Source organism: Eschrichtius robustus, chromosome 1 (genome assembly GCF_028021215.1).
Source record: "Eschrichtius robustus isolate mEscRob2 chromosome 1, mEscRob2.pri, whole genome shotgun sequence".
In the NCBI taxonomy this organism is placed as follows: Eukaryota; Metazoa; Chordata; class Mammalia; order Artiodactyla; family Eschrichtiidae; genus Eschrichtius; species Eschrichtius robustus.
Genome location: NC_090824.1, coordinates 200,813,604 through 200,876,418, shown reverse-complemented (window position 1 = coordinate 200,876,418; position 62,815 = coordinate 200,813,604). Strand labels below are relative to the sequence as shown.

The following is a 62,815-nucleotide window of genomic DNA, read 5'->3' as shown; positions in this document are numbered from 1 at the left end:
GGTTTCAGAAAAAGAAAACTGGATCAGAATAGGAAAAGACATTTCCATAGAGTTGCGGAGATGGTGAATGTTGAAGTGGGCCCGTGGATAGGATTATAAGGTGGAACCATAAAATTTCGTCTTTGGGTCTTTATGTTCTGGTTCCCTGGGAGAGGACCCCAGTATTGCATAAAACACACTGGAGTAGTTTATGTGAGGTGGTGTATTTTGTACTGCTACTTACAGTTTTTTTATACACTTGAAATTACTGGGGAGTGCATTACTTTTCAAAAGAACCAGGTCAAAACCATGCCCAAAAGAAGCAGAGAAGACATCAAACTTCATAATAGAGGCCAAACCTTAACCAGATGCGGTTCACCTAAGTTGGTGACGCTCATCATTCTTGTAGGGTCCACGCGTTATTAACAGGCACCGTGGGAAGATTATATTGGGAGCCACTGTGTCTTGGGTGCTGTGGATGACCTGGCTGTAGTAGAAACAGTGGGATTTCTGAATTCTAGTTTCCCACATCAAACCACCAAAACCCTGTTAGAACTAATAAACGAATTCAGTAAAGCTGCAGCATAAAAAATCAGTACACAAAAATCACTCTTCTTTTTTTTTTTATAAATTTTTTTTAAAATATTTATTTCTTTATTTATCTTTGGCTGCATTGGGTCTTCGTTGCTGTGCACGGACTTTCTCTAGCTGCGGCAAGCAGGGGCTACTCTTCGTTGCGGTGCACGGGCTTCTCATTGCGGTGGCTTCTCTTGTTGTGGAGCACGGGCTGTAAGACAGCAGGCTTCAGTAGTTGTGGCACACGACCTCAGCAGTTGTCGCTCGCGGGCTCCAGAGCACAGGCTCAGTAGTTGTGGCGCATGGGCTTAGTTGTTCCGAAGCATGTGGGATCTTCCCAGACCAGGGCTCGAACCCGTGTTCCCTGTATTGGCAGGCAGATTCTTAACCACTGAGCCACAAAGGAAGCCCTAAAAATCACTTGTCTTTCTATACACTAATAATGTGCCATCAGAAAGAGAAATGAAGAAAACAATCCCATTTACAATTGCATCTAAAAAATACCTGGGAATAAATTGAACCAAGGATGTGAAAGCACACTGAAAACTGTAAAACACTGATAAAAGAAACTGAACAGACACAAATGAATGGAAAGCTATCCCGTGCTCATGGATGCAAAGAACACTGTTAAAATGTCCATTCTACCAAAAGCAATGTTCAAATGCAAAGCAAGCCTGGTCAGAACTCCAATGCCATTCTTCACAGAAATATAGCAATCGTTCCTATCATTTGTGTGGAAACACAAAGGCCCCTGAATAGCCAAAGGGAGTCTGAGAAAGGAGAACAGGCTGGAGGCATCTCCCTCCCTGACTTCACACTACATTATGAAGCTACAGTCACCAAAAAGTGTGCAATTGGCACAAAAACAGGCACGCAGACCAGAGGAACAGGACAGAGACCCAAGAAATAAACCTACGGTTATGCGTAAGTTAATTCACAAGAAGAGAGCCAAGAACATACACTGGGGAAACGACAGTCCCCTCAATAAATGGTGCCGGCAAAACTGGACACCACACACCAAAGAACACTGCACTCTGTCTACACCACACAAAAACTGGCTAAAAACCCAGTGTTCCACATGAAGCCCTTCCTCTCCTGGGTCCTCTGAGGACAGACACCCTCAGCACTCAACTAGACACAAGAACCTTCTCCCCCACTTTTCCTCACCTTTTCCTTTAGCAGCGTCACCTCCCAGCAGGTCCAGAGGAGACCTGGCTCCTGTCAGCGTGAACCGGACCCCACAGTGTCCCAAAGCCCCAGTGGGTCCTGAGGAGACCCGGTTTCTGCTACATCCGTTCTGCTGTGGAAATTCAAATTGAAATAGAGCCAAATGACCCATGAATTCTCCAAAATAGTTAAGGAGCAATTAAGTAGAAACCGTAAGAAATGAAATGATTATAGACACGGACTTTACTTATTCTTTTTTAATATTTATTTATTTAGCTTCGCTGGGTCTTAGCTGTGTCACACGGGACCTTTTTTTTTTTTAAGTTGCAGCATGCGAACTCTTAGTTGAGTCACGTGGGATCTAGTTCCCTGACCAGGTATGGAACCCAGGCCCCCTGCACTAGGAGCACAGAGCCTTAGCCACAGGACCACCAGGGAAGTCCCTAGACATGAACTTTAAAACTTATGCCAAATTCACACAAATTTATTCACAGTCATTTCAAATGCAAGGCTATGAAAATTACAGAGAAACATAGAAGAAAATCTACATGACCTTGGGTTTCGTCTATAGATCACGAGTTTTGAGTTTTAACATACAAGGTCAATCACAAAAGAAAAAAATATGGTGGACTTTATAAAATTAAAGATTTCTACTCTCAAAGACCTTATTCACAAAGACAAAATGAGGCAGGATATAAATGGTCTCCAGTCTACACATTTACAACTGGCCTCCGGTTCACACTTCCTGGGATGAGAAAAAAATGGGCTCCAGGCTGGACATTCATTACCAGCCCCCTGTTTACATTTCCTGAAGCAAGAGACAAACGGGCTCTAGGACTACATATTTATGACCGGACTTCTGTCTATATTTCGAGGTCTGCACCTCGATATGAAAACCAGCAACAGAAATAGGGTAAATAACCAGACATTGGACATTTTTATGGGAGGGACAGAGTGGGACTAAACCCTGTTAAAAGATCAAGCAGTCATATATTTCTCATCCTTGGGGCAAGGGAAACATTGCACATGCGCAGAAAGGTTCCTTGGGGGTCAGAAAGGAAGGGGCACCACCCCAAAATAGGTGATGCTAAGGTCGTCCCATAGGCCTCTGGGCTGTAATCCGTCTTGGAAAAAAGTTGTGCACGCATGTTGGGGAGGGTCCCAGGGCAGGGCAGGTGTGGAAAAAGAAACCAGATAATTGGCCAGAGGTGAACAGAGACCCGGAAGAACTGCCCTATATAAGTGACTTAACCGCCTCTTTACTGCCCTCCTCCTCATTAGGGAGGGTGTCCACACCCTTTCTCTCCGGGTGTGCATCTCTGCCTTGCTTCTGTCTGAACTAAACAAACTGTTTCTCTGTGTGCTCTCCCACTTGTTGCTGTGCTATGTCTCTAATAATAAACTTTGTACCTGTTTTTACAGTTTTTACCTCTATGAGAAATGCATTTTTCGCTGGGGGCAAGAGCTAGCGGGGGTGGTGGCTAGGATTCCTGGTTTTCATCCAGGCTACCCAGGTTCAATTCCTGGGCAGGGAATGAAGATCTCGCTTCATGCCACCACTCACTGCTGCCTCTCCAAGATAAAACAGACAAGCCACAAACTGGGAGAAAAATACTTGTAAACCACATATCCAGTAAAGGACTTGGACTCTAAATGGACCAAGACCTCTAAAACAACCCCATTTTAAAGATGGGTAAGGATTTGAACACACACCTGGCCAAAAAAGATATACAGATAATAAAAATCATACAAAAATTATACATATACTATTAGGGATTTCCAAAATAAAATCGTGAGCCATCACAGCACACCTACTAGGATGGCTAAACTCCAACAAAACCATGGCAACACCGACTGCTGGAGGCTGAGGAGCAACCTCTCCTCATAGCTGGGGTGCATGTACAGCCACGTGGCAAGACAGTTCCGCAGCTTTTTCCACAACTAATCGAGTCTCCCCTCGGGGTCCAACAATTATGCGTCCAGTATATAGGCAACTGCTTTGAAAATCTATGTCCAAAAGCAGACAAGGGTGCAATTATGCACAGCAGCACTATTCGTAATGGCTAAAAACCTGAAGAAATCAGGATATCCTTCACTAGATGACTGCATAAGCAAAGTGGAGGACATCCATGTCAAGGTGAGCAGAATACACCACGCCAATATATGCCTCTCTGGCATAAGGATTATTTCAGTCTCATTCAAAAAAAGAAAGATAGAAAAAACTGAGTAGAGACTGACCTTTTATGAAGGACATTTACAAGGAAATCCCCCCTTCCCCAAGGTCTTTTGTTTTTATCTGAAGATGGCATTTGGTATTTAAGGTGATGGCTTTGGCCATTTCAGGAAGTGACTCAGTTTTTCTGGGTATCTCTCCTGTATACAGGAGGTATACATGCTCTTAAACTTCTGTTTTTCTCCTGTTAATCTGGCTTTTATTACGGGGCAGGGGTGGGACTCAACCAAGAACCTAGAAGGACAGAGTGAAAATTGTTTTTCCTTCCATACACATGCAATGGAATACTACTGAGCAGCAGAAAGGAATGAACCATCAACCCATGGAAAGACATGGATAAATCCTCAGTATATATTTTTAAGTGAAAGAATCCAGTCTGAGGAGGCTGCACACAGTATGACCCCATTGGTGACATTCTGGGAAAGGCAAAGCTACACAGATGATAAGCAGATCATGGGGTGGGGGGTTTGAAGTGTTCCATGTCATACTTTAGCATGGATACCTGTCACTATGCATTTGTCTAAACCCATAGATGTGTATAGCCCAAGGGGTCAATCAAACTCTATTCAAATTTAGTTATTTACGGTGTAGGAGTAAATACTCCAGGATGGAATACTCAATGTGACAGAATCTAACTGTATTAGAAAGGCATGGAAAAAACTCACTGTAGGGGATGGAATAAAAGGTGCTGACCTAAGTTAACTTTGGAAATGAACGCAATCTCTAGACTAAATGCAAAATGTACACAAACGGGGCTTCCCTGGTGGCACAGTAGTTGAGAATCTGCCTGCCAATGCAGGGGACACGGGTTCGAGCCCTGGTCTGGGAGGATCCCACATGTCGCGGAGCAACCAGGCCCGTGAGCCACAACTACTGAGCCTGGGCGACTGGAGCCTGTGCTCCACAACAAGAGAGGCCACAATAGTGAGAGGCCCACGCACTGTGATGAACAGTGGCCCCCGCTTGCCACAACTAGAGAAAGCCCTCGCACAGAAACGAAGACCCAACACAGCCAAAAATAAATAAATAAATAAATTTTTAAAATTAAGAGAAAAAAAATAATGAAGTACAATATCAATATTTGAAAAAAAAAAAACGTACACAAACAGTGGACTTTATTTTATGGAGTTCTTTCCAGGGTGTAGCAGCTGACAATTCTGAAACCTCTGCACATGTAATCTGGAAAGGAGCAATGCGTAAGTAAATGGCAGATAGTGGGCACCAAGCTCCTCACTGTGGGAGTGGGAAGTTACAAATAAGCAAGGGGAGAGACTCTGCCCTCATAATACTTGGCTGAGCTTCCTGGGAGCATGGTGTGGGGAGATCACTGGCCATAGGAAATGCACAGATCTTTACACTGGGAAGGCTGTGAAGACATAGGAAACTCACACCCCATCTTTCCACCCATACCTGCTGCAAACACTCAGCCCTCTGTAATCAGCCAGTTGCACCTTTTGAGACATTCTTGGCCCCAGGCAGATAAAGGAGCGTGAGAGTCTTGCATTACCTCTAAGCTGTCCCAGAATCCAGGCCCTGGGGGATGGAGCCAGGATGGGGGTGCCTGGGCTCCTGACCAGCAGGTGAGAGGAAGGAGAAAGACCAGTCCTGAGGACAGAGGTTCCCTCAAGTCTGTGAGCCCAGGAGCCCCGATGGGATTCATTCCCAGTGCAGACATGGGCGGGGTCTGCAGTGGTTCTGTGTTCCCCCTGGGCCCCTTTGATGAAGCCATGGCAGCACTGGGCCCAGACATCTACTGGCAGTGTCTCAAACTCTGACACAGTGGTTTTACAAAGGAACAAGAGAATGGAGCTGAGCCCCTGACGGCCACTCCTTTCTGGCTCTGAGTTGCTTCCAACAGGACTGCAGTCACCTGCACATAGTCTGCTGTGACCTACCTGCCCCCATTGGCCTTTCCTCTCCCTCCCTGCGATGATTCCCATGACATTTCCAGCCTCGACCCCTCTCGCAGGCCAGAAGCCTCTGTCCAGTCACTGCACCCCCATCTCACCTTGGGGGCTAACAGGCCCCTCAGAGGACTGGGATCCTGCAGCTCCCCACACCCAGGAGCAGCCCCACCTTCCCAGGTTGCCGAGCCCAGGCACCGGGTGTAACCGAGCAGGACCCTACGGGGCCTTCCCAGTACAGACCCCTCCCCGACATCCTCTGCTGTAGCTCCTCTCTGAAGTGCCTGGATAACAGTATCTGATGCACGCTTCCTGAGTTGTTTTACAGATGCTGAAACCACCACCAAACGGAAGAAATTAACTACCTGATGATCTTGAACAGGTAGCCCCGGAACTTCTGGTGCCTAAGAATTTATAATGTTAACCGCCTGTTACCTCACCATCAACCAGAGAATTGTGCACCAGCTGATCGCATACCCTGCAACCCCCCTCCTTCACTTGGCCTTTAAAATTCCTTTGCTGAAATCCTTCAGGGAGTTTGGGGTTTTAGAGCACAGGCCACCTGGCCTCCTTGTATTGGCACTCTTACAATTAAAGCTGCACTTCCCTTCACCACACCCGGTGTCAGTAGACTGGCTTTACTGCGCTCGGGCAAGCGGCCCCAAGTTTCGTTCGGGAACACTGGGGTCTCCCAGGCTCCCACTCTCCTTGTGCCCCACTGACTGTCATCTGCTCCTCCAGAGTCTTGTTGCAGCAAAAATAGAAATGAAGTTTTCCCTCCCCTGAGAACAAGGAAAACAAAGGGAACAGTGAATAGGCTAGAGAAGAAACATAATCTGGCCTGAAAGAGTTAATCACTCCTTGTTTTACTTTGTCACTAATTTGTAGTAACTAGATGTGTACTTTACAAAGCGAACCTCACTCCCTGACACTATGTAATTTACCTCTGGCACCCATTACCCCTAACTCTGTGTGAGTTACATCCCCTGCCTCTCACTCCCTAACCTTATTATGTCCAGCACTTACATTCTATACGCCCCTCATAACAAGTCACCCCCTATAGTTTTTGCATTTCAGAAACAAGGTCACCGGCCGATAAACCAGAGGCAAACGGACGCAATTACCAGACTGCTGGACCCCAATTACCGGGCAGCCTGATGCCAACTATGACTGTTTTGAAATAATGCAAAGGAAAGGAGGAATGCAAGACCTTCACTACATCGATCCTCATCCTATACCCCGGACTCCGAGAGCCCCACGTATAAAATCTTCCCTGATTCTCAAGGAGGGGTGCCCAGTTCTTGAGGCGCTAGCCGGCTGTGTCTTCCCTGTTGTCTGGCAGAAGAATAAAGCCATCTCTCTCTTCCTCCAAAATCCCTGTCTCCGTATTTCTGTTTGGCCTCGGTGCACAGGGAAGCCGAGATTTCGACAGCAGTCTGTGGCCAGTTCCCACACTAATTCACCTCTACGCCCACAGTCCTGGCCCAAGCCCGATCTTGTGCCTGGTTCCTCCATCAGGCCCTGACAGAACTCCCTGCCCGCACGGTGCACCTCACATCCCACCCCAACGTGGTCTTTCTGAAGCATAAACGAGACTGTGACTCTCCCCCACCTGTAATCCCCCAAACGTTTCCCCACTTTCGCTAGGGTATCTGCTGGGAGAGACATCTGCCAAGGCCCTGAGAGTCCCCGGCATCCCCACGAGGCTGCTGGCTCCTGGGTTCCCTGACAATGAGCACCTCAGCCGGCCAGGCGACACGGCACAAAACCCCAGAACTGCTCACCTCAGGAGGGGACTGGCACGGCCACGGCCTGATCAGAGAGAGCAGAGAAGGGCTCCCCAGCTGGGACACAGACTCTGCACGAGTGGCCTCTCCCTGAGCCATTACATCACCTCGTGTGGCTTGAGGGAAGGAAGGACCGAGGCACACTTGGTTCCTAAGGAGGATGGGATAGGCTCAGCCATGCCCCCCAAATTCACATGCTGAATCCCTAACCCCCAGGACCCCAGGATGTGGCTGTATTTGGAGATGGGATTTTTAAAGAGGCAATCAAGGTAAAAATGAGGTCACTAGGGTGGATCTTAATCCAATAGGATTGGTGTCCTACAAGAAGAGATTAGGACACAGATAGGCACAGGGGGACACCACATGAGGACCTGGGGAGAAGATGGCTGTCTAAGTACCAAGTAGAGAGGCCTCAGGAGAAACCAGCCTGCATACACCTTGATCTCAGACAGCATCCAGGACTGGGAGATAGGTCTGTTATTCAAGCTGCCCAGTCTGTGGTATTTGTTACGGCGGTCCTGAGCAGACTCACACGCAGGGTAACTCAGGGCTCAGACTGGACAGAGCCCACTCTCCATCCCCCTGTACGGGAGTTACAGGATCCTCAGGAACCGAGGAGGGGGTCCCTGAGGAGAGGCACAAGATAGAAGGTGCTAGGCATTAACATGACTGCATTCATGTTAAACGTGCCTGAAGTCCATTCACACGAGATGGTTTTGTCCTGTATGTACATCGGCACCTTCGGTCTGAACTGCAGATCTTTAGCTTCACCACCTCCACTGAGAGCATTAGCTTCACCTGCTGTGGACCGTCTCCTATAGGATTTCCAGAAGCACAAAGCATCGAACCTTCACAGGACCCAGAGTCTGTGCGCTAGCGTCTGGGTGACCCTCACAGCAGGGCCGCGCAGCTACCCATCAGGACCCATTTCCCTTTTTCCTGTTCACAGCTACCCTGCACCTCCCAGCCTTCTCACTCCTTACAGCTAGGGTGTAGTGTCTCGTGTTACCAAGGGGAAGGGGTGGAGGTGGTGAGGGCCTTGGCCAGCCTGCATCCTAGGACGGGGGGCATGATGCCCACCTGGTCACCCCACCCTGCTGGTTGGAGCCCTCACCTGGAAGCAGGGAGGAGAAACAAGGGGGACAGAGCCTGGGCCCTGACACCCACCTGCCCTGGACTGTCACAAGAAGGGGAAAGAGACAGCTTGAGCTTCAGCCCAGTTTTGGGAGACACTTTGTCCAGCAACAAACTTCTGCCTTAAAAGCCAAGGTGCTTTACAAACCCCTCCCCAGCTGTCACAGAAAGTCAGGCTCAATCTCATCACACTTTTCTCAAACCCCAGCTCACGCTGAGACCACCTCTCAGGTGATGGTGCTTCAGAGCAGCCCCTTTACAAGATCTCTGGAGTCCAGCTCTCCCAGCCCTGCCTTCAGTTTAAGGGAGAAGTTTCCTTGACAAACCTGCTCAGTTTCCTTGACAACCAAGCTTCGCAATCTCCCAAACTCTTCTCCTTCAAACATTCCTATTCTAGGCTTGATGAGCCTAAAGTGACTAGTGCTGTCATCATGTGCCAGAGAGTGACTCCTCCAAGCCCGTAGTTACTGGTTACATGATGCTATTGATGACGAAATCCCAAAAGAGCCAGCTTTGCAAGGTAACCACTTCTGGACTCGGCACTGGGTCCCTTTCCACAGACAGAGTCGAGTGGCTGTTTCCACGGGCCCCGTGGTGGAAGAGCTCACCTAATGCAGCCAGGACTTCATCCCTTCCAGGTGATTCCAGGGTCCTCATTCTCCCCAGACCCCCACCCACATGGCTGCTGTCTGTGCCAGTCTATACGGAACCTTGGTAATCTCCTAAAATGAGGGTTATTTTATACACAGGTAATGGGTTGAATGCTGGCCCCAAAAGATGTGTCCCCCGAGAACACGTGAACAGGACCATATCTGGGAAAAGGGTCTTTGTATATGTAGTTAAGGATCTCAAGGTGAGGTCATCTTGGGTTAGGGTGGCCCTCAATCCAACTGAGAGAGTCCTTATGAGAGACAAAAGAGGAGAGACAGACACAGAGGAGAAGCCACGTGAAGACAGAGGCAGAGACGGGAGGGATGCAGCCACGAGCCTGGGGACGCCTGGAGCCCCCAGAAGCTGGAAAAGGCAGGAAGAACCCTATCCTGGAGCCTTTGGAGAGACTTCCGTCCTCCAACACCCTGATCTCAGATGTCTGGTCTCCAGGACTGGGGGAGGATGAATTCCTGTTGTTTTAAACCACCCAGCTTGTGGTCATTTGTTACAGAAGCCACAGAACAGTCACACAGACCCTGCTCTGTAGGATGCTGGAAGTGTGGGTCTCATTAAAGGCCAACAAAGGCTGGATTGCAGACCCCTGAGAGTCAGCATTGGGCCCCAGAAATCCTAAAGCAGTGGCTGGACACCAGAACGTTGAGGGGTCAGTCGGAAGCCCGTCCCTAAGGGTGCCGGCTGCACACGGCCTCCCCAGGTTTTTACGCCTGTGCATGCTGGGGATAAGTATGTCCATCCTGATTCAGGACCTCTGATGTCACCGTTCACATTGCTAATTAAGAACCCACTATTTACACCGATGCAAACCCGATCAGGACACTTGCTCCAGTGGTAAACAATTCTGAAGTTGGTCAGAGCTGGGGAATCGTCTCCCATGCAGCCGGCAGCCCCCCCGCCAGGAGCGTCCTCATTGCAAAGCTGGGGGACCATGAGGAGGCGTCTCTGACTAAACGTGAGCTGAGCCCCAGGCCAGCCGCTGCTGAACTTTTCCCACCCTTCCCAGGTAAAACACCTGAATATGTACAAAGACTTTAAAGCCTAGAAGAAGGGGCTTGGAATCACACCAGTGACAACACGCAGGCCGACTTGGTGCCTGCAGGCCAGCCAGGATGGTCCTGGCCCCGGGCGCTCGTCTGGAAGCTTTCCATTTCCCTGCCTGAGGTACCCCTTCTGTCCCGGCCCCCACTGCTTTTTTCCTTCCTCACCTCTGCCAGGGGAGAAATTCCAGCAGCAGGTATGGGTGACACATCCTCTTCTTTAGCGGGTGGCAGCCCGGCAACTCCTGCAGAAAGTCCAGCAGAGCCCCACTCACACCGGGCCACCCATAGAGCCGTGGGCCCTACTCCCTCCCACCAGCACAACCCCGAGACTGCTGACGGGGCAGAGAATATGGCATCAGGCGCAGCTGCAGGGGCTTTTGCTGCCTGGAGGGGTGTTTCTATTGACCTCAACCCAGGCACACCTGGGAAGGGCTGGCCGGCCGGGTCAGGCTGCCCAGGTCAGCCAATCCTCACCCCTCAGGGGCTCAGAGTTGCAGAAAATGGGCCTTGCTACACCGGCCAGATCCAAGGAACAGGTGTAGGGTCCCGAGAGTCAGGATAGACAAGGGGCGGCAGCCCTGGCTTGTTTTCTAATCATTTTGTCTGGTCCATGAGTGGGAGACAACTTCAAGAAGACCCTCTCCTAATGAGAGGAACCCAGGAGTCAGGGAGAGGAGGGGTGGTGGGTGGAGACAGAGGCCTGGTGCCCTGGCTGCAGTGGAAGCCCCTGGAAGACCAGGCAGAGGGAGGCCGCACAGAGTGAAGCCTAGGGTCACAGACATGTCGGAGCTGCTGTTTGTTAGTTCAAGCCCTGCTCTGAGGTGCTCTGTGTCAGCTCTGAGCGACAAGTGTGCTGGGGGTGCTCTGCAATGAGGGCTACGTGCACGGTTCCTGTATGCCCAGCCCTGCCGGGGTACCTGTCCAGGGGAGCTCCGTATCCAGGGAGGGGCCTGCCCACGAGAGCCCCGTGAGCTGCTGGGTACCTGCCCAAGTGAGCTCCATATCCAGGGAGGGACCTGACCACGAGAGTCCCGTGAGCTGCTGGGTGCCTGTCCAGGTGAGCTCCATATCCTGGGAGGGGCCTGACCACGAGAGCCCCGTGGGCTGCTGGGTACCTGCTCAGGTGAGCTCCGTATCCTGGGAGGGGCCTGACTACGAGAGCCCCGTGGGCTGCTGGGTACCTGCTCAGGTGAGCTCCATATCCTGGGAGGGGTCTGACCACGAGGGCCCCGTGGGCTGCTGGGTACCTGCTCAGGTGAGCTCCATATCCTGGGAGGCGCCTGATCACGAGAGCCCCGGGTGCTGGGAGGGGGGCGTGTGTATGAGCGTCCTCTCTGTGCAGCCGGCACAGAGTTGCTTAGCAACTTCCCTGTGGGCGGTGCTGGGATGAAATGAGAACCAGGAGATGCTGCAGGCCCCATGAACCCCTGTCCATCCAGAGTGATGAGGTCAGTAGGTGGGTGCTGGCCACTGTGCTGCATGAGGGAGGCCCCACGGGTACCTCTTGTGTCTTCCGCCTGACACCATGGAGGTGTCACCAGGACAGAGCAGACAGCCTGCCTGGGGCAGGTGGGAGCTCCTGGTGATGCTGCAGGGGACATGAGAGGGACGGACCAGGCAGGAGGAGGTGGGAGCCCAGGCAGAGCCATGGGGCTCGGGGCCGAGGGGGCTTTTCTGGGTCTGAGCTGGGAGTGGACGTGCAGGTGGTGAGTGTGGTCCAGGAAAGCTGCCGTGGTGATGTGAGGCTGAACCTGCTTCAGGGTGACAAGCTTTCCGGGTGATCCCAGAACAGGATAGTGAGACAGATCCTGTTAGAAGAAGGTGAGTGAATCCCCCCAAGAGGAGGCTCTGTGAGCTGGTCCCGGGAGGGGGACGAAGGGAACAGGTGTGGAAGCTGTGGGGAGTGGGCAGTCCCCCTGGGCGGGCGGTGGGTGCAGACCCCACTCTGTGGTCCCACAGCTTGCTTCCGGCTGGATTACTTGGCCTCTCGGAGCCTTAGCTTCCTGGTCTGCTCGTGGGGTGATGGTAGTGTGGACTGACTAGTAATTTGCTCAGAACAGGGTAGAAAGGGGTCTAGTGGACATTCCACAGAACACCGTCAGTATGGGAATCGCAGGCCCTGTTTCCCGCAGGTCTGTTTTCAGGATCAGGAGAGCAAATCCGAGCAGACTTGCAGCAGAGCCTGGGGATGGGCTCCGTTTGGTGGGTCCCCCGGTTTCCTGAATCTCGGAAGGAGCAGCTCCAGTGGGCAGTGGCAGGTTCATCCCACACCTGGAAACATCCAAACCTCAAGGACCAGCAGCCCCCGAGCCCTGTGTCTGGGCCCCCAGGAGGCAGACGTGATACGCCGGCCTCCTCCTCGGCCCTCTTCCTGCCCAGAACATTCGAGGTCCAGGCCGTCATTAGGGAGAAGCAGGGATGGGGGTGTCCCATGTGGGAGGAGGAGGCAGACGTGATACGCCGGCCTCCTCCTCGGCCCTCTTCCTGCCCAGAACATTCGAGGTCCAGGCCGTCATTAGGGAGAAGCAGGGATGGGGGTGTCCCATGTGGGAGGAGGACGCAGAGCAGCTTGTGTACGTGGACGTCCACACCAGGAATGCGGGTCGGTGGGACGTGGGCACCGGGAGGGGCAGACGGTGGGCTGAGGAAGCAGGGCGGGGCCGGGGGTCCCGAGGAGGGGGTGTGCGAGCTTTGCCTGTGCCGGGCCTCAGACTCCACGGGGCTTCCCTCCCCTGGTCACTGGGTTGGAGGAGCCGAGCAGCGTTGGTGGGGTGACCACTCGCGTCCCCAGGCCCTGCCAGCATCGGACCTTCAGGCTCAGGGTCAGGGAGCCTGATGAGCACAGGTCCAGCCGTGCCCGCCAGGGAGGCCTGGAGGGGTCAGGCGGGAAGCACTGGTGTGGTCATCCCCTGTGGGGAAGCTTCCAAGCCAGTGTCCAGTGGGAGCTCTCACCTCACACGTGGGTTTCACGTCCACAGCTCAGATCACCTTCTAGCCGACTAGTTTGTTTTCTAGACACAATGTCCTAATATCTCCCATGTCCCCTGCCTGTGAAAAGGCACGTCTGATCTGGCACCAGGTGCTGCCCCTGGTCCCTCCTGACTGGACGCCCAGCAGCCAGTGTCACCGCGTCATGACTATCAGGGGGTGTCAGGCGTGGGGGGATGAGAGCACACGGTCCAGGCCCACGAGGGGCCGTGCCGTCCACGGAGCCGGTGCTGTGGCTCTAGGTGTTCCCTCTCCCCACCCCACGGGCAGAGACCACCGTCCCCTTACAGACTGTTACCAAGTGAAGTCACATGGACCCTGCTCGGGCCAGAGCCTGGCGAGGCACTCTGCCTCAGCGGGGAAGGTCTCCTTTTTCCATGTGGGTTCAAGTAAGCAAATAACAAAACCAAAGCTGAGACCAACAAAGCACAGGCTCTGGAGAAGCGGGAACTAAGTTCACAGACCAACTTCTCTCCCACCTGGAGAGAGTGGTTTAATTTGAAAGAGTAAAGACAAAGGGAGGAAGAGTGAGGCTAATGACGGGGATGAAGAGGCCTTCCGGGGAAGGGGCAGGGCTTTTCCCAAGGGAGTGGGGTACCACCTCCTTTCACCCGTCTTTGGTCCTTCATGTCCAGTCATGGCCACCGGTAAATGTGTCACTTAATATGCTGATATAGTAAATTCAACATGTGAGGAGACTCAGGGTCTGTTGGAGGTCACATTCGTTGCCATCTTGGTCCAGCTGGTTCCATCTGTTTGTTTGTTTGTAGCTTCCTTTCTTATCTCTGGACCCCTTAACTTAAATACTTAGGTGAACTCCTGCCGAAGTTGGGGGTGGAGGACAGCCCTGTGAAAGGTGGGTCCACGGGTTCTGAGCAGGGCCTGGAGCAGCTCTGACAACAAGAGGAGGAGGCTGAGACGGGCGGTCAGTCTGACGCCCGCACTGGGGCCTGTGGTCGGCATGCGGAGGTAGTCAGCTGGGGCACGTGTCAGGGAATGTTCTCGGTGTTTACACAGAAGATGTGAACCTTGGCCCAGATGCAGAGCTGCCTGCAGACGCTGCTACAGAACCCCCTGATTCTTTCCTGAGAAAACTGGTAGGGGGGCATTCAGGCAACAGGGCAAACAGCTTGCTCTGGACGTTCTTGTGGGGAAGTGGGGACTTAGCAACAGGGGCTCAGCCTGCATAACCCCAGAAGCCCTCCCAGGACAGCCCCAGAACCGCTTCTGGAATGGCAAGGAGAAGTGGGTCTTCCACCTACTAGACGTGGAGGAAAGGGCTGGGGTCTGCAGGGCCGCCCTCAGTCGCCTTCAGGGACTGGCTGGGAGGCTCACAGGACCCAGCACATGCTTGTGGCTTGTGTGCTCACAGCTGAGATGGGTCACAGCACGCAGTAGGGATGCACGGGAGGGAGGGCCCCTGCTCCGGTCACCTCATGACCCTTCATGCCCCCTCCTTCCCTCGAGGGTCTCTAGGGTGTCTCTTCCCCCAGCGACGAAGGGCAGAACCATGACAGTTACCCTCACCCCCGTCCCCCCAGGGAGGCTCATTAGAGACTTGGCACCCGGCTGGGGGCTGGTCACGTGGTGTTGTCTGCCCTCACCCTCCAAAATGCCAGTGCCCAGAAGGGGAGCCGGGGCTCAGCATGAACCACATGGTTTGTGCAAACAGCACAGGCGCAGGGGGCTGCCCCTAAAGGGAGGTGGGAGGGTTTAGATCAGGGCAGGGAGCTGCTCACCAGCTGCATTAGCTTCCCGGGGCAGCTGTGACAAACGACCACAAACGGAGGCTCAGAGCAACAGAAACCTGTCCTCTCTCAGTCCTGGAGACCAGACATCTGAGGTCAAGGTGTCCCAGGGCCGCGCTCCCTCCGGAGGCTCCAGGGGAGGGTCCTGCCTGCCTCTTCCAGCTTCTGGGGGCTCCAGGCATCCCTGGGCTTGTGGCCGCATCCCTCCCATCTCTACCTCCGTCTTCACATGGTGTCTCCTGTGTGTCTGTGTCTCTCCGCTTGTCTCTTAGAAGGACACTGTCACTGATTTAGGGCCACCCTGATCCAGGATGACCTCATCTTCAGATCCGTAACTAATTATACCTGAAAAGACCCTACTTCCAAATAAGGTTCCTTTCTCAGATTCTGGGGGGCATGACGTGGACATAACTTCTGGGGGGCCCCCATTCAACCCACTATAGCACCCAGTTCCCAGATGCCAGCCGACCTTCCTCAGGACAGCATCAGGCTGGTGATGTTCTGTCTATCCGCACGGAGTTGTCTCTTGTTTCTTGTGGTAACAGTGAGGTTGGGTGGGGGCGCTGCGGCTGACCTCCCGGTCATTCCAGGGACCACGCTGACGTGTCCTTCCTGGGAGGGTGCGAGCACGGCCAGGGCTCCCTGTGAATACTCCACACTGACCACTCGGTGGTCAGACACCTGCATGGGCTGGACTGGTCCCCGGACCTCTGCACCTTCTACCACATCCACAGCCTGGTGGACTCTGTGCGGGCCTATGACCAGGAGGTGGGGACCGGCAGGATGGGTGGGAACCCTCCTGCCTGCCCCGTGGCCTCCAGCCCACCACAGACCCTTCAGTCCTGCCATGGACACCCCCATCGCATTAACCCCCAAGAGGGCTTCTGGGAGGGGTGAGAATTCGACCGTGAAGAAGACAGGGCAGGCCCTAACTGCAGCAGGTGAAGGCAAGGACTGGGGGCGCTTGGCTATTTGTCCCCCAAAGACCCAGGATGTGGGCTCTCACTTGATGGGTCCACCTCCACCTGAGCTCACCTGGGGGGTCGCTGCAGGGAGAGCGTGTCCTTGGGTGATTTTCCAACTCTCCCCACACCCAGTTTCACCCTCTGGGCCCCCCTGACCCCATTAATAGTCTTTAAATAGTGTCTCTCACCCAACAGGCCTGCGTGGGAGATTTTAATATTGTGTGGGAGTCCAGCGCCCAGCGCCCATGTGTCCTGTGTGTCTTGGGAGAGGAGGGAGCCTCGCTCTCACATTCCTGCCCCAGTGCACCTGGGGTTGGGGGCAGCAGACCCAGACTCTGTTCTGGCAGAAGCTCCCTTTCTGTGAACAAGTCTTCCCCCACTCCCGTTATCCTCCCTGGCGGCTCAGGAGGCCACAGCATCGGGGCACCTCCAGCACCAGGACCCCACCCTAGGGAATTTCTCAAGAGCAGGGACCAGGCCTGGAGGCGGAGGGGAGGAGGGAGCCGGCCTCTTCGGGATCCCCGGGGCTAGGATGCCTCCTACCCAGGAGGTCCTTGGACTCAGCGTAACTACCACCTGGGGTCTCCTACCCCTCCCCTGGTAGAGGGGCCCTTCAGATTCCAGGGCCCCAAGATCCTCCCCACCGACTTCTGACCCCACCTGCAGAGTTGGGGACCCAGAGACCCCCCCCCTCCCCAGCTTCTTTTTTCTTGGAGGCTCCCAGAATTCCCTGAAGATGTTATACTCAGGATTTATTATGCTGAAGGATACAAGTTAAAATCAGCAAGGATGGGGGAATGAGCAGGGTCCAGCTTCCTCAGCTGTGGCAGCCCAGGGAAGCCCACCTGAGTCCTGAAGTGCAGGGTTTATTGGGGTCTGTCACGTCAATGTGGGGACCACCATGTGCCTGACCTTGGCCTCCAGCCCCCGGGGGCGACTCAGGAAGCCCCACCGTGTATCACGCCGTCAGCACAGACCAGCCTGGAGCGCGGCCCACGGAGCACGGACACTCCCAAAAGACTCAAGGTGACCTCCCAGAGCCAGGAGCAGAGGCCCGGCCTCTCTGTGGGCAGGTGAACCCACACCACACAGGCCCTGGTGCAGTGCCTGTTCCATGTGGTCAGCATGGGTGCACATGGGTCAGCCAGTGTCTGTGTGTCTCAGCCTGTGACCGCTGACCACACTGTCCTGCTCTGCTCACAAGAGCGTGGCCAATGGAGGGACAACGGGGGCGGGAACAAAGCCTGGTCATGGTCCTGCTGGGTGAGAAAGGGTCCAGGGAGCAGGAACCCGGCTGCCCTTACCTGGTGAGCCGAGAGCTGACGTCCATCCTGTGGTCAGCCCCTCTCCCCACATCCCGAGGTAGAGCTGCCTTTCCTGCCCCCTGGGGCAGGGTCATGCCTGTGTATACAGCAGGACGCACAGCAGTGCACGCAGCAGGCCTGATGCCTGCCCTTGGCATGTAGTCGGGGGCTTGGTGAGGGTGGAACATCCCGACAGGACATGGGCCGACCCCGGTGAGGATGTAGGGGTGAAGTGTTTGGGAGCCTCTGGAGGGAACCCTCACCTGTCTGCACAGGTGGATTGAGGCCACAGACCAAGGGTGGGCAGGCGGGGAGCCCAGTCCTGGGTCATCCCTGAGGCTGAAGGAGGGGTGTGGAGATGGGGGTGATGGTGGTGGAGATGAGGGGCTGATCACAGGACAGTGAGGAGACAGATCATTAGAGGCAGCGGGGAAGGTGGAAGACTGTGTCCGATGGGAGGACGGAGAGACCAGCAGGCGGCGCTGCAGGCGCGGGTAGCAGGGCTGCTCCCTGCAGGGCGGCGCCAGAGCCCCACACCGCTGGAAACCACGGGGTGTCCGGACAGAACCCCAGAGGATGGGGGGCCATATGGGCGGGAAGAGTTTGGAAAAGTCACCTTATCTCCACATGTCCTGGGGGAGGGTTCCCTGCTCCAGCCGCTTTCCTTAGAGTCTCCCCACCTGGGGAAGTCAGCACACTCAACAGCCGGTCGTGCAAGGCTTGGAATTCGTCGGGAGGATGAAAGGGAGAGGGGGGAGGGAATGAGAAACAAGCTCTACGTATTTGGACAGCACATGACACTCTAATTTCCAATCAGGAAGAGGAATTTCCCAAAGGCTCAGGCTGCCCCTGTAACCAGAATGGGGCTTGAAGCAATCCTGCCACTTTGTGGCCAGTTTCAGAAACAAGCTGATGACACTTGCTCAGGGGCACTGCAATCCACAACGCCTGCAAACTTGTAAGTGACAACTATCGTAGAAAAATGTCTTGGGGTAAGTAACTGAAAAGAACTTGAAAACAAGGCAGAATTGCAGGAACCGGATTGCAAGAGGTAGATTGGACTTGCCGTTAAAGCACATGAAAGCTGCTCAATATTGCCTGTGATTCAGTTGGCCAAAAAGGGTGTACAGGTTGAAACCCATACGACCTTTGTGGCCAAGCAAACATGCGGGAAACACAAATCAACACGACAAAGATGTAGCACTTTGCCCCAGTCAGAATGGCCAACCTCACAAAGTGTAAAAACAACAAATGGAGGAGAGGATGTGGAGAAAATGGAACCCTGCTACACTGATGGTGGGAATGTCAATTGCTAACAGCCACGCTGGAGAAGGGTGTGATGTTTCCTAAAAATTCTAAAAAATAGAGCTACAGGGACTTCCTGGTGGCGCAGATGTTAAGAATCCAACTGCCAAGGCAGAGGACACGGGGTCGAGCCCTAGTCCAGAAAGATAACACATGCCACGGAGCAACTAAGCCAATGCACGACAACTACTGAGCCTGTGCTCTAGAGCCCGTGAGCCACAACTACTGAAGCCTGGCGCCTAAAGCCAGTGCTCCACAAGAAGAGAAGCCACGGCAATGAGAAGCCCGTGCACTTAAACGAAGAGTAGCCCCAACTTCCTGCAACTACAGAAACCCCACACGAAATAACGAAGACCCAACACAGGCAAAATTAATTACTTAATTAATTAAAAAACAATAGAGTTACAGAGCATATGGCACTACCACTCCTGGGGATATATTTCAGGATAACCATAAATCGATAGGATACAGGAACTTCAACTATTACAGCAGCACTTTTGCAGGATCCTCGACTTGGAAACAATATAAATGTCCTTGGAAGGAAAAAATGGATAAAGACGTTACGGTACTTATGTACAATGGAATAGTACTCAGCCATGAAACCAATGAAATAAGGCCATTTGCAGCAACTCAAGTGGACTTAGATAAGATCATTCTAAGTGACAAAAGTCAGACATGAAAAGACACTTGGCACAAGATACTATTTATAGGTGGAATATAAAAATGGTTACACATGAACTAAATTACAAAACAGAAACAGGGTCACATATTTACAAAACACACTTATGGCTGATAAAGTGGAAAGGTGGGGTGGGGTGAGACATAAACCAGAGGGTTGAAATTAACACAGATACCGTTCAAAAGACCAAATAGGTAATCGACAAAATCTACTCTATAGCTCAAGAAGTGGACTCAGCACACTCTACTCACCAGAAAAGAATATATACGATGGGTAAGAATCTTAAAAGAATTTACAGATGTCTCTCTGTAACTGAAACAAGTGGATGTGCAGCAGCAAGAAAGACAGCATTGAAAATCACCTTTACCAAATGATAAAAATAAATTTAAAAAAAGACAAAAAGATGCAGAAAGAAAATGTTACAAAATTCGTTCAAGGGATGTGATGCAACCTACATTGACCACATTTAGACACACAGCTGGATGAGGCGTAAGGCTGGACACTCCTGGGGCTTAGAGGAATGGTGAGGCTGGGTGGGCAAACGCAGACCCTTTAAAGTAATACTGTGTGGTACCATTCAATGGGTCCCAAACCTCCAGGTTCAAGGGAATCTTCCTACAGAGAAAACATGCATGGGAAACCCAGAGGATGGTACACCGTGTGATCGGGAACGGTTTCTAAAACGCACCTCATTTCTCATCTCCTGGTGCTCGGGTTTCCCACTGCAGCCACTTTACTAACAATCTCCCCACTTGGAGAATCAGCACCTTTAACCTCGTGTTTCCTACAGTTTGAAATTCGTCCTGAAGATAAATGGGAAGAGGGGGAACCAATGAGAGACTAGCTCTAGGTGTTGGGAGAGGCACAGGTCACTTTAATTTCCCATCAGGAAGAAGAATTAACCACAGGCTCAGCCTGCCCCCCGGAACCAGAATAGGGCCTGAAGCAATCCTGCGCTTTTGCGGGCAGCTCCCTAAAAAGCGAGTTGAAAAATGGAGCTCAGGGGCACTGCAATTCACAAACCTGCAGAGTTATAAATGATAACTCTCGTCCACAAATATATTGAGGGAAGGCAAGGAAGAGGGTTCGAAAGCAAGGCAGAATTGCAGGAAACAGATTTCAGGAGGTAGATTCAACTCGCCTTTAAAGCACATGAAAAGCGGCAAAATGTCGACAATGATGCACTTGGACAAAAAGGGCGTATGCGTTTTTTTCCTGAATATATTCAGGAAAAAAGAAATACGCCTTTTTGGCCAACCATTCAACCCTAAAATGCAAATCAGCACTACAAAGAAGTTTCACTTCCCATCAGTCAAAAGGGCCATGCTGAAAAAAGTGTCAAAACCAGAAATGCAGGACAGGCCATGGAGAAATGGGAGCCTTGCTACGCTGATGGGCGGGATGTAAATTGCCAATGGCGACTCTGGAGAAGTGTACGGTGTGTCTTGAAACATCTAAAAAACACAGCTTAGAGAGCATAGGGCACTTCCACTCATGGGTGTATAAATTGGGAAAACTAAAAATCAGCAAGACACAGGCACCCCAAAGTTTAGGGCTGTTCTGTTGACAAGAACCTCCACTTCGGTACACCTTAAATATCCCAGGAAAGAGAAAAATGGATAAAGAAGTTGTGGTCCTTACGTACAATGGAATATCACTCAGCCATGAAATCAATGTCACAAGGCTAGTAGCAGCATGCTGAGTGGATTTAGGTACGATGTTTCTAAGTGAAATAAGTCACACAGAAAAAGACACTTATCATAAGATGTCACTTATAGAGGGAATGTAAAAACCGTTACACTTGAACAGAATTACAAAACGGAACAGAGTCACACATTTAGAAAACACACTATGGCTGCTTAACGGGAAAGGTGAGGTGGGGTGATGCATAAAACAAGGGTTTGAAATTAGCTCAGATACCGTTCCATAAACCCAATATGTAGTAGACAAGACCTACTCCTTGCTCAGTGAACTGGACTCAACACCCCCTATTCACCGCACAAGAATATATCTGACTAGTAAGAATCTTAAAACCAATGTATTGATCTCTCTCTGGAAGTGATTCAAGTGGGTGTAAAGCGGCATAAACACAGCAGTGAAAATCAGCTAAACACCATTATAAAAATAAATTACAAAAAACAAAGACAGTGAAAGAGAGAGAAATTCTTACAAAATTCTTTCAGGGGCTGTGATGCAACCTGGATTGACCATATCTAGACCCACAGCTGATTGAGTCATAAGGGTGGACACTCTTGGGGCTGAGAAGATTGGTGAGATTGGGTGAGCAAATGCAGACCCTTTAATGTAATACTGTGTGGTACCATTCCATGGGTCCCACATCTCCAGGTTCAAGGGAATCTTCCTACAGCGAAAACATGCATGAGAAACCCAGAGCATGGAACTACGTGTGATCGGGAAACGTTTCGAAAACACACCTCATTTCTCATCTCCTGGTGCTCGGGTTCGCCATTCCAGCCACTTTACTAACAATCTCTCCCGTTCGAGAATCAGCACCTTTATCCTCCTGTTTCGTACAGCTTGCAATTTGCCCTGAGGATAAACGGGAAGAGGGGGAACCAAAGAGAGACTAGCTGTGGGTGTTGGGAAAGGCACAGGTCACTCTAAACCTAGCCCCAACCCTAAAACTAACCTTAACCCTGACCAAACCCATACCCTACCCTGTACCCTAAACCGTACCCTAAGCCGTACCCTAAACCTAACCCTAAGCATAACCCTAAACCTAAACTACCCTTTACTGTTTCTGCCTCCAATAGATTTCCTAAGCACTAGTGTTTTAAGGAACAGATTAAAAAGAAAATCCTACTGTGATTTAATTACAATGTGTGTGTCCTTTATCTTATCCTAGTGTCTAAAATCTTCTCCATGGCTGGACCCCAAATAATATTCCTGAACGTGCTAAGTGGTATCTAGAGAGTGGGATAGGTTTAATAAATACCCTAACACTAATGCGTACCCTAATCCTAACCCATAACCTAATCCTAACCGTACCCCAAACCTAGCCCTAACCCTAAAGCTAACCCTAACCCTAACCCATACCCTACGACATACCCTAACCCGTACCCCAACCCATACGCTAAGCCGTAACCTAACCCTAAACCTAACCCTCAACTACCATTTACTGCTTCTGCCTCCAATAGATTTCCTAAGCACTAGTGTTTTAAGGAACAGGTTAAAAAGAATATACTGAAGTGATTTCTTTATAATGTGTGTGTTCTTTATCTTATCCTAGTGTCTAAAGTCTTCTCCATGGCTGGACCCCAAATAATATTCCTGTACGTGCTAAGTGGTATCTAGAGAGTGGGATAGGTTTAATAAATACCCTAACACTAATGCGTACCCTCACCCTAACCCATACCATAACCCTAACCCATACCCGAATCCTAACCCGTACCCTAAACCTAGACCTAACCATAAAACTAACCCTAACCCTAACGCTAAAACCCTGACCCTGACCCTAACCCTAACCCTAAACCCTAACCCTAACACTAACCCTAACCCTAAACCCTAAACCTAAACCCTAACCCTAACCCTAAACCCTAAACCCTGACCCTGACCCTGACCCTAACCTCTAACCCCTAACCCTAACCCTAACCCTAAACCCTAACCCTAAACCTAACCCTAACCCTAACCCTAAACCTAACCCTAACCCCTAAACTCTAAACCCTAACCCCTCAACCCTAACCACCAACACCACAGAGCCTCAGCCTAGCCAGGAGAACTCTCCCACACACACAAACACCTAGTCCCACATGCTCTTACGGCTGAACCCCTATTGGACCGAAAGCACTTCATCTGAGGCACCTTCAGCCGTGGCAGCTGGTGATGACACACACAGGCCGAGGCCATTTCAGTCCTAGTTGGGGGTAGTGTGAGCAATCAGGGAAGCAGAGGGCCAGCAACAATGGGGAGGGACAGCATGCACTGAGGGTGAGGGCCACAAGACAGGGGCACAGGGACTGTCCAGAAAAGGCAATGCTGAGATGTCAGCGGGCCACTAGGAATACAAGCATGGGGTCTCATCACTACAGACACCAGTGCGGTCTCTCCCACAACACCTGGCATGTCAGCCAGCCTCAGTCACTCAAACTTCCCATGACACAACCTTGCCGTTAGGCCTGTGCATGATGATCCCTACACTGGAGGGACTGCTCACCTTGTCATCCATCCATGCATATCTACCTGTTTTCATCTGCTCTGACCTGGGCTCATGTCCAGAGGACATGTTCCTGAGGAAGGCAGCCTAATCCTTGCACAACCACAGGCTGTGACTCTGGACAGGAACAGGCAGGACAGCTGCTCACAGCAATGGGACACGGGAGTCAGGATGCAGCATTCCCCCCGCCCCAGCACAGCATGGGGGAAGCACATACACACGCACACACACAGCCCTACACTGGATGCCAACCTCTCAGAACCCTCCCCTGACTCAGACGCGGGAGGCACAGGCTGTCGTGGACAAAGTGGAGTTCTCAGCCCCACCACAGGGCCAGCATACACCTCACAGGAAAGTGACGGGCTCTGCCCACAGGCTGTGGCAGTTGCACCAGTGGCTACTGTATACTTTGGAAGGGCAGCAGCTGGGGGGTCCAGCACTCCAAGCCTCCCTCTCAGATCACTAGAGGCTTTCTCAGCAAGGACACATTGTCACTCATTCTCATCTCCTGTCAGGACAGCAGAACCACTTCAAGAGATGGCAGGACTGGGCTGTACCTGGGACGTTTGTGGCATGGGTAAGCCAACGCCCAACCTGAGCGTTTATGGTGAGGACTGGAAAAAGTCTGCGCTGCCTCAGGCTCACCTGTTTGCCACATGAGAGGGCTCCCCTGAAGTCTGACTGAGCCCCTCTCTGTGCTGCCCAGCCTGCGACTATTGCACACAAGTCCCGGCAAAAAAGGTATTCATGGCATTCACCTGGCAACCTCAGTCCCTCTAGCACAGTAAGGATGACCACGATGAGGTACTTGCCCCAGGAGTGGGACAGGTGTGCCACCTTACCATCAAGGCGCCCAGGAAAGCTACTCACAGGACACACCACCACAGTGGTGACACAAGGGGGTTGCTCCGAATAGGAAACGGCACTGCTTGGTTTTCAGCACCTGAGGGACGACCTGTACAACTCCAGAGGCACCACAGAGAGTAGGTGACACATGCTCACACACCAAGGAGGCATGCAGCAGAGCGGTGGGATGGCTCTCCCCAGGGCAGGGAGGGCCACTTGCAAGACACGCCAGGAAGGTGAAAAAAGTGTCTGTTGCATCAGGGGACCACAGCCACACTGATGTCCTGAAGCAAAGGACAAGAGACTAAGGTCGGGATAGAGTGGGCACTCCTGCGTTCCACACACCACCAATAGGCAGGGGGGGAGAGGCAAGGGCCCCAAGGGCAGGACAAGAGTGGCCCCATTTGCTTTGAACTTGCAGCCCTCATCTTGTTCAGCTTAGCCCCAGCCCTGGAGAGCATGACATAACCACCAATCCGTGTGTATGGAATCCCCAAAGGGGAGGCCCAGGGAGACCGTCACCAGCAGGGCCTGCTTCAGCCTCACCGGACACCTCTTCTCAGGTGACAGTGCCCAACACTTCTGGGAATATTACATCTCACACATGACATGACACCTGTGAGATGAGGTTATCACAGCCACAGCAGAGTAGAGGACCCACACTGCATGGCCTCACTGCCCTGGGGTTGCCAGGGGCCAGAGATGGAGTATGATGTAGGACTGGGTCAGCTGGACACACACCTAAGAGCCAATGCACACGCCCAGGCAGGCAGCTCAAGAAGCAAGGGGAGAGCCAGGTGCAAAGTTGTGGTCAAACCCAGAGCACTACGCACGTCCAGAAGCCCAATGTCCCTGGCAACACGCGCTGAAGAAAACCACACCTCTCTAGCAGCAAAAAAAAATGCCCACATAAGGTGAAAAACTTACCACACCCAGCAATGGGGGCTGGCTATTCACAAATTGCAGGGGGGCCCACGGCACCTCAGTCCAGCCACTGGTCCCCAGCACTACCCCATCACTGCCAGCCCCAGAGCTCTCACGGCCATCTCAGGGTAGCGTGGCAGCAAAGGGGGGTGGGGGGCAGGAGCGGCAGGAATGAGGGAGAGAGTGGGCGGGGTATGCCCTCTCCAGTTCGCCCAAGCTGGCAGGTACCGGTCCGTCAATGTCTCCAGATGGGGACTTGGGGAAAATTCTGCAGACGCACCTCTGACGGACTGGGCCCCAAAAGGGACAACACCCAGACCCGTGCCACCCTATCGAGGTTATCTCTCATGGCCCGGGGCGGTCCCCACCTCCTGAGTGCGACTCCGAAAAATCTATCAGAAAGAATCCAACCCCCAGGACTCAAGCGTGCCCGCCACTGAGTCCACTCCACGCTCCACGGGCCTCAGCACATACCGGTCAGTCTTCACCTCGGGAGCAGGAAGGGAAGAGGGAGTGGGGAAATTAGTAAGGTTGACAAAGAACCACCGCGCCACAGGCGTCTGGGTGCAGGACACTCTCGCTTTCCTCCCCGCAGCGCCGGGCCATCGTAGGGTGGGTCCATGAAGCTAGAGGGGCGCTGGCGGATACCGGTACGCCGGCCAGGCGGCTCCACGTCCGGGCGGAAGCGCGGCGCGCACCGCTCCCCTGTGAGCCTGCGCGCCCAGTCTCCGGAGAGCGAATGACACGCCCACGCCCCTGCGTGACCAGGAGAGATGCCGCCAGCTTCGCCGGACGCCCGGAACTCCGCTTCCCGCTCGGAGGCCGCGTCCCATCCATCGCAAAGGTCGCCAGAGCTCCAGAGGGAAGAGACGATATAAAAGAGGCCGCCAGATGGCGGCCGACAACCGGCGCGAACGTCAGCGGGACAGATCCCGAGCGCCCGGGAGCGACGACGCAGCGCTGGCCGCCCCAAAGCCAGAGCTTGTCGCGGGGCGGGTGGAGGGCGTCCGCCCCGGCCCTGAGGCATCCTTGTGGCACTTAGCTCCCAGTTTTGCATGGCACAGCACGGCACGACCGACCCCGGCAGCAGACAGGGGGAGCGGGGGCGGGGAGAGGAGGCTGGGAAGATATTGGCTGGCGTCTGCCGCCATGGAGACACACTAGCCACGCGATTTCCAGGTGGTTAAAATTCCACGGAGACGCCGGCGGGGCCTGGTTGCCAGCAAGCGCTGCCCAGAGTGCAAGAGCGAGATCCTGGCTCCTGCGAAGGAGGGAAGCCATGGACTGGCAAACCGAAACCAAGCAAGTGCTCAAAGAACAACAATGCATGAGTCGGTTTTCATTCCATACTTTCGAACGGAGGAAGTCTTTCGAATGTACAGGGAAAGCCCAGAAGCTGGAAAGGAAAGGCTGATACGCTCAAACCCATACAAGTGGAAATAAAAATCTATCTCTGCATAGACCGTGACAAAGTCCAAAGACAACAAATTGGTGTGTGGGGGACACTGTGGAAAATGCACTTGCGGTCACGAGGACATGGATTTCAGCGTGACTTACCACAATAACAGGGGAGAAAGAAGTGTGTGTGTGTCAATAGCTATCCACTATACACCGAGTTCCAGTACATCTATACAGTGCAACATTGTGTGTTGTGTGTTTGAAATATGTTAAATGATGATGATAAACTGTAGTCCAATAAAAAAAAAAAACAAAATAAAACAACCACCCAAAACTCAAGACGTAGAACTTCCAATGTCAGGCATTAAAAAATAAATTTTTAAAAATGGAAAAAATATATATATCTGATAAAGGGTTCCTATCCTATCCCTAACCCTAACCCTTACCCTAACCCTAACCCTAATCCCTAACCCTAACCACAACGCTGTGAGATTAGAAATCAACTACAGGAAGAAAAAAAAAAAAAACACTGTAAAAAACACAAACACATGTAGGCTAAACATTATGCTGCTAATAACCAAGAGATCACTGCAGAAATCAAAGAGGAAATTTTAAAAATACATAGAAATAAATGACAATGAAACCACGGTGACCCAAAACCTATGGGATGCAGCAAAAGCATTTCTAAGAGGGAAGTTTATAGCAATTCAATCTCACCTCAAGAAACAAGAAAAATCTCAAAAAGAATCTAACTGTACACCTAAAGCAACTAGACAAAGAAGGACAAAAAGTCCCCAAAGTTAGTAGAAGGAAAGAAATCATAGAGATCAGAGCAGAAATAAATAGAAATGAAGAAAACAGTAGCAAAAATCAATAAAACTAAATGTTGGTTCTTTGAGAAGATAAACAAAATTGATAAACCTTTAGCCAGACTCATCAAGAAAAAAAGGGAGAGGATTCAAATCAATAAAATTAGAAATGAAAAAGGAGAATTTACAACAGACACTGAAGAACTACAAAGCATCATAAGAGACTACTACAAGCAACTATATGGCAATAAAATGGCCAACCTGGAAACAAGTGGACAAACTCTTAGAAAGGTACAACCTTCCAAGACTGAACCAGGAAGACATAGAAAATATAAACATATGAATCACAAGCAATGAAATCGAAACTAATTAAAAATCTTCCAACAAACAAAAGTCTAGGACCAGATGGCTTCACAGTCAAATTCTAGCAAACACTTGGAGGAGAGCTAACACCTATCTTTCTGAAACTCTTCCAAAAAATGGCACAGGAAGGAATACTCCCAAACTCATTCTGCAAGGCCACCATCACCCTGCAACCGAAACCAGACAAAGATGTCACAAAAAAGAAAATTACAATCCAATATCACTGATGAACATAGACAGAAAAATCCTCAACAAGATACTAGCAAAGAGAATCCAGCAACACCTTAAAATGATCATACACGGTGATCAAGTAGGACTTCTCCCAGGGATGCAAGGATTCTTCAATATACGTAAATCAATCAATGTGATACACCTGGGGTCCTCAACCCAGGGCCATGGACCAGCACCGCACAGCACGAGGTGAGCGGCTGGCAAGTGAGTGAAGCTCCATCTGTATTTACAGCTGCTCCCCATCGCTTGCATCACCAACTGAGCTCCACCTCCTGTCAGGTCAGCGGCATTAGATTCTGTGTCCCCTGCATTGGCAGGCAGACTCTTAACCACTGAGCCATCAGGAAAGTCCCTTTTTTTATATTTAAATATTGAGCCATCTGGAAATGTATTTTAGTGAAATGTAAACAGGTTAAGAAACAATGACACTGAGTGCTTTCTTCAATCAAAAATTGTGCTACCTTTCCATAATATGGAATTTAACGGCAACATGGCTGCCCAATCGAGGACTACATTTTCTAATTCCTTTCATTTATACGTGTGGCCATGTGACCAGTAGAATATGGTCAAAATATGCATGGAAGTGATGCGTTTCACCTATAGGCCAAGACCTTTAAGAAGTTCTCTGTCCCATCTGCCATCTAGACGCAGGCAACAAAAGAGGCCATTTGGATTGTGACACCATAAGTTGGCAGGAACCTGGGTCCCTGAATCACCATGGTCAGGATAGGTACTCACTGACCAGGAACATCTACAGTGACTGTTACATGAGTGAGAAATACACTTTCATTGTGGTAAGCCACTAAAATGTTGGGGCTTACTTATTAAAGTGGCCAATATGGCTTCACCACTAAATAATCCAGTAAGGAGATAGCTGTCCCTAAGCACTTGTGTCTGAGAACACTTCACTTTATTCAGCGAGCACTCTGCCCACTGCCAATGTATTTCCTGAGCCCTAGAGGATCAAGAACTTTTAGAGTTAAATCTCCTCAAAAAAAGAAGCACACAGAAGAGGAGAAACACAAAAAGGAACCAAGGAAGACAAAAGCCATTGACCCCCCTCATGAAGTACATGATGGGGTGATTGGGAGAGGGCAACCTAGATGAGTTTATCTGAGTGAAAGAGGTGAAGGTGGGCAAGCTTTAGCTAAACAATGAATGGTCTGATAATTCAGTAACTCATTGACTTCATATTTCTGCCTATGCTAGACCTTCCACATCAAGATGAGAGGACTATGTTAGAAAACAAATATCTGAGCCCCAAATCAAGGGAAATTACAATAGTCCTTTGGTATCCAAGGGAGATTGGTTCCAGTACCCCCTGCAGATACCAAAATCCATGGATGTTCAAGTCCTTTATATGAAATAGCTAGTACAATCGGACCCTCCACATCCTCAGTTCTGCATGGTTCAAGTCAACCAACTGAGGATCGAAAATCGGTTGGTGGAATAGAGGATCTCACCCACGGATATGGATTGTAATCAAGGGAGAGCACTCAGTCCTAGCAAACAGGGCTGGTTTACAGGTTTTTCAAGAAGGAAAGGGATCAATGTAAGGGTCAGGATAAGAAGTATAAACCTAAGGGTATTTTCCTGAAAGGAGACAGGGAAATGTAGCCACTAAAATGTTGGGGCTTATTTATTAAAGTGGCCAGTATGGCTTCACCAATAAAGAATCCAGTGAGGAGATAGCTGTCCCTAAGCACTTGCGTCTGAGCACACTTCGTTTTATTCATTCAGCACTCTGCTCACTGCCAACGAAAGGGAAATGTTAGTTACATAGTATTTGTAAAGGATCTGGAAGGGAGGCGGTTTATCAGTGGGTGACTTTCACAGTTAACTACATGTTAAAGTGAAAATTCTATTCAGGGCACTTGTGTCATCCACATCACTAGACTAGACCATGGAAGAATCTGAAAGTAAAAAGCAGAGGTATATCAAACCAATCCAGGCTTATTTCAATTCATCTCTTAATAATAATACTTCATTTAAAACAAGCCATCCAGGACAAACTTAAAATAGGTGGTATACCAGAATAGCAGTAGAAACCAGTTTTAGCTGCTGGACACAGAATTAACAATTGCATATGGATTTATCAATGACCTGAGCAAAATAGGCTTCATTTGTAAATATGAATGGGTAACCAAAGATTCCTCCTGAGGGATACATGAAGAAGGAGGTGACGAGCTAATAAAATACCTAAAGTAAGTGAACAACAATTATTTGCCAATTAAGTTGAGGTTGAATTAAAAATATTCAAGCATTACAGTACACACTTGTCCCTCTTAACTGCCCAATATTACACAGATTTTACAAATGTTTGATTCTTTGAGGAACTACTTTGTAAAGCAATCTAGTGCCCTACAAAGTTATTCAACTAGTTTGTGAACTAGTCTTCTATGATTTTTTGTTGCAATTTGTTCAAAATCACTTGTGAATCTTTAATCAAAGTGTTCAGTGAGTGGAACTTAAAGTTTTGAAGCCTTTAGCAAATTGGAATTCTCGAAAACATGGTGTATAAATAGGAAGTCATTGAATCTGTCACTACAAAAGTGAGGAAGGAAATGACCAAATCAAATAAGGGAGTTCAGACAGTGTACCTGATTAAAATTTTATAATTATGCTTTGTAATTTCATAACTTGTGAGAAGAATTTTTGGCTGAGCTTCCATTTGGGGGATAAACTTAACATTCTGTAATGAATAGACTGAAATTGAAAAGCTCTATTATTTTGTGATATTTCTATTTTGTTTGGCAAAATATTCAAGATAATTAGAAATAGAGACAACATAGTTGATGAGTTTTGTGTTATAAAATATTTGTCTAAGAATGACAGTCTCAATGAAATAAAAATGGACAGTATGATGAAAATATTTGGACTAAAATATTTAAATATTTCCATACATAAAAACATAATTAAGTACCTTTACAGAGCAGAATTTTCCTGAGCTTACCAGAAATCTCACCATAAGTAGAAAGAGTATTTTTCCAACAAAATATGGGCTACAGAGAAGAGTTTATCAAAGGTGTCAATAAATTTCAATTTATTAATAATCAAATGCAACCTTGGAGACAATTACAATTTTATGAACCAACTAAAAATCATGAGAACATATTTGTAGTTAAAGTCGCTGAAGGAGAGGGGAAAGACAATGTGGCAGGAAAACATTTGAAGAAATAAATGCTAAAATATTTCCAAATATGACAGAAACTATCAAGCCACAGGTCCTCAGTGCTTAAAGATACCTAAGAAGATTGAATAGAAAAAACACCATATACAATCTCATCATAGTCAAATTGCTGAAAACCAATAATAAAAAAAGCTTAACTGAAGCTAGAAGAAAAAAAGGCACATTCCATAAAGAAGATCAATATAACAGTGAAGGGGAGAAAATATTTGCAAATGAAGCAACTAACAAAGGATTAATCTCCAAAACATACAAACAGCTCATGAAGCTCAATATCAGAAAAAAACAACCCAATCAAAAAAATGGATGGAAGACCTAAATAGACCTATTTCTCCAAAGAATACACACAGATGGCCAACAAACACATGAAAAGATGCTCAACATCACTAATTATTAGAGAAATGCAAATCAAAACTACAGTGAGGTATCACCTCACACCGGTCAGAATGGCCATCATCAAAAAAATGTACAAAAATGCTGGAGAGGGTGTGGAGAAAAGGGAACCCTCTTGCACTGTTGGTGGGAATGTAAATTGATACAGCCACTATGGAGAACAGTATAGAGGTTCCTTAAAAAACTAAAAACAGAACTACCATATGACCCAGCAATCCCACTGCTGGGCATTTACCCAGAGAAACCCATAATTCAAAAAGACGCATGTACCCCAATGTTCATTGCAGCACTATTTACAATAGCCAGCACATGGAAGCAACCTAAGTGTCTATCAACAGAGGAATGGAAAAAGAAATTGTGGTACATGTATACAATGGAATATTACTCAGCTATAAAAAGGAATGAAATTGGGTCATTTGTAGAGACATGGATGGACCTAGAGATTGTCATACAAAGTAAAGTCAGAAAGAGAAAAACAAATACCGTATATTAACAGACATATGTGGAATCTAGAAAAATGGTGTCGATGATCTTATTTGCAAAACAGAAATAGAGACACAGACATAGAGAACAAACATATGGACACCAAGCAGGGAAGGGGGTGGGATGAATTGGGAGATTGGGATTGACATATATACACCACTGATACTACGTATAAAATAGAAAACTAATGAGAACCTATTGTATAGCTCAGGGAACTCTACTCAGTGCTCTGTGGTGACCTGAATGGGAAGGAAATCCAAAAAAGAGGGGATACATGTATACATATAGCTGATTCACTTTGCTGCACAGTAGAAACTAACACAACATTGTAAAGCAACTATACTCCAATAAAAATTAATTAAAAAAATATACCAGTGAAGGATGAATTCTAATCAAAGCACTGCATCAAGAAGACAATGCAATGACATTTTTAAAGGGCTGAAAGAAAAACATCTTCTCAACCTAGAATTCTATATCCAGTTAAACCAGGGGTCCCCAACGCCCGGGCCACAGACCAGTACAGGTCCGTGGCCCGTTAGGAACTGGGCCACACAGCAGGAGGTCAGCAGTGGGTGAGTGAGTGAAGCTTCATCTGTATTTACAGACACTCCCCATTGCTCCCATTACCGCCCGAGCTCCACCTTCTATCAGATCAACAGCGGCATTAGATTCTCATAGGAGCGCGAACCCTACTGTGAACTGCACATGCAAGGGATCTAGGTTGCATGCTCCGTATGAGAATCTAATGCCTGATGATCTGAGGTGGAGCTGAGGCGGTGATTCTAGCGCTGGGGAGCAGCTGCAAATACAGGTTCTCATTAGCAGAGAGGTTTGACTGCACAGAGACCACAATAAATCAATTGCTTGCAGACTCGTATCAAAACCCTATTGGTGAGTGGCAAGTGAAAACAAGCTCAGGGCTCCCATTGATTCTGCATTATGGTGAGTTGTATAATTATTTCATTATATATCACAATGTAATAATAATAGAAATAAAGTGCACAATAAATGTAATTTGCTTGAATCATCCCAAAACCATGCCCCACCCTCCCTGGCCCATGGAAAATTTGTCTCCCATGAAACTGGTCCCTGGTGCCAAAAAGGTTGGGGACCGCTTAGTTAAACTATTCTTAAATAACGAAGAGAAAATAAAGGTATTGTTTGATTCATGGTCAAAGAAGAAATCACAAGAAAAATATGAGCTTATTTTGAAATGAATGATAATGAACACCCCTCATATAAAAATTTGTGGGTACAGTTAAAAGAGTAGTTAGAAGGAAATTTATAGCATTAAAAGCTTTCTTAGAAAAGAATAAATGTTAAAATCAGTGACTTATCCTACCACCTTATAAAGCTAGAAAATGAAGAGAAAGTTAAACTCAAAGAATGAATAAAGAGTGTGGCAATCAAGTAGCAAATAGAGAAATAAAAGAAATGAATAAAGCCAAAAGTTGGTTCTTGGAAAAATTTAATAAAATTGATAATCCCTGGATCAAGAAATAAAAGGTACATAATACAAATTACCAATATCAAGAACTGCACAGGGGACATCACTAGACATTAAAATGGTAAGAAAATAATCAATTAGCCAATTAGCAAAATGGGCAAATTCCTTATAAAACCAAACATACCAAAATTGACCCAAGAAGAAAAAGAACATCTGAATGGCCTTCTATTTGTTAAAGAAAGTGAATCTGAAATAAAAATCCTTCCCAGAAAAACTCCATGCCCAGAAGACTTCACTGGTGAATTCTACTGAACATTTAAGTAAGAAATGAAAGAATTATATCAACCATACATCATATATTTCAGAAAATAGAAGGGGAGGAATATATATTTACTAGCTTGTTTCCTGAGGGCAGCATAACCCTGATATAAAGACCTGAGAAAGGCATTACAAAAAAGGGAATTGTAGACCAATATGCCTCATAAACATAGGAACATATATCATTGACAAAATATTAACAAAACAAAGACAGCAATATATGAAAATAATACGCCATGACTAAATGTGAGTCATCCTAGGAATGCAAGGTTGGTATAATATTAAAAAAATCGTTCAATATAAATTGTCACATTCACAAATTAAGATAAAAAAATAGACATGATAATCTCAGTCAATGGACAGAAATTATTTGACAAAATTTAATACCCATTCATGTTAAAACATCCCAGAAAACTAAATGTAGAAAAGAGCTTCCACAATCTGACAGAAGATGGCTATGAAAAACTTCCAGGTAATCATCATACTTCCTGAGATATTGACCACGTTCCTTACAAAGTTGGGAACAAGGCAATGATGTCTGCTTTCAGTACATTTTCCCACATTTTACTGGACATTTTAAGCCAGTGCAATAAGATAAGTACAAGATAAAGGTTATGTAGGGAGAAATAGGATTGTCTTTATGTGACCTTTACATAATTGCATAGATAAAAACTATTAGAGAAACTAAAAAACTCAACATGAACTAATAAATGAACCTAAAAAGATTACACAGTATAAGGTAGGTATACCAAAACCAATTGTATTTTTATGTACCAGTAAAAAAAAATGGAAAGGGGATTTAAAATATTTACAATGATATAATAAATTAATGTACTTAGAAGTAAATCCATGTAAATCTATAAGACATGCCTGAGAGAAATTAAAGAAGATATAAATAAATGGAGAGATAAACCATGTTCACAGATTGGAAGATTCCATACTGCTAAGATATCTATTTTCCCCAAATTGATCTGTAGATTCACCATAACCCAATCATGATCCCAATCAAACATCCCAGATTTTTTTTTTGATAAATTGACAAATGATTCTAAAATTAGTATCTAAATGCAAAGAACCTAGAATAGCCAAAACAATTTGGAAAAGAGGGAAAATGTTGGATACCTTACCTAACCTAATTTCAATAATTAATAGAAAGCTTCAGTAATCAATGCAGTGTGGTATGATAGAAAAACAGATCAACGCACAAAAATAGAGCCACACATAAATTGTCAACTGATTCTTTGACAGAGGTGCCAAATTAATCCCTATGGTGAAAGGACAGTCTTTTCACTAATGCTGCTGGGACAACTGGATAACTATAATGGGAAGGCAATGAACCTCTATCCATACTTCCCAACAAACACGGGTCTATGAATCATAGACCTAAATGTAAAAATAAAACTACTAGCTTTGAGAAGAAAACATAGATGAATTTTTTGTAATCTTGGATTAGGCAAAAATTTCTTACAGAGCACACAGAAAACACTAACCATTAAAAAAGTGATAAATTGGATTTCAAAACTTGAAAACTTCAGTTCATCAAAATACACCACTAAGAACATGGATAGAAAAACCCCAGACTACGAGAATAAATAATAATCAGTTGCACTTTCACATAATAATGCATATGGGAAGTACAATGAAAATAATATTCCATTTATGGCATAATATATAAAATATTTGAATTCCAGGCATAAACTACTAATGATGAAATAAAAGGAAAAAATAACTGGAAAGTTATACTTATGCTTGATTGTATAGACCATAATAAAGATGACAACACTTCCTAATTTAGTAAAGATATTTTAATGTAAGACTAATTAATTTTTCTCAGGATATTTTAAATAACATTTTTAAATGGGATTTCCACACCAAGGAAACATGCCTTTGTTTTTAGTTTATTGACTATTCTTAGTAGCACATTTTTATCAGATTGGATTGGGGCAATCAGGAAGTCTATAATTGGTCTTTGATTGGTTAGTGGCTAGTCAAACAAACTTTCAGAAAAAGGTTAAGAATACCGGAATAAAAATGAGGCCATGAGCAACTCCAAATACCATAACAAGAAACATAATCTTAAAAAATGTCCGGAAGATGTATGCTTTAGCTGCAGATAAGACACACACCCCTATTATTGTTGAAATTGCACTTTGCAACACAGGGTAGCCTAGCAGATACAATGCCTCGATGGTTTTTTGGTTAACTGAGGGCTTTGAACTGGAAACAAATGCATAGGAAATGTGCGCAGAAAAATCAAAAGAAAACCCTATACAAATGACAAGATTAATCATGGATATGGAATCAAGATTGACGTTCCAGAATGCCATGAAACCCGTTACTCCCACAATCACAGAAGCGATAGCAAAAGTTACCCACAAAGAACACAGCGGGTGAGGGATTAACAGTAAGGAAACAATGAACATAGCTGTTGAGGCGACAATTACATTTCGAACGGTGTTTTCTAATATTGCAGAATACTGATCAAAATATATGAACGCCTGGTTGTACACCATTAGGGGAATTTCACACTTTTCGGCCACGTCTCGGAACTGGAGTAACATCAGCTTCTTATTGGTTGAAGAAGAAACACCCATGGTCTGAATGAAGGCCCGGGAACAAATGATTTCCTGTGATGATGTAATGTTAATATCATACATAAAAAGCGGAGAATCTATTACAAAATTGGGAATGTTTTTTAGGAAAGTTATCTTATCATTTACATCGTGATGGTGGTTTTCCATATATTTCACATATCCTCGTAACCAAAACTCTGTGAGATTTTTATCTACATAGTCACTGTTTTCAAAATCTACAAGACATTTTTCCAATTTTTGCCTAGCATCTCCATCCCAATAGTCAAGAGCTTCAGTAACAATAACCATAACCCTGGGACCATAACTTGAAAAATGTTCTTCTTCTACATTAAAATACGGTGTGATGTAGGAGTCGTCACTTGCCAAATTTCGGAGGTCTAAACCTTCCTGCACTTGGAAACACCCATATATACTACTTATGATGTACAAAATGTATATAAGCACTACAAAAAACTTGGACTCAGTGCTTGTGAGAAAAGGACCAAAATAGTCTCTAAAGAACAAATTCATTGGGTGGATATCAGCTTTATGTTTGTCTCGGAGAGAATTACATGGGAGGCAGCAGGGCTTTTTTAACGAGGAACATTTTTGGTCAGGAGTTTCTGGTTTCTTCAACCAGCGTAGACAGACTACTTCTCTTTTACCATCCAGGGCCATAAATGCTCCAAAACAGGTGATGTTATAAAAATAACAAAAGAGCAGGGTTGTTCCTGTATAGATGCAGAAGTATTGTACGGACCTGAAAGAGGTCATAATTCCTGTATAGAAGGCCAGGATGTTGGTGATGGTGGTGATTGTAATGGACACTGCCACTTTTGAATAGACATTGGACATCCGCTCTCTTATGCTATCCATGAGGTTGGTCTTCTGCCAGGCAGAAATCATGATAAACATGTCATCGACCCCAACGCCTGTTAAAAAAAGAAACAGAATCTTCATACATATGAACATCCATTAAACATTAAACAGATCAGTTCACACCATTTCTTTGTCCATCTCTTAAGGTCTTATTTATCTTCCTCAGTCTGTGTTTTGATACTTCTTTCTGTGATGCTTTTTCTGGTTGCCTCTGAATCCACAACAGAACTTATCACTCCTTGCTCTGTAGTAGCTCTGTGCTTTGTACATACTCCTATTTGCACAGAGCACAGTACACTCTACTCCTAGTCATCATTTAGGGTGTTTTAATGATGAGTCAGGAAACCTGGCTGCTGGGTGTTAGGTGAAGCAGGATTAGCAATGTATCCTTGACTCCATTAGAATACTTGAGAGACCATTTTCTCCCATAAACCATTTTATTCTAATGCACTAATGTTGAGCCAACATACTGTTGCTTAAAATATGAGCTGGATTTATCTGTTCTACAGTTAGCATCTAGCTATCAATGTGGTCTGATTGTAGAGGCACCCCATAATTTATAAACACACACACACACACACACACACACACACACACACAAAGTGCAGTTTTCCTGCTAGTCTGTTTTTGATACCCAGAAGGCTGTCATTCAAACTTCACTTGCCCAGGTTAAGGCATTATCTCAATAAAATGCAGGCTCTCTTGAGATCAGAAATATGCACCAAAGTAAATATTAAGAATCCTTTACATATTAAATGCCTACTAAGGTAATCAGTCTTTTCCACAATGACGTTTCCTGATTGGTTTGGAATAAAGAAGACAGGAGAACATCTGAGGACTTTGAAACCATCAATGAAGGCTAGGAGAGGAGGACCACAGAGAAGAAATGGGATTACAAAGGACAGCATGAGCATGTTGCAGACAAATTTCATCTCCCTCAAGCTTTCTACTGCTTTCACTCATGTACACCTCTGTTTCTGTGTGTATTGATACAAAATCAGTACTTGGAACTAACATGCTGATTTTCATTTCAATTTTAAGAGATCTTCTCCATGGATTACCTGGGAGGGTACTGGGAGTTGCACTTTGCCTCTAATTCAGATGTTGTGTGCATATGACCAAGGTAGGAGGGCCTACACTGACACAGGTTTACGTAGTGTGTCATAAACTGCATCCCGGCACTCCCCCTGCTGCCAGCTTTGTGGATTTCAGTTGTATTCAACTGAACAAAAGGGAAGAATCAGAGGTACTAAGGGCGACGAATAAACTCATTGATATTTATTAGGTATTTAAAAACCAGTTTTTTCTTTATAGAACCTTGTTCAAAAATTGTCCTCGTATATTTCTTGAGTTACTGAAATCACAACCCTCCCACACACACACTCATACACACACACCCCCCTACACTCATACTTCTATGTATACACAGACAGTACGAAGATGGTTTATATTAAATTGGTTGCATAGACTTTAACTATAGTTATTTATGACTGTGGGAACACTGAGAGCTTAAGCGTGAGTGTGTACTAGGAAGGTTTCCTCCACTGTCTCCCCTAGGAAATCAAATATTATTTCTTCCAAGTTGTTTACTTTCCAAAATATAAACATATTTATCTTCTCATGCTTATTGTAAAATAAATCCTGAAAGTACAGGAAAATGCAAAGAAAAAATTTAAACAACTGTAATTCCACCCTTCAGGGATATTCCTTGCTAATATTTTAAGTATATCCATCCAGAATTTGCTCTATACAAATATACACATATACTTGTATATCTATTTTAAACATCTTGTTTCATAGCCAGCATTCTTCATTTAACACTTTATAGCTACCTCTTTTTAAACACTGAATAGGATTCCAAAACTTTAATATGCTATGTTTGAGTGGACCGATCCCATGTCGATATGGGATTAGGTTGTTCTTGTTTTTCCTATTCTAAATCACACTGAAATGAACATACACGTTCTACTTTGTGACCACTTGTCCAATAATTAGGACAAACTCCTAGAAGTGGAGTAGGCAGGTCAAAGGTATTCCCTTTTAAATTTTTAAGTCTTTTGATTTGTTGCAAAGTTGTATTTTAAAAGTGTACCAATTTACAAACTTCCCCCAGCAAGCAGAATATGAGTGTTCATTTGCATACAACATTCCCCAAACTTTTAATCTTGCTAATATTCATTAATAAGAAAAGAAAACAAAGGTGTCTCACTTTTGTTTTAACTTGCATCCCTTGATTAACTGAAAGGTCAAATATTTTTTCTCATATTTTCAGTGACTAGTATTTTGGATTTTGTGTGTTTGGTGTGTGTGTGTGTGTGTGTGTGTGTGTGTGTGTGTGCGCGTGTGTGAACTGCCTGTTCATGTCCCTGGTCTGTGTTTTTCCATTTGGGGTACTAGATTTTTCTAACTCTAAAGACACAGAATTCCATCTGATTTTCTTCTTTCCTGATACCCCATTTTGGATCTGTAGAGCCACCTAAATATAATTATTCTGCTTAATCTAACACAATCCCCTTCCATTATCCACCCCACACCCCCACATACACAATGTGCAGCCTCACGTTTTGTTTTACTCACCTAGAATAAGAAATGGTGAATTTGCAACTATGATCACAAATGGCACCCCAATGTACAACATCAGGCCAAAGCTGCTCACCACTGCCAAGGCAGCAGAAATCACTCCAAAGGCTGCAACCCACATTTTGTTTCGTATACAGTCACACCTGTAAATTTGGAGGGAAAAATCATGGAACTTGTAGTGGTAGCTTCCATACTGAAATTCCAGCAATTCATAACATTCTTGAATTGGATACCTATACAGAGCCCTCTTGGGCAATAATTCTCATACCTGTCTGCTGGAGAACTTTAATTTCCAGGCACTAGCCCAGACCAACTGAAAAAAAAAGGGGGGGTCAGAGACAGAAAAGTTGGAAATCTGTACTTTTACCAAACTATACTGGTTGATTCTTACACATCTAGCCAAGCACAAATCCACTGACTGGCATTTCAGGACCACAAAGATATACTAAAACACTGCAGATGGTTAATTCCACTCTGATCTTCAAAGGAGTGTCAATGGAACACAACAGCAAACGGAAGTACCTATATCCAGTTATCTTCTCACCCACCTGTGACTCAAGTTAGCCCTAAACACAATCCTAAATAGCTCCTGTATCTCAAAGCTGGTTCAATATGTATCTGGCTAACAAAAAGTATGAAAGTCTCCTTCTAGAAGCAAAAAGAACTACAATCCTGCAGCCTGTGGAACAAAAACCACATTCACAGAAAGATAGACAAGATGAAAAGGCAGACAGCTATGTACCAGATGAAGGAACAAGATAAAACCCCAGAAAAACAACTAAATGAAGTGGAGATAGGCAACCTTCCAGAAAATGAATTCAGAATAATGATAGTGAAGATGATCCAGGATCTCGGAAAAACAATGGCAAAGATTGAGAAGATGCAAGAAATGTTTAACAAAGACCTAGAAGAATTAAAGAGCAAACAAACAGAGATGAACAATACAATAACTGAAATGAAAACTACACCAGAAGGAATCAATAGCAGAATAACTGAGGCAGAAGAACGGATAAGTGACGTGGAAGACAGAATGGTGGAATTCACTGCTGCAGAACAGAATAAAGAAAAAAGAGTGAAAAGAAATGAAGACAGCCTAAGAGACCTCTGGGACAACATTAAACGCAACAACATTCGCATTATAGGGGTCCCAGAAGGAGAAGAGAGAGAGAAAGGACCAGAGAAAATATTTGAAGAGATTATAGCCAAAAAATTCCCTAACATGGGAAATGAAATAGCCACCCAAGTCCAGGAAGCGCAGCAAGTCCCATACAGGATAAACCCAAGGAGAAACACGCCGAGACACATAGTAATCAAATTGGCAAAAATTAAAGACAAAGAAAAATTAATGAAAGCAGCAAGGGAAAAATGACAAATAACATACAAGGGAACTCCCATAAGGTTAACAGCTGATTTCTCAGCAGAAACTCTACAAGCCAGAAGGGAGTGGCATGATATACTTAAAGTGATGAAAGGGAAGAACCTACAACCAAGATTACTCTACCCGGCAAGGATCTCATTTAGATTTGATGGAGAAATCAAAAGCTTTACAGACAAGCAAAAGCTAAGAGAATTCAGCACCACCAAACCAGCTCTACAACAAATGCTAAAGGAACTTCTCTAAGTGGGAAACACAAGAGAAGAAAAGGACCTACAAAAACAAACCCAAAACAATTAAGAAAATGGTCATAGGAACACACATATCGATAATTACCTTAAACGTGAATGGATTAAATGCTCCAACCAAAAGACATAGACTGGCTGAACGGATACAAAAACAAGATCCATATACATGCTGTCTACAAGAGACCCACTTCAGACCTAGGTACACATAGAGACTGAAAGTGAGGGGATGGAAAAAGATATCCCATGCAAATGGCAATCAAAAGAAAGCTGGAGTAGCAATACTTATATCAGATAAAATAGACTTTAAAATAAAGACTGTTACAAGAGACAAGGAAGGACACTACATAATGATCAAGGGATCAATCCAAGAAGAAGATATAACAATTATAAATATATATGTACCCAACATAGGAGCACCTCAATACATAAGGCAACTGCTAACAGCTCTAAAAGAGGAAATCGACACTAACACAATAATAGTGGGGGACTTCAACACCTCACTTACACCAATGGATCATCCTAAATGAAAATTAATAAGGAAAAACAAGCTTTAAATGACACAATAGACCAGATAGATTTAATTGATATTTATAGGACATTCCATCCAAAAACAGCAGATTACACGTTCTTCTCAAGTGCGCACGGAACATTCTCCAGGATAGATCACATCTTGGGTCACAAATCAAGACTCAGTAAATTTAAGAAAACTGAAATCATATCAAGCATCTTTTCTGACCACAACACTATGAAATTAGAAATGAATTACAGGGGAAAAAATGTAAAAAACACAAACGCATGGAGGCTCAACACTACGTTACTAAATAACCAAGAGATCACTGAAGAAATCAAAGAGGAAATCAAAAAATACCTAAAGACAAATGACAATGAAAACACGACAATCCAAAACTTTTGGGATACAGCAAAAGCAGTTCTAAGAGGGAATTTTATACCTATAAAAGCCTACCTGAAGAAATAAGAAAAATCTCAAATAAATGATCTAACCTTACACGTAAAGGAACTAGAGAAAGAAGAACAAACAAAACCCAAAGTTAGCACAAGGAAAGAAATCATAAATATCAGAGCAGAAATAACTGAAATAGAAACAAAGAAAACAATAGCAAAGATCAATAAAACTAAAAGCTGGTTCTTTGAGAGGATAAACAAAATTGATAAACCATTAGCCAGACTCATCAAGAAAAAGAGGGAGAGGACTCAAATCAATAAAATTAGAAATGAAAAAGGAGAAGTTACAACAGACACCGCAGAAATACAAAGCATCCTAAGAGACTACTACAAGCAACTCTATGCCAATAAAATGGACAACCTGGAAGAAATGGACAAATTCTTAGAAAGGTATAACCTTCCAAGACTGAACCAGGAAGAAATAGAAAATATGAATAGACCAATCACAGGTAATGAAATTGAAACTGTGATTAAAAATCTTCCAACAAACAAAAGTCCAGGACCAGATGGCTTTACAGGTGAACTCTATCAAACATTTAGAGAAGAGCTAACAGCCATCCTTCTCAAACTCTTCCAAAAAATTGCAGAGGAAGGAACACTCCCAAACTCATTCTATGAGGCCACCATTACCCTGATATCAAAACCAGACAAAGATACTACAAAAAAGGAAAATTACAGGCCAATATCACTGATGAATATAGATGTAAAAATCCTCAACAAAATACTAGCAAACAGAATCCAACAACACACTAAAAGGAGCATACACCATGATCAAGTGGGATTTATCCCAGGGATGCAAGGATTCTTCAATATATGCAAATTAATCAATGTGATACACCATATTAACAAATTGAAGAAGAAAAACCATATGATCATCTCAATAGATGCAGAAAAATCTTTTCACAAAATCCAACATCTATTTATGATAAAAAACTCTCCAGAAAGTTGGCATAGAGGGAACCTACCTCAACATAATAAAGGCCACAGCCAACATCATTCTCAATGGTGAAAAACTGAAAGCATTTCCTCTAAGATCAGGAGCAAGACAAGGATGTCCACTCTCACCACTATTATTCAACATAGTTTTGGAAGTCCTAGCCACTGCAATCAAAGAAGAAAAAGAAATAAAAGTAATACAAATTGGAAAAGAAGAAGTAAAACTGTCACTGTTTGCAGATGACATGATACTATACATAGAGAATCCTAAAGATGCCACCAGAAAAATACTAGAGCTAAGCAATGAATTTGGTAAAGTTGCAGGATACAAAATTAATGCACGGAAATCTCTTGCGTTCCTATACGCTAATGATGAAAAATCTGAAAGAGAAATTAAGGAAACACTCCCATTTACCACTGCAACAAAAAGAATAATATACCTAGGAAAAAATCTACCTAGGGAGACAAAAGACCTGTATGCAGAAAACTATAAGACACTGATAAAGAAATTAAAGATGATACAAACAGATGGAGAGATATGCCACGTTCTTGGATTGGAAGAATCAATATTGTGAAAATGACTATACTACCCAAAGCAATCTACAGATTCAATGCAATTCCTATCAAATTATCAATGGCATTTTTTACAGAACTAGAACAAAAAATCTTAAAATTTGTATGGAGACACAAACGACCCCAAATAGCCAAAGCAATCTTGAGGGGAAAAAAAGGAGCTGGAGGTATCAGGCTCTCAGACTTCAGACTATACTACAAAGCTACAGTAATCAAGACAATAGGGTACTGGTACAAACACAGAAACATAGATCAATGGAACAAGATAGAAAGCCCAGAGGTAAACACACGCACCGATGGTCAACTAATCTATGACAAAGGAGGCAAGGATATACAATGGAGAAAAGACAGTCTCTTCAATAAGTGGTGCTGGGAAAACTGGACAGCTACATGTAAAAGAATGAAATTAGAACACTCCCTTACACCATACACAAAAATAAACTCAAAATGGATTACAGACCTAAATGTAATAAGACCGGACACTATAAAACTCTTAGAGGAAATTATAGGCAGAACACTCTCAGACATAAATCACAGCAAGATCTGTTTTGATCCACTTCCTAGAGTAATGGAGATAAAAACAAAAATAAACAAATGGGACCTAATGAAACTTCAAATCTTTTGCACAGCAAAGGAAACCATAAACAAGACGAAAAGACAACCCTCAGAATGGGAGAAAATATTTGCAAATGAATCAATGGACAAAGGATTACTCTCTAAAATATATAAACAGCTCATGCAGCTCGATATTAAAAAAACAAACCACCCAATCCAAAAATGGGCAGAATACCTAAATAGACATTTCTCCAAAGAAGACATACAGATGGCCAAGAAGCACATAAAAAGATGCTCAACATCACTAATTATTAGAGAAATGCAAATCAAAACTACAATGAGGTATCACCTCACACCAGTTAGAATGGGCGTCATCAGAAAATCTACAAACAACAAATGCTGGAGAGGGTGTGAAGAAAACGGAACCCTCTTGCACTGTTGGTGGGAATGTAAACTGATACAGCCACTATGGAGAACAGTATGGAGGTTCCTTAAAAAACTAAAAATAGAATTACCATATGACCCAGCAATCCCACTACTGGGCATATACCCAGAGAAAACCGTAATTCAAAAAGACACATGCACCCCAATGTTCATTGCAGCACTATTTACAATAGCCAGGTCATGGAAGCATCCTAAATGCCCATCAACAGACGAATGGATAAAGAAGATGTGGTACATATGTACAATGGAATATTACTCAGCCATAAAAAGGAACGAAATTGGGTCATCTGTTGAGACGTGGATGGACTTAGAGACTGGCATACAGAGTGAAGTCAGTCAGAAAGAGAAAAACAAATACCGTATATTAACGCATATATGTGGAACCTAGAAAATGGTACAGATGATCCGGTTTGCAGGGCAGAAATAGAGACACAGATGTAGAGAACAAACGTATGGACACCAAGGGGGGAAAGCAGCGGGGGGGTGGTGGTGGTGGTGGTGTGATGAATTGGGAGATTGGGACTGACATGTATACACTGATGTGTGTAAAATTGATGACTAATAAGAACCTGCTGTTTAAAAAAAATAAAAATTAAAAAAAAAAAGTAAAGCCTCCTTCTAAAAGATTTTCATACTCTCCTCTGCTGGAGAAGTGAGCTCTAGAAAAGTGGCTACTAATTGCAAAAAAAATGTGATATGTACTCCATTTTGAGTAACACAAGCTATGCCTGTTTCTTGGTTGGACCAACAGAAATGGGAATACATACACAGCAATTAAAGAATGGGTTTAATACTTTTCCTCCCAACAACCATGACTTTACATTTTAAAATACTGACAACAGCCTCTGGTTTTCTACTTTATTCATTCGCTAACTGCTCCAAAACAAATGACTGATAACTGCCTCTAGATATTTTTTAGCAGGAGAGAGAAACTAAGTTTGGTTTGAAAACTGGGAGAGTCAACTAAGCAAATGGAGCTACTGATTCCAAAACAGCAAGAATATAACTAAAGACCTTATTCAGGCAGGACCGTATTAAAATAGCTCAACTTTCTTATTACTACCAAAAAAAAAAAAAAAACTACACTGTGCCTGTATCTCACTTTTTCTCAAACTGCTGGTGCTGTCAGTTAAACTCAGGGCCCAAAAATAAACACACACACACACACCAGTCTCACTCCAGAGCAAAAGTAAATTTCTTTGTTATGACAAACTTTGATTATAACAGATACTTTCTTAAAGTAACAATACTGGTTTATAGGAGTTTAAGATAAGAAAGTAACACAGATGAACCGTGAAATCAAAAAGATTAATGAGGATAAAAGCTACATGTGACATGTTTATCCCCATTCCCTCTTTCAGGTTTCTGGATTTTTTTGGTGTAAATTTTTCAGAGGATGGGGGAGTGAAGTAGATTATTGGCTAGAGTGACTTGACTTTGACTAGTTGCTGTGTTGACTTTTTCTAAATGACCTTTATTTTAATGTTCAATAGGCAATGGCGGGAAGATGTGAATGTAGAGCACTGTTTGGTGAACACACTTGCAGATTTTCTAGTCCCCAAGAAGGACCTTGGTTAAGCAGTTTATCAGAATGACTTAGAAGAGTCTTAGAACTTCAGATTCCTGCAGTCCTGGAACACAGCTCTGCAGATTCTGATCTATAGGTTTGTAGAGAAGCTGCAGAATCCAAGTGTCTAAAAATTTCTTCATATGATTCCAATGCGCAGGCAGTTAGGCATCACTGGCAGCAAAATAGACAATTTTCTGAATTTTCTATTCACTTAGCAGGGGAGGGCTAAAGTAGAAATCATTCCACTTAGAATACAATCTATGTACACGCTTGGTGAGGGATCCACATCTTCCTTGAAACATAATGATGTCTACCAAGACTAAAGAATAGTTTACAGTGTATTTGAGAAGGGAAAGATTCTCTGGATTTTTTTCTGAAATTGATCTCACATTTGGTGTAAGTTTCGTCATTTCCAAAATGTCAGACAATTTTGAAATAGTCTGGAAGCTCAACATACCAGTACTTACTATAGAATGAAGTTCAATTTGGAGTATACCTTTTGAGAAAGTCTTACTATTGTTTAAATGACTTCACTGCAAGACAGTAAATATGGAACCACAAAATGTGTTTGAATAATGGTTCTGTATGAGGTAAATGCATGTAGGCAAGGAATAACTTTCATATATAAGTGTGTGAGACAGGCAGGATGGGGATATCTTAGGGACTGTCTAGGAGGCCCCACCCAGAACAGAGATAAGATTCTCAGTGATAACAGAGAACTGGGAGTGAGAGATGTCAAGGAACTTACAAAAGCTCTCACAGGAGAATCAGTTGTATATTCAAACCCAGAAAAAGCATCTATTAGACCATCACTCAGCATGTATGGCTTAAGAATCTTCCTCTTCCCTTTCCTCTTCTCCTTGGGCATGTTCCAACCCAGGAACTAGTACAGCAAGATAAGAAGTGATAGAAGAGGGCAGGGAAGCCCTTTTTTCCCCGTAAAAGGCTTCCCATGCAGTGTGCTCCAGCTAAGAGAGGGGGAAACCTTAGCTTCAAATCAAGTTATCACTTTTTGTTTATTACATGGACATGGACATTTTAATTCCAATTGGAGGACTCTGCCTTACCTAAGAATGACAATGAAAGTCACAGGTCCTGCCTCAGTTTTTATGGGGCAGAGGAAGAACTTGCTCTACCTACAAAACTTAAAGGGAACAGAGGGAGATGAAAATAAAGTTGCTTTATGTTTACACCTCATGTGTCCTGTGTGTTCAATATGTTGGTTACATAAGCATAAAAAGTCTTCAAAGACAAATGTAAGTCACTTTCTAATTGCCTTCAATACAAGATTTTCTGAATTACTGTCCACAATTATTTGCTACAGATAAGCAAGAATTGACATAACTTTGTATATTCAGAACCAACTATCCAGTAGAAGACTTTTGTCAAACTAGTTCTTGGTACCTTATAGATTCCATACTAATTTAAAAAATTATTTATCCTACTAACTTTAACAAGATTGAATTTTGCTTTCTTTCCTCCCCCGTCCCTCCCTTCCTCCCTTCCTTCCTTCCCTTCTTCCTCCTTTTTTCTTCCTTCCTTCTTTTTTTGTTTCTTTATTGTCTAAGGGATGTGATCTTCCTTTCCAGAATAACAAAGTTATAAATTAGTATATTGACTCTAAAGATGCACCCAGTGTGGTTAAGTCCCTTTACCTATTGGAGCCTCACATCTTTCTCTACCTTAAACCTAGAGAGTTAAATTATATCATTTTCCCCCAAACGTATGTACTTATGAGAATAAACTAGAGAAATTTTTGAAATATAGATTTTCAGATTTAGCCTCCAGATACTTGATTCAATAGGGCAGGGCCTCAGAATGTGTGGTTTTAGGGCTCTCTCTGTGACTCTGATGTGAGAATCATTATAATAATATTATTTGTGAGGTTCTTTCTACATCTAAATTCTATTTTTTTTGGCTGATATTTTTCATATTTTAGCTTTCCGGTCATAAGAGCTCAAACTAACCCTAATGCCTAGATAACAAGTGCTTAACAAGGTAAACTCCACACCAGACCAATGGAAATGCCCGTGTCAATTAAATTAGAGCTTACTTTTTTGTATAGTTAAAAGTACTAGTTCAAATTTATAATAGAAATAAAGACTTGTTTCTTAGCTCTATCAGCATATCTGCCTCCAAATGACATAACTAATCATAACTGGCACAACATGTAAGGTAATAAACATATGCCAAATCAAACAAAATCGGCCAAAATTTCTTTTTACTATTCCATTTGATTGCATACTATTGCTAATGGGCAAAATTTTTTTTAAGTCATTAGGTTTAAAAAATAAGAGTTTACCGTTAGACATCAGAAAAATGTAGAGTAAGAATTTTCCACTTCTTGTCTCCCAACAGATACATAGAAAAACAAGCAGAAGTTGTCAGAACCAACTCTGTGATCTCTAGAAAACAGTCAAAAGTTTACAGAGGGCTGAAAGAAAAAAAAAAGGCAGGGGTCCTTTAAAACAGTAGGAAGGTTTGTAGTGAGTTTATATGCCCTACCTCACCTCCCTCTCTGGTGGGATAGAAGTTTTAAAATGGCAGTGATCATAAAGTGGCAGATGTGTTAAACTGGCCATAGTCTTAAAGTGGCAAGAGTCTTAAAGCAAAGTCTTAAAGCAACAGCAATCTTAAAGCATCAACAGCCCATGTTACCAGTGTGGGACTATTTCCTTATTTCTGGAAGGAACAGAGCAGACCTTATTCACGTAATATTTTATATATCTGTTCTAAACTGTCTAGGGACTACCTGAAGGACTGATGCAAGGCACTCCTCTGTTGTGTCTAACACAAAACTCAGGTTGAGAAAGGTGGAAACACCACAAACTGAATAAACAAACTTCACATGCATAGGGCAAAAGATTACAGCCCAAACATACAAAAGACTGCCTAAGGCAGAAGCTGGGGAGCATTCCTCTGGGAGTTTAGAATATTCACAAGTGCCTGTGTATACTGGGGAATTTAGAAAGTCACCCAGGGCAAGATATAATGCTCAAAAAGGACTTAAGACACTAAGCTTTCACCTATGGCTAATCCCCAGTCACAGCATAACCCTGGGTAAGTGTTGAAGGAGAGTCCAGAACCATTTTGAAAAGACTGGGAGAGCTCCTGGCATGCAAGGAAATTTCTGTCAAAGCACTAGCTGAACACAAGCTAAGGAACGGGACTTCAGTGACAACATAAACAAGGAATACAATCTTTGCAATAATAGTTTGGGAAAGTCACTAAGAAGTTCAACTACTACAGTATTAAACAAACAAGCAAACAAACATCAGGAAACCCTGGGGAGGTAGGAAATCTGATTTCCAGTTACCACATTATAATAGTCAAATGTCAAGTTTTCAACAACAACAACAACAACAACAACAAAATCCCAAGGCATACAAAGAAATAGGAAAGTATTGCTCAGGCAAAGGAACAAAATAAATTGACAGGAAAGACAGAGACAGGACCTAGTAGATAAAGACTATAAAACGCTGTCTTAAATAAGCTCAGAGAACTAAAGGTGAGCACTGACAAGGATATAAGGAAAATAATGTATGAACAAAGTGGTCATTTAAATAAAGAGATAGAAAAAAACTTAAAAGGAACTAAAATTCTAGAGCTTAAAAGTACAACTGAAATAAAAACCAAAACACTAGAGATGTTCAATAACAGATTTAGTAGGCATAATAAAGAACCAGTGAACCTGAAGATAGGTCAACTGAAATTACTGAGTCTGAGAGGCTGAAAGAAAAAAGGATTAAGAAGTGAAAAGTACCTCACAGACCTGTTAGATTCCAGCAAGCAAACCAACATACATATTATGGGTGTCCCTGAAAAAGAAGAGAGGGGGAAAAAGGCAGAAAGAATATTTAAAGAATAATGACTGAAAACTTCCCAAATTTGATAGAAGCATGAAGCTACAAATCCAAGAAACTTAACAAACTCCAAGTAGGATAAACTCAAAATGATCCACACCATGAGATATTATAATCAAACTATTGAAAGACGAAGACAAAAAGAGTCTTGGAAGCAGCAAGAAAGAAGCCACTGATCATGTACAAAGGATACTTAATAAGTATAAAGGTTGATTTCTCATCAGAAACCATGGAGGCCAAGGGACAATGGATGATATTGAAAGTGTTAAAAGAAAAACCCATCAACTTCAAGGTAGTGTCCAGAAAACTCTCCTTCAAATATGAAGGAGAAGTTAAGACATTCACAGATAAAGAAGAGCTGAGGGAATTTGTTATCACTAGGCCTGTCCTATAAGAAATGCTGAAGGAACTCCTTCAGATTGAAATGAAGGAACATAAAAAAGTAACCAAAGTCATGAAGAAATACAGATGTCCAGTAAAGGTAAATACATGGGCAAATACAAAAACAAGTATTATTGTATTTTTGGTTTGTAACTCTACCTTTTATTTCCTACAGAATTTAAAAGACAATTACATAAAAATAACTATAAATCTATGTTATAGTGCATACGATGTATAAGGATATAATTTATGACAACAACATAAGGGAGGGAGGACAGAGATGTATAGAAGCAGCATAGTTAAAAGTTAAGTAGGTATTAATTTAATACAGATCATTTTAAATTTAAGATGCTATATGAATCTCCATGGTAACCACAAAGAAAGTCTCTAAAAACCATCACAAAAGGAAATGAAAAAATAATCAAAACAGCTCACCAGAAAAATAGAAACTAAACATAAAAGAACGCATAAATCAGGAATTCACTGGTCCAGTGGTTAAGACTTGGAGCTTTCACTGCCTGGGCCTGGGTTCAATCCCTGGTGAGGGAATTAAGATCCCACAAGCCGCGCAGCATGGCCAAAAAAAAAAAAAGGCATAAATGGATGAAATGAAGGACAATAAGCTATAATATATACAGAATACAAACAGCAAAACAGCAGGAGTAAGTCCTTCCTTGTCAGCAATTATTTTAAATCTAAATAAATTAAACTTTCTAATCAAAAGGCAGATATTGTCAGAATGGATAAAACAGCATGATTCAACTATATGCTGTGTACAAGAGACTCACTTTAGATCCAAAGACGTGAATAGATTGAAAGTTAGAGCATTGAAAAAGATACTCTATATGAATAGTAACCAAAAGAGACCAGGGGTGGCTATACTGATATCAGACAAAAATAGACTGTATTTCAAAAACTGTTAAAAGAGACAGAGGGACACTATATATCGATAAAAGGGGCAATTAATCAGGAAGATATAACAACTATAAACATAAATTAACCACATAACAGAGACCCAAAATATATGAAGCAAATATTAACAGAATTGTAGAGAGAAATATATAGCTCTACAGTAATAGTTGGCAAATTCAATACATCACTTTCAATAATGGATAAAACATCTAGGCAGATAATTTATAAGGAAAATGAAAACAAACATACAAAACACCATAACTTATGAGATGTAGTGACACCAGTGCCCATAGGTAAATTTATAGCTACATTAAAAAAGAGAAAAGATCTCAAACCACTTTGTGGATTTAGACACCTTGTGGAACCAGAAAAAGAAGAGAAAACCAAACACAAACCTAACAGAAGGAAGAAAATAATAAAGATTAGAACAGTGATAAATAAAATTGAGAATAGAAAAACAACAGACAAAACCAACAAAACCAAAAGTGGTTATTGAAAAAGATCAACAAAATTGGCAAACATTTATCTAGACTGACAAAGGAGGGGAAAAAAAGATACAAATAACTAAATCAGATATGAAAGTGAGGACATTACTACTGAACTTACAGAAATGTAAAGGATTATAAGAGACTACTATTAACAACTTATGCCAACAAACTGGATAACCTAGATAAAATGCACAAATTCCTAGAAATACACAAAGACCTAAACTGACTCAAGATGAAATAGAACATTTCAACAGACATGTAACAACTAAAAGGATTGAATCAGTAATCAAAAACCTCCTAACAAAAAAAGTCCAGGACCAGATGGCTTCGCTAGTGAATTTTACCAAACATGTAAAGAAGAATTAATACCAATCCTTTTCAAACCCTTCCAAAAAGTTGAAAGGAAGGCAACACTTCCTAACTCATATGATGAGGCCATCATTACATTGATATCAATTCCAGACAAAAGTATCACAAGAAAGCTACAGATAATACCTCTTATAAATATAGATACAAAAATCCTCAACAAAATTCTAGCAAACACAATTCAATAGCATATTGAAAGGATTATACATCATGACCATATGGGATTTACCCCAGGAATGCAAGAGTGGTTCAACATGGGAAAATCAATCAATGTAATACACCACACTAATAGAACAAAGGATAAAAACCACATGATCATCTCAAAAGATGCAGAAAAGGCATTTGACAAATTCCAATATCTTCTCATGATAAAAACACTCAAAAACAAGGAATGGAAGGAAAGTTCCTCAAAATTATAAAGTCAAGTATGAAAACTGCACAGCTAACATCATACTCAATGGTGAAAAATGGAAAGCTTTCCATCTAAGATCAGGAACAAGATAAGGATGCCCACTTTCACCAATGATATTCAACATTGTACTGAAAGTGCTAGCCAGAGCAATTACACAAGAAACCGAAATAAAAGGAATTCAAATTGGAAAGGAAGAATTGTAACTATCTCTTTTCACAGATTATATGATCATATATATGAAAAATCCAAAGACTCCACAAGAAAACTACTAACGTTAGTAAACAAATTTAGTAAAGCTGCAGGATATAAGATAAACACACAGGATTCAGCTGTTTCTATCCATGCACAATGAACAATCCCAAAAGAACTTAAAGAAGTAACTCCATTTAGTGTTTAAAATAATGAAATACTTAGGAATACATTTGATCAAAGAAGTGAAAGACGTGTATGCTGAAAACTACAAAACATTGATGAAAACTAAAGAAGACCTAAATTAATGGAAAGACATTCTTAGCTCACGGGGAGGAAGAGATTGTCAAAATGACAATCTCACCTAAGCAATCTACAGATTCAACACAATCTCTATCAAAATTCCAATGACTTTTTTTTTTTCAGAAATGGAAAGGTCAACACTCAAATTCATATGGAATTACAAGGAGCTCTGGATATCCAAAATAACCTTAAAATGAAAAAAAAATTGGACAGCGGAGATTTCCAGATTTCAAAACTTATAGCAAAGCTACAATAATTAAAACAGAGTGGTACTAGTATATGGATTGACATATAGACCAATGGACTAGAACTGAGCGTCTGGAAATAAACCCATACGTCTACAGCCCATTGATTTTTGGCAAGGATGCCAAGTCCATTCAACTGGGAAAGAACAGTCTCTTCAACAAATGGTACTTGGACAACTGGATTTCCACATGTACAAGAATGAAGTTGGACCCCTACTCCACATCACATACAACTATGAATTAAAAATTGCAATCACCTAAATTTCAGAGCTAAAACCATAAAACTCTTGAAGGAAACATAGGGTAAATGTGCATGACCTTGGATTTGTCAATGGATTCTTAGATATAACACCAAAAGCACAAGTAGCAAAAATAAAAATAAGTTGAATTTCATCAAAATTAAAACATTTGTGCATTAAAGGCCATTATCAAGAAAGTAAAGAGATAATCTACAGAGTGGGAGAAAATATTTGCAAATCATATATCTTGATAAGGATTTAATATCTAAAATATATAAAGTACTCATCAACAATAGGACTCAACACAACAAAAGGACAAACAACTTCATTAAAAATAGGCAAAAGTGGGAATTCCCTGGCAGTCCAGTGGTTAGGACTCCACGCTTTCACTGCCAAGGGCCCGAGTTCAATCCCTGGTCAGGAAACTAAGATCCTGCAAGCTGTGTGGCACAGACAAAAAAAAAAAAAAAAGGGCAAAGGACCTGAATAGACATTTCTCCAAAGAAGATATACAAATGACCAGTAAACACATAAAAAGATACTTAACATCATTAGTTACTAGGGAAATGCAAATCAAAACCACAATGAGATGCCACTTTGTACCCACAAGGATGGCTATAATCAATAAAACAGAAAATAACAAGTGCTGGTGAGGATGTGGAGAAATTGGAAAATTTACACATTGCTGGTGGGATATAAAACGGTGTAGCCTCTGTGAAAAATAGTTTGGTGGTTCTTCAAAAAGCTAACCAGAGAATTATCATACAACCCACTAATTCCACTCCTAGGTATATACTGAAATGAATTGAAAACAGGTTCAAACAGAGATTTGTACACCAACGTTCATTGCAGCATTATTCGCTATAGTCAAAAGATGGAAATATTCCAAGGGCCCATAAACAGATAAGTAGATAAAATGCGGTATATACATAAAATGGAATATTATTCAGCCATAAAAAGGAACTCATGCTACAACATGGATAAACCTTGAAAACATTATGCTAAGTGAAAATAAGCCAGTCACAAAAGGACAAATACTGTATGATTCCACTTATATGAAATCTCTACAATAGGCAAATTCATGGAAACAGAAAGTAGATTAAAAAGTAACCAAGACTTGGGGGAGACAATGGGGAGTTATTGCTTAATGGTTACAGAGTTTCTGTTTGGGGTGATGGAACATACTTATAAAGAGATAGTTGTGATGGTTGTACAACAGTGTGAATGTAATTAATGCCACTAAACTGTACACTTAAAAATGGTTTTTAGGGACTTCCCTGGTGGTCCAGTGGTTAACACTCCATGCTCCCAGTGCAGGGGGCCCAGGTTGGATCCCTGGTCAGGAAACTAGATCCCGCATGGCGCAACTAAGAGCCTGCATGCCACAACTAAGAGCCCACATGCTGCAACTAAAGATCCCATGTGCTGCAACTAAGACCCGGCAGAGCCAAATAATTAAATAAATATTTTTTAATGGTTTTTAAAATGGTACATTTTATGTTATACATATTATATACATATATATCACCACAATAAAATATTTTTTAAAGTTAGAGTTTAAAAAACTAATAAAAGTCTTTTACCTGTAGCATGATGTGACTGCAAATAATATGATTAGAAGGTATGCCAAGTGAAACAAGGGGATCACTGTCATAGAAGTTGCCTCAAATTCCAGTTGTCTAGAAAGTGATGTAAAGTAGACCACCTGCCACAAAAAAATACTCAGATAAGTAACTTTTAATTCTGATATTGTGTGTGTTACAAATGATATTGAAACACTACAGCCTGATTGAAACATTAAAATTCAGTAAAGAATCAAACTATGTGGATTCTGATTTTAGAATAAAGAAGGTAATAAAGATTTGCTTCTTCCCACAAACCTCTGGCATGCTTTCCAAAGTTTCTTTCAAAAATCTAAAGTTTAAAACTCCTGAATATATGAAATCTGAATCTTATATAAAAAAATCATTAACAACTATAGACATTTTGGCTTTTTCTAAATTTTTATTAGGTTGTTATCTTTTACTATTTTAATTGCACAAATATCATTTCATTAAGGACTGGGTATTCAAAGGCTTCTTCCAGAAGGTGTCTCATTTTCACCAGTTTTATTCAGAGTATTAGGTTTGCCAGCCCAGCAATTACTGAACAGCTAACATGTGCCTGGCACTATGCTATAATTTACTTTTAAAATGCTCAGCATTCTTTTTCAACAACACCATGGAACTTTTGCTTGTAGATTTGTTTTTTTTTATTCCACTGAACTCTAAACAAATTTTAGGGGGCTCCCAGAAACAGCAAAGGCTTTAACTAAAAGTAAGAATTTCCAAGTAATATGACCAGAAAACCAAACTAAACCTTAAGATCAATTTCTGTACTGAACACAACAACCTTGAGGAGGTATAATTTGTGTTTTTCAGCAAAATATTACCAAGGATTTAAGATTTCTGGCTTTTTTTTTTCTTTTAGGTCTTAGCTCTCTCTTTTATTTTATTTTATTTTTAAAAAATTTTATTGTAGTATAGTTGATTTACAATTATGTGTTCGTTTCAGGTGTACAGCAAAGTGAATCAGTTATACCTATGCATATATCCACTCTTTTAGATTCTTTTGTGGCATTCTTCAGTGCGCTATGTTAAGAAAGTTGGATCAAGGACCAAATACAGCAGAACACACCCAGCTTCAAGTCAAGGGCTCCATCAAGTAATTAGGGAGTGCGGTTGGAACAAGTCTTCTTATCCCTCCCACCTTCTCCTGGCCTCCCTATAAAGCCCCAGCCGCTAGGTACCTGGATCTTCTTCAAGGCCAGACTCTTTTCAAGGTTGCCAACTTGGTTCAGGAAGTGGATCAGCCACGCCTTGCTACGTTCGCTGTCCTCGCCTTCGCCGGTCTTCAGGTAGTACTGCAGCCGCATGGCTTTGGCCTCCAGGAGTAACTGGCTCAGTCCCATGCTCTCGCCTAACACAGTTCCTCCAAGGATGTTGGCCAGGTACACGACCTGGCCGGCTAGGCTGTAGATGGGGAAGGTGATGTTTTTCAGGTTGAGGACATTGTTCGTTTTCCAGGCGAACAAGAGTGGGTTGGAGGGGACACAGTAGCCCTGGTTCTTCGAGCACACCTCATTGTAGAGGATCTGGGTTCCGTTTCCCTGTGTCACAGACAAAGCCTGGACCGCGTCGTCCACTTCACTAATTTCTGATAAGGTTTCTTGTTCCAGCAGCGAGTTGGTGTTGGAGACCACTAGAATGGAAGCATAATTGACCTCGGTGCTCTTCCTGGAGATGGAGAAGAGATTAGAGTCGTTGGCGGTGAAATGTCCCTGCACGAAGCGTCGCTCAGCCTTGGCGGGGCTCCCTATCGGGGTGTACTGCTCCTCGAGGTCTTCTTCTTCTTCCTTGGGCAGGTGAATCAGGCCAGTGCCGAGGACGGCCGTTAAAACCATGGGCAGCAGCAGGAAGATCCAGGGGTGCGAGCCCACCTCCCATCCCAGCCGCCGGAAGGCCCGGGAGAGCGGCGCCTCCAGGCAGTCGGTGTGGCAGCGGGGCCTCTCGGACACTCCGTTCTCAGACTCCGACGCCGGCAGAGGCTGCGACTCCGGCGGGGCCCCTGCGCGCTGCCCCGCAGCCCAGCCCAGCTCGGGCTCCTGTCCCGGACCCGACGCCGAGAGCGGCTGCGGCTCGGGCTCTGCGGCCGGGAAAAGCTCCGAGCCGGGCCCTGCCGCCGGCTGCGGCCGGCTCTCCGAGTCCGGTCCCGGCCCCGCCTCCGGCCCCTGCGCTTCTGACCCCGGTTCCTGCCCCGCCTCCCGCCCGGGCGCCGCCTCTGGCGCAACCTTAGCTGGATTAAGCCTCATTTCCGGGAAGGAAAGGCGACGTTCTCAAACAGGACAGCGATTGGAAGGGCGCTGCTGGACGGAGCGCCCATCTCCACCCACCCGACGGTTTCCTGGAAATTCTGAGGGAGTCTGTTTGAGCCCGGGCTGCTCGCGCCCGGATGCTGGAGCTTCGCTGGCGGCCACGTGGTAGCCTAACCAGCCCCAAATGTGTCCCTGCGCCCAGCCTCTCAGGATTCAGTGAATGCAAGAAACACTTCTTACAGGCGAATGGAATCGTGCCTGTCCTACAGGACTCACAATTTATTGGCAGAATTTGGCTGGTTCACGTGCGCACCCCCCGCACGCACACACACACACACACACACAAATGGCACAGATATGTCATGTGTTCTAAGTGGCAGCTTTTACCTTTGGGGGGGATCATCCTGAAGCATGGTTCTCAGGGTAAGGCTTTGGTGAACCTGGTACACCTAATTTAGTTGTTTTTATTGCTTAACTACAGACATAACATTCTCCTTGTAAAAAGTTAGAAGTAAATGCATAGAATGAAAAGTGAAAAAAAAGAAAATAACCCAAAACCCAACCCTAGAACTTCCTTCTGTCCCATTCCTCCTCTTAACGGAAGTGTTAAAAAGTGGGTGTTTATCCTTACAAACCGTTTTCTTTGCATTTGCAGGCGTATCAAAATATATGCAAGTATATCTTTTCCATGAGTATTATTTCACTATCTGTGTATGCAGATTACATTGTTCACCAAATATGTCAAAGGATCTTAACATGTGACTGCATGTAGAGTTATCTTACTCTTTTGAATCGCTTTATAATTTTCCAGTGTATGAGCGAAACATAAATTAATGAGCCATAACCCTATTGATAGATCTGTGGGTCTTTTAGAGTTGTGAGATGTTTTTGTAGAAAGGGATTTACTGGGCCAAAGGATATCCCATTTTAAATTTCAGAGTTACTGATAAAATCCATAGAAGTTGTATCAGTTTACACCCTCATAAGCAATGCATGAAGTTTTGTTATGTCACAGCCTGTCCCAGAATGTCATTAAAATGTTTGATTTGTGCCACTGGTATCTTATTTTGATTTTACTTTTTTAATTTGTTGCTTAGACTCACCATATTTCCTCTCTGGGTGAACTATCATCTTATATCTTTTCCTGGTTTCCCTTTTGGACTGTTAGAATTTTCTTCTTGATTATAGAAACTATTCATATACTAATGAAATGACTGTTTTGAGTCATGAGTCTCCCCACCCCCCTATTCTTCCATTCCCATTTTGCTGGTTGCCATGCCTTCTGTTTGTAGTTGAATTAACTAATTTTTTTAAAATGAGTTCTGGATTTTGTTTCATAATAGACAGCTGTTTCCCTTTCAGTGATTATAATCTACTTTAAATTTTTTAAATTCACTCCTTTTTTTTATTACTGAAGTATAGTTGATTTACAATGTTCTGTTAGTTTCTGGTGTACAGCAAAGTGATTCAGTTATACATATAAATACATATTCTTTTTCATATTCTTTTCCATTATGGTTGATTACAGGATGTTGAATACAGTCAATATCCAGTAGGATCTTGTTGTTTATCTATTTTATATATAGTAGTTTGTCTCTGCTAATCCCAAACTCCTAATTTACCCCTGCCCCACCCCCTTTACCCTTTGGTAACCATAAGTTTGTTTCCTATGTCTGTTTCTGTTTCAAAAATAAGTTCATTTGTGTCATATTTTAGATTCCATATATAAGTGATATCATATGGTATTTATCTTTCTCTTTCTGACTTACTTCACTTAGTATAACAATCTCTAGGTCCATTCATGTTGCTGCAAAAGGCAGTATTTCATTCTTTTTCATGGCTGTGTATTCCGTTGTGTATATGTGCCACATCTTTTTTTATTCATTCATCTGTCAACGGACATTTAGGTTGCTTCCATGCCTTGGCTATTGTAAATAGTGCTGTTATGAACTTTAGGGTGCACATATCTTTTTGAATTAGAGTTTTCTCTGGATATATGCCCAGGAGTGGGATTGCTGGATCATATGGTAGTTCTATTTTTAGTTTTTTAAGGAACTGCCATGCTGTTTTCCGTAGTGGCTGCACCAATTTACATTCCCACCAACAGTTTAGGAGGGATGCCTTTTCTCCACACCTTCTCCAGCATTTGTTATTTGTAGGCTCTTTAATAATGGCCATTCTGACCAGTGTGAGGTGGTACCTCATTGTAGTTTTGATTTGCATTTCTCTAATAATTTTTAGCAATGTTGAGCAGCTTTTCATGTGCCTATTGGCCATCTGTGTGTCTTCTTTGGAGAAATGTCTGTCTAAGTCTTCTGTCCATTTTTTGATTGGGTTGTTTGTTTTCTTATTGAGTTGTATGAGCAGTTTTTATATTTTGGAAATTAATCCCTTGTCAGTCACATCATGTGCAAATATTTTCTCCCATTCTGTAGGTTGCCTTTTTGTTTTATTTATGGTTTCCTTTGCTGTTCAAAAGCTTGTAAGTTTGATTAGGTCCCATTTGTTTATTTTTGTTTTTATTTCTATTGCCTTGGGAGACTGACCTAAGAAAACATTGGTATGATTTATGTCAGAGAATGTTTTGCCTATGTTCTAAGAGTTTTATGGTGTCATGTTAACAAGCCTTTAAGCTATTTTGAGTTTATTTTTGTGTATGGTGAGAGGGTGTGTTTTAACTTCATTGATTACAGTGGCTGTCCAGCTTTCCCAATACCACTTGCTGAAGAGGAGAAAATGTGCATTTAAATATTGATCCATCTGGAAATTTATTTTAATGTAATGTAAAGAAGTGACATTGAGTGCTTGCTTCAACCAAAATTGTGCTACCTTTCCATAATATGGAATTTAATTGAAACATGACTGCCCTATCAAGGACTACATTTTCTAATTCCTTTGACTTACACATGTGACAATGAGATCAGTAGTCGACTACAAAATATGCATGGAAGTGATGTGTTTCACCTATAGGCCAAGACCTTTAAGAAGTTCTCTGTCCCATCTGCCATCTAGACACAGGCAACAAAAGAGGCCATTTGGATCGTGACACCATAAGTTGGCAGGAACCTGGGTCCCTGAATCACCATGGTCAGGATAGGTACTCACTGACCAGGAACATCTACAGTGACTGTTACATGAGTGAGAAATACACTTTCATTGTGGTAAGCCACTAAAATGTTGGGGCGTATTTATTAAAGTAGCCAGTATGGCTTCACCACTAAATAATCCAGTGAGGAGATAGCTGTCCTTAAACACTTGTGTCTGAGCACACTTCGTTTTATTCAGCAACCACCCTGCCCACTGCCATGTATTTCCTGAGCCCTAGGGGGCCAAGAACTTCTAGAGTTAAGTCTCCTCAAAAAAGAAGCACAGGACTTCCCTGGTGGCGCAGTGGTTAAGAATCCGCCTGTCAATGCAGGGGACACGGGTTCAAGCCCTGGTCCGGGAAGATCCCACATGCCGCAGAACGACTAAGCCCATGCGCCACAACTACTGAGCCTGCGCTCTACAGCCCACGAGCCACAACTACTGAGCCCACGTGCCACAGCTACTGAAGCCCCTGCACCTAGAGCCCATGCTCTGCAACAAGAGAAGCCACTGCAATTAGAAGCCACGCACCACAACAAAGAGTAGCCCCGGCTCGCCGAAACTAGAGAATGCCCGCGCGCAGCAACAAAGACCCAACACAGCCAAAAATTAATTAATTAATTAATTAATTTAAAAAGAAAATGTATTAAAAAAATTTTATTAAAAAAAAAAGAAGCACAGAGAAGAGGAGAAACACTAAAAGGAACCAAGGAAGACAAAAGCGATTGACCCCCCCTCATGAAGTACATGATGGAGTGATTGGAAGAGGACATCCTAGATGAATTTATCCGAGTCAAGGAGGTGAAGGTGGACAAGCTTTAGCTAAACAATGAACGGTCTGATAATTCAGTAACTTGTTGACTTCATATTTCTGCCTATGCTAGACCTTCCACATCAAGATGTGAGGACTATGTTAGAAAACAAATATCTGAGCCCCAAATCAAGGGAAATTACAATAGTCCTTTGGTATCCGAGGGAGATTGGTTCCAGTACCCCCACGGATACCAAAATCCGTGGATGTCCAAGTCCTTTATATGAAATAGCTAGTACAGTCGACCCTCCACATCCTTGGTTCTGCATGGTTCAATTCAACCAGCTGAGGATCGAAAATCGGCTGGTGGAATAGAGGATCTGGCCCGCGGATATGGATTGTAATCAAGGGAGAGCACTCAGTCCTAGCAAACAGGGCTGGTTTACAGGTTTTTCAAGAAGGAAAGGGATCAATGTAAGGGTCAGGATAAGAAGTATAAACCTAAGGGAACCTTCCTGAAAGGAGCAGGTGAGATGTAGCCAGAAAGAGTCCCAGTCTGTGTCGTCTGTGTCGTGGGTCTCCACCACAGAAAGCGCTGTGGCAAAGGGAAGGCCATCTGCATTCCATTGAAGTGAAGTAAGTAACTTAGGGCATAGAAAATATCCAAAAGTTGAAAAAACGTTAGATTTTTTGGGAAGAGAACATGGCAGGGGCATTGATCCTCACTAGGCCCCAGAGGGTACAGACTTCAGAAGGACAAATAATAGGTTCTGTTCAGGAATCTGCTGAGGTTGATTCTAAATCTGAAACAGATGTTGGGACCTAGGGGAAAGTGCCCCTGAGACACAAGTTCCAGGATCTACATAAATTCTGCTTAAATAGAACTAGACAGAATCCACACTCAATCCAAGAATGCATGGTCTATGTGGGCAATGGAAATTAAGAGGTTTTGGATCTTTTTCAAGGCATTATGGCATCC

General features: G+C 43.9%; 1 protein-coding gene across 1 annotated transcript; it reads right to left on the bottom strand.

Moving 5' to 3' along the window:
- Positions 1–35,752: 35,752 nt before the first annotated feature.
- LOC137761974 (patched domain-containing protein 3) lies at positions 35,753–57,995 on the bottom strand. The gene is made up of 4 exons (XM_068539189.1): positions 56,934–57,995; positions 55,729–55,850; positions 40,081–40,226; positions 35,753–37,556 (listed from the first exon to the last, which is right to left on the bottom strand). Exons 1-4 carry the CDS (start codon positions 57,993–57,995, stop codon positions 36,052–36,054), a joined length of 2,835 nt encoding a protein of 944 aa, XP_068395290.1. The 3' UTR covers positions 35,753–36,051.
- Between the last annotated feature and the right edge of the window lie 4,820 nt (positions 57,996–62,815).

Excerpts from the sequence above, each read along its gene's own strand:
- LOC137761974 (XM_068539189.1), bottom strand. The coding sequence starts at position 57,995 with ATGAGGCTTAATCCAGCTAAGGTTGCGCCAGAGGCGGCGCCCGGGCGG. Across the intron at positions 55,851-56,933 it reads TGGCCTTGAAGAAGATCCAG|GTGGTCTACTTTACATCACT; the intron begins GTACCTAGCGGC and ends TTTTTGTGGCAG. Across the intron at positions 37,557-40,080 it reads TTCACCATTTCTTATTCTAG|GCGTTGGGGTCGATGACATG; the intron begins GTGAGTAAAACA and ends TTTTTTTAACAG.